Here is a 71,796-nt window from a genome sequence, read left to right on the forward strand (position 1 = left end):
GTGTGCTTTATCCGCTCCGCCTGGGACGCCACAAATGGTGACCCCGACGTGATTCGGCTTGGACATCGAGGCAGCCGACTAAAGCGTTCGGTGAGAAAAGGCGGAGGTGGCAGCCGCGACAGGAGGTACCGGAGGATACCGGCTCCTGGTCGTCCAAGAGAGACGTTCGTGAGCTCACAGGTAAGCGGCTGCATTTAATAAAATGGACTCTGCTTTTTCTGCAGAGGAGGAGACGGTGCATGATTTTTTATTACGCATCGCTAAAAAGCGGGGAGAAAAGCTTCCCTCTGACGCGTTGTCCCGTTTGTTGAAATGGGGGCAGAAACACGGGAATGTACAAACAGGGCCTTCAGCTACAGGACATGCTGAATCAGTTCTCCCATTTGGCCAGTGAGAGCCATCCCCCGCAGTCCCACACATTGCGAGCCCTGAACCAGCCCGGCTTTCCTGTCACCAATGATGTTTGTACCCCAGAGTTCCGGGCGGAGTTCCCGGGGCAGGGTGAGCAGTTGCGGAATAGGTTGGAAAGAATGGCGGAGCCAGGCTTATCTAACTTTGAAAGGACATATAGGAAAAAACCACCGGATAAGATCCCTCCGGCAGATGATATTGCTACCCGAACACCATGCCGCCACACAGAAGCCAAACAACGTCCCCGCAACACCGGACCTGCACTTGTTGTTTGCTACAACCTAGACACCTAATAATGCTGTACTTCTGTTTGTTCGGACTCCTTATTATAGGAGCAGGGGTCTTTGTATGTCCAAACTCTGTACCTTTTGTTAACCCACGACAAAATGTTTGAATCACCTGGGCGAACCAAACTGGCCAAAAAGCCCTTTTTGCTTGTTCATGGCCACCCCATCGGATCCCCAATGGTTTTCGTGGGTATTTATGTAATGTTATGTTTTTTAATAGTTCTCCATATATTTCCCAGTTGTTAAATGTCATCTGTCGTCAGTTTTATAGGTTCAAAAAAAAAAAAAAGTAGTAAGGTGGCTAGTAATTGTCCTAATGTTAGTTGGACCCTCCTATAGGCCTTATTTAAGAAAAAGGGGGGAGGTGTGGGGATGTATCATCCCTACACCAACCTAATGAAAAGTTCCATGAGGAGGTAAGGGTCACGATGGGACACTTGCCAGGTAAACAAATCATGGCCTTATGTAAGTACCCTGGTGGTCTAGGATTATATAAAATGATCATGGCCTTATGTAAGACCCCCTGGTGGTCTAGGATTATATAAAATGATCATGGCCTTATGTAAGGCCCCCTGGTGGTCTAGGATTATATAAGATGATCATGGCCTTATGTAAGACCCCCTGGTGGTCTAGGATTATATAAAATGATCATGGCCTTATGTAAGGCCCCCTGGTGGTCTAGTATTATATAAGATGAGGTAAACAAATCATGGCCTTATGTAAGGAACGGTTGAACCAATCGGAGTGGGGCTATACATGTGATAAACACATGATTCTCCTTCTTGTCCAATCCGTAAATGTGTTATTATAGCCTAATTGTGTTATGTAATGTTGAGAAAAACTATAAAAGAAAGCTTGTAATAAACAGAATTGGATTCAGCTTGCAACCACATTGGTCGTGTGCTTTATCCGCTCCGCATGGGACCCCACACCTGCCCTGAGAAGTTATTGCCTTATTAATGATTTAACTGCTAGTGTCACAAAGCTATCTTCAGCACCAATACAAAATGTGTTCTGCCATTCTCTCAGTACTGGGGCTCAAACACTTGTCTCTTCTACACAAGCAGTAAATGATTTTCAGCACCAGTTCAGAGAGAGCTGTACATATCATCAGTGGGTCAATTTCTTGGTGGAGGCAGAGCTAATGAGTGAGAGGAGAGTTCTGCCTCCATGACTCATTCAGTCCTTGGCCTCTTTACAGTGAGATGGCCAGCAAGTGCACCAAAAGATACTAAGTGTGATGGTTGCTTTGCAGTGTGGACACTTGTCTTCTGGTGTGCTGAGACCACTTTCTATCGTCCTGATCAATACTGTCTCATTGTCCTCTTCTGCCTCTCTATACCCAGCTGTTGTCTTGTGCCTTAAGTTAGACTGTGAGCTCTTTAGCACAGAGACCCTCTTTTTTTGTTCTGTTTTTGTACAGCACCTCGCCCAATGGGGGCCTAGTCTGTGACTAGGGCTCCTAGGTGCTACGCTAATTCAAATAGTAGCAACAGCAGCATCTCATATAGGCCAACACCTGGACATCAGATAGTTACAGTTAGTACTGACTAGATCGGAACTAGTGCCATGGAAATGAGATGCTCCATGGCCCACTCTGAATCCTGAGTCACCCAACGCTCATAGGTGCTGGGGGTGCTGTTGCACTCCCTGGCTTGAAGTGGTTTCCATTAGATCCAGGGTTTACAGATTGGTTCAATGGCTCTCAGCTCCCCCACTATACACATTGTTCCAGTGCCCCTGCCAACGTTCTGTGTAGAGCTGAGTGAAATTATTTTGACAAATAGTAAATTTTTCAGGGCACTGAAACTATTCACAAATTCAGCTCAAATTTGAGAGAGAGTTTGGGCAAACCTCTCCCACCCTCCAAAAACCCCAAGTGTCAAAATGGTTCATTTTGGGGAAAAAATTGAGATGAACCATTTTGAAGACGTTGTTTCAAAGTAACATTGGAAACAAAATGTCAAAAAATGACATTTCATTTCAAAAGTGCTGTACCTTAGGCATGAAGAAGCACTGAATGTCGGTGTGCTGGCAGATCCCATGAGGTACTCTAACAGGACTGGTATCACTATATTGTAAAACTTCATGGACCACAGCACTGGTGGAAGGGATGTTTGCCTGGTCCTGCATCACAGGTGACCTGTCCTTGCCAATCACCTTATCAATTTCCTCATGGACTCTTCCAGGAAATACAGGGACAGTTTATCTGGAAAGGAATCTAACCGATGTAGATGTAGTAAAGAACTTGGAGCCAATCTTCGGGTGGCGGGGTGGCGCTCAAGGGGTTTTTTTTGTTTGTTTGTTTCAGCAGGGCAGAGCGGCACTAGGGGGGCGTTGTTTCGGCGGGGCAAGACGGCGCTCGGTGGGGAGGGTTGTTTCGGCGGAGCGGCACGGCTTTTTTTTTTTTTTTTTTTTTTGCTTGGGGCGGCAAAAAAGTTAGAGCCGGCCCTGCCCCTAGCCCTGCCTGTCTCAGGGTTAGGTGCAGGGAGACCCAATCCCTCGTGTTCCACTGAGTCCTGGACCAGAGCCCAGAAGATGTGGGATGGCCTACATTTGGCCTACCTCCTGCTCACCTTTCCCTGAGTTCTTCCTAACACAGACGATGGCTTAGTTTGGGGATTTGATGCTGTTTCAGTATAGTCCTTTGCTTCAGACCCCACAGTCTTAGACTGATGCAACCAACCCTCTGGTGTCCCTGAACATTCTCCCTCCCCCTGAGGTGATGTCTAAAAAGATCAGGGCGGGGGAGGGGGGAAAGGGAGGGGGGAAGAAAGATTTACAGCCAGACCTCCTCCATAAGGGTTTCTTCCACAGTGCTCCTCCAGGAAATGGCTTCTCTCCTCCAAGGGCGGCAGGTTTGTATAATTTTTGGTGATGCCCAGAATGGGTTCAAGTCTCACTGCCCCCCACACCTGCCTAAGGCTCTGGGAGGGTGTTTGGGTGTGGGAGGGGGTTTGAGGTGCAGGCTCTGGGAGGGAGTTTAAGCACTTGGTGCAGGTTCTGGGCTGGAGCAGGGGGTTGGGGTGCAGGAGGGAGTGTGGGGAGCGGGCTCTGGGAGGGAGTTTGGGTGCAGGGTGTGGGCTCTGCACTGGGGCAGGGGGTTGGGGTGTGGGAGAGGGTGAGGGGTGCGGTGCTTACCTCGGCAGCTTCCGAAAGCAACCCATACACCCCTCTTGCAGCAGCTCCTAGGTGGGGGGGACGCGGGGGTCTCTGCACACTGTTGCTTCCCGGCCAATGGGAGCTGCGGAGTCGGCGCTTGGGGCAGGGGCAGCGCGTGGAGACACCACCATCCTCAGGACCACAGGGATGTGCTGGACACTTCCAGGAATGGTGCGGAGTGAGGGTGGCCAGGAAGCCTCAGCCCTGCTGTACTGCTGGTAGTGACGGTGGCAGCCAGGAGCCCCCGGACCCTTTTAAATCACCCAGGGGTGGCAGGTGGGGCTGGGAGACACTCCGGGAGTGGCGCATGGGGGTGGCAGGTGGAGCCGGGGGAGAGACTGGGCTCTGAACATTGGTGGAGCCGGGCCCTGAATATTCCTGGAACACAGGCACCACAGGCCCATATAATTCACCACCCCTGCTCTCTCCTCTTGCCTGGGGGCTGCCGTAACTCTCTTTATACTGCTGTGTTCCCCAGGAGCATGCACGGAAGTTCCTGAGGGCAGAGCCTTCCTGGCTCAGTACTGCTCCAGCCTCTTCCCTGTCTTGGCCTTACTGTGGGTTTTGTAAACCCCAGCATAGCCCTAGTCTGGTAGATGTGCTCAGAGGTTGCCATTAGGTTGATGGCACCAGCTCTTTAGCTCCACTATGTGTAACACAGATGGAGCTGTTGAGTAACTTAACAGTATATGGATAAGACTGGGGCCTGAATGAGGGGCATCTGTCTGAGACTCAGCCCACAGAAGACTTAGGGTATGTCTACATTGTGAAGTTGTCGATAAAACTTTTGTCTTTCACAGGTACTTAAAAAAGCCCCCCCGTGAATGACAAAAGTTTTGCTGAAGCGAGTGGCAGTGTGAACACGGCTTTGTTGGCAAGAGCGCTCTCCTGCCGACAAAGCTAACACTGCTCACAGGCCTGGAAGTATTTTGTCCGCAAAAGTGCCGACAAAGAACGTTTACACACACTGACTTTTAGCAACAAGGCTGTGTCGACACAGCCTTGTTGCTAAAAGCTGCGTGGTGTAGACAAGCCTTAGATGAAGTTGGTAGGTTGGCAAAGCAACTAGAAGATACACTAGACATTAATTCAGCCCACTTGAATGTGGGTCCACACCTGACATTTGCTACTCAAGTTTCCAGCTTGGGGCAGTCTTGATCCTCAACTGCTTTCAAATCATCAGGTTGCAACCGTGACCTGACTGAATTACCCCACCCCACTCCACCCCAATCTACATGTAGCTAACGGTTGGACCCTTTCTCAGGGGCGCCATTTCAGATTATGGTAAGGGGGGAGGGAACTTTAACTGTGATTCCAGGGGCTACTTAGGCACCTGAAAACTCTAGGTTTTTTTGCAGATAATAACTTAGAAATTAGCTGATAGGAGCACTGTATCTTTATATTATATATATATATATATGAGAATTAAATAATTATTAGGCCCACTCAGCTCTAATGCTAACATGTTCTCACATCTTGTGTCAAGTCACTTAAGGGACACTGGTTAGGTTTAAAATTTTAATGTATATTCTTACTCTGTTACTAACTCTTGAAGACAGCAATTGAAACAGCTGTAGAAAAATCAAGATTACTTTCTATCACTTTTTTGCAGTTCACCAAGCTTGGAATAGACCATTTAACGTTGGAAACCTCCTACTAGGGCAAGGTCCCATGAGTTTATACTGCACCTGCCTGGGGCTCTATGGGTGTTACCTCACTCCAAATAATAGACTAGAAACTGACACTTTCAAGTCACTTTCACAGTATTGCCAACCCCAAATGTTCAAAAATCATGAATCAGGCTGACCAAAAATCACGAGATTACGTAAAAGTAATAGATTTGGTGTTCTTTTTATTTGCCTTCTGCTTTTTGAGTCTTTCCGGTGCACTGGGGTCACATTTTGAAGCTTTCTCCACAACTACAAGGGCTAGAAACTTTATTTTTCTTTAAGAATGCAGGCTGAAATCATCACATATCCACCTGACTCCAGGGGCTGGGGCTTGAGACTCATGACAAAATCATGAGAGTTGGTAACACTGCTTTCACTTCTGTTTAAAGGCTAGTTAGTTTCCAGAAGGCTCTTAAACACAACACTACAGTGATCGAGTTGCAGTTCTCACCGGAGAATATTTAAAACCAAACACCAAGAAAATTCCAGATTTTAAAGTTGAGAAAAAAATGGAGACTTCTGAGGTATATAAGGGCTACTGCAGGCAGGAAAGGAAAATAAACAGACACAGGAGCTCTGGGCAGCTCTTCTTCTTGAAAGAAAGTTGGAGGGTCAAATCTTCTAGTCCTTAATCCAGTAAAACTTCTATTGTCATCAGTGCCTCCACTCATTGATATTAACATGTGCTCAATAACTATACACTTCCTCCTTACATATCTGAACCATCTTATCCAGGGTTATACATTTTATACACATTGGCTCAGGGACTTTGTATTCTGGCATATGCTGAACCATAGGTGCTGTAGCCCTAAGGATTAATCTGCTTGTCTGTATAAATATATCTTTCTTATAAAATGAGTATTTGATGTATTAGATTTATAGATTTTATATTAAAAGTAAGTTTAGCTGTAATGCAAGAGACCTACCTACAGGTTAAACTCTGTATGTTACAGCTAATGCGTAGTTAACACCTTTTTGAGACCCTTCCCAGGAAAAAGTAAAATTAGGCAAAACACCCACGCAGATGTCTAAAGACCTTTACCTAAACCAATAGTAAAATGGGGTGGAAAATGAGGGGTTTTGCCCACATTCTAACATATTTATCACAAGTGCATACATACCTGTCATCCATACGCACATGCATACTAGCCTATGGGTAAGTGTACCCTAACGTTTCCGTGGGGGAAGAATGAAATATGGGCATAAGAGGGAGGATTTCCGATTAAATACCTTATAAAAAGGCAAGCAGCTTGCCATTAGACAGGCAATCTACCCACCTATCTGCTCCTGTCTACTCTTCATTGCCTCCACCTTTCAACTACGAATCGATACTACTCATCTTCCACACGACTGTTAACTATTGATAGGTCGTTCATTCTTTTCAAGACTGTAAGTTAAAAAGGGATTTAATCTCATTTACATTTTATTTAGCTAAGGCATATAGAGTTAATTTAGAAAGCAAGTCACTTTGCAGTAGCTTCCTTTACTAGAAGTGTGAAAAATGCCCAAGGTGTTGCCAGCACCAGATTATTATCAAGAACAGGGTGTGAGTATTAATCTATTTTGCAGTGTATAGCCTTATATTCTCTTAAAGAACTGTGATACAAGTGTAACTCTGTAATTCTAACTGTTTTACCATTTACTTACTATCTTCATTGATTTTAATAAAAAGTCTTTATGACCACATCTGTTTCTGTGTAAACTTCCTGTCAAAACCCCGAATTTCCTTTTATAAACTCTGTGAAGCCTGATTCAGGACGAACTCTATCTTCTGATTAAACAAATTGGTGAGCCAAATACCCACACTAATTAATATTCACAATAATTATTAAAACTATTAAAATTAATAAAATTATTAATTAATTAAAGAAAAATAAAATTAAGTGGGTAAATTAAATCAACACTACTAACTTACTCCAAATCAGGCTACAGTGCTGACTTTTGTTTTTGCCAGTGGGTGCTTTTTGAAGAGGTGTGTGTTTGGGAGGGGGAGGGGCAGTCTGCCAGTATTGGGGGAGGCTATTTTCAGCATATTTATACACTTCCATATTCTAGTTTTTGCATGTGTCTATCATTTGTATCTTTACTATTTTAATAATGATTAAATTGTTATGAACTACATAATTACATGATCATGAATTACAGTATATTAAAATCATTGCAATCACCTACAAGCTGTATTCACTAAGGTCCCAGTTTAAAGACATTATGTCTCACTGAAGCTTTCTGGATGAAACTGTCAGAAATCTTATTTACATCTAATTCCTGGTATGGTCTTGATGCACGTTAAGGACTGCTACTTTATTCAGTTGCGTCTGTCCCATTGATGACTGGAGATAATTTTTAAGTCTTCTGAAGCTGGAGAATGAGTTTGGGATGATATGGGCACAGTGAGAAGGATTCTTATAAATTTGCAGTACTCTGGAAACATAGTGCTTCCAGAGTACTGGAAATGACTCCAAGATCTCTTTCTTGATGGGTAACAGCTAATTTAGGCACCATCATTTGGTATGTATAGTTGAGATTATATTTTGCTATGTGCATTACTTTGCATTTAACATTGAATTTCATCTGTCATTTTCTTGCCAAGTCACCCAGTTTTGTGGGATCCCTTTGTAACTCTTTGCGGTCTTTTTGGACTTAACACATGATTGGACCCCACTGTACACATGTGGTTCCTTCATATTACGTTTGTGTAAAGAGAAAAATATAAGATCAAAACTGGAATTACACTAGGGTTACCATATTTCCACAAACAAAAAAGAGGACACTGGGGGGGGGGAAGCCCCGCCCTAGCCCCGCCCCACCCCATCCACTCCCTCCCACTTCCCACCCCCTGACTGCTCCCCTCAGAACCCCAACCCCCCCTGCTTCTTGTCCCCTGACTGCCCCCTGCTGAGAACCCCCTACCCTAACTGACCCCCCAGGACCCTACCTGTCCCCTGACTGCCCTGACCCTTATCCACTCGCATGGGTGGCAGGGTTGTAGAAATTTTGGTGGTGCCCAGAACCCCCCACCCCACCTGCCTAAGGCTCTGGGAGGGGGGTTGGGTGGGGGGAGGAGGTCTGGGGTGCAGGTCCCGGGCTGGGGATTAGGGTGCAGGAGGGGTGCAGGTTCTGGGATAGAGTTTGGGTGCTGGGTGCAGGCTCCGGGCTGGGGCAGAGGGTGGGTGTGCAGGAGGGGGTGAGGGGTGCAGGCTCTGGGATGGAGTTTGGGGGTGAGAGGCGGTGCAAAGGGAGGGGGTGCAGGCTTTGGGAGGAAGTTTGAGGGCAGGAGGGGGTGTGTGGGAAGGGGGAGGGAGTTTGGGGATAGGAGGGGATGCAGGGGTGAGGGCTGTGAGTCTGGGGATGAGGGGTTCATGATGCAGGAGGGGGCTCAGGGATGGAGCAGAGGATTAGGGTGTGTGGGGATGAGGGCTGGGGCTGGGGGGGTTGGGGTGTTGGAGAGGCTCAGGGCTAGGGTGGAAGGGCAGGGTAAGGGTAGCCTGTCTTCCCATTAGTGGATGGGGGCACTAGGACCCGGGGGCAGCAGACAGCAGTTGCTGCTGGCTCTGGCAGTACACGCAGACAAGGGAGAGGCAGACAGGGAGGGGGGACCCACGGAGGGGGGGATGCGCAGAGGGGGGATGGCAGGTGGAGGCTGGGGACCCATCCAACACTCCCCCGCTCCCTGACTGCACCCCCCCCCCGACTCCTCTTACCATTCTGGCTCCACGTGTTTGCAAAACACACTGCCCGGTGGGTCGGTTTGTGTGTTACACAGGACTACAGAGAGAGGGAGGGGGGAGCAGGGGAGGGCTCTGGCTGCTGGAGGCCAATGGGAGTGGGTCAATCGGCCTAGCCGCCCAATCAGCAGCCACACTCTGCATGGAAGGGCGGGAGGGAGGCGAGGGAGAAAACCTCCCCGGACATTTTAACCTTGTTACCAATTCCTCCCGGACGGCTATTTAGAGACGCAAAAGCCGGACATGTCCGGGGAAATACGAACGGATGGTAACCCTATAAATAGTCATTGCGCTAGAGAGAGAGGTTGACTATATATATAGTGCAGTGATTCAGGCACTCACCTCAGATACGGGAAACCCAACTTCAAGGCCCTGGTCTGATGAGTATTTATACAAAATGGGAAACCTTCAATGGGAGAGATTAAGCAAAACCCACTCCATGGTACCCCCTGTCCCAGTGGTTATGGTACTCATCTAGGAGACCTTATTTCAAGTCCCTGGTCCTCTGAGGCAGTGTAGAGATTTGAACCTGGGTCTTCTACATCCTAAGTGAGTGCTGTAACCACTGGGTTGTTGGGTATGAGAGTGCCTCCTCCTCCAGCTGTGTTTTATGTGGGGCCCGACCCAGTAAACATGCTCTAAGGCAGCCCCTGAGTACCTCCAGGATTGGGCCCCACAGGCAAGATAGCTGGGGAATGCCTAGTTTGTGAATCCTGCTAGGGCTTAAACATGAGTTGCTTTTCACTTGCAATGCTGGAATGCCTGACTTCATGGGGTCTTTGGGTGGCTGTGAAGACCCCCTACAGGACAGACATATATACAGTAACACGCTCTAAAAATCTGATTGGACATTTATTTTTAACACAAATCACCATGGGCCAGAACCGGTGCGGGAAAAAGATGTTACTGAATTGACTGTGTAACGTATGTAGTACACAAGTGCCCCAGACACGTGGCTGCAGCCTGTCTGCTTGACACCAGTGGATTGCATGCTCATGGATCTAGCTGGAAGGAAAATCCTGTCTTGTGAGTGTCTGTCCTAATTACCACTTGCTTGCTGGATAAACCACTTCATTATGGGTTAGTGTCTACACAAGGAATGTAGATCGCGTGGGGATAGCTTCCCAGGCAGCATGATTTCACATCTTATTCTACCACACTAGGAAGCTATCCCCCCTGCAAACTACATCTCTGCGTAGGCATTACTTACCATCACTGCTACATTTATGGTTTACTCTCTTGCTTAAAAACATGGAGAAAAATATGCTCATTGGTCCTATTCTTTACATGTATTCTCCTTGTCACATATATAATGCCTCCAAATTGCTGTACACAGAGAGCAGGAAGGTGGCAGAGATAGAACCAAGCCAGAGACCTGTACAGACATGAGATTTGGTAAGCAGACATGAGATTTTAATCCTAACCATATCAAACATCATCAGTTCAAAGGTAGGATACCAAAGAATCAGATGCCACAATGCACATTACACCAATCCTCACATGCCACCCGTTAGTGAATTATTATACATACATTATTTAGGGGGGATTCCTGTCAAACTCTGTGCACCTCTGCCAGTTGGCATCAGGAGGTGCCTTTCTCCCTCATGTTATATCATGGGTTCTCAAACTGGGGGTTGGGACCCCTCAAGGGGTCATGAGGTTATTATAGGGGGGGTCGTGAGTTGTCAGTCTGCACCCCAAACCCCGCTTTGCCTCCAGCATTTATAATGGTGTTAAATATATTAAAAATGTGTCTTTAATTTATAAGGGGGGGTGGCACTCAGAGGCTTTTTATGTGAAAGGGGTCACCAGTACAAAAGTTTGAGAACCACTGTGTTACATACCACAGATGCCGGAAATGGAGCTATGCCCTTTCCCTTTTGCAGGGGCTGGGCCACGCTTCCTTACCACTCCCCTGTGAGTTTGTATTATCTAGGCAGAGGAGGCGCTACAGAGAAATTCTGGCCAAGCAGCTCCAAGCTTTATCAAGAGAGGGGCGGGTGTCTGAGAAATAAATAGAGAGAGAGAAGGGGAACGGGTGGAGACAGAAATAGCAAAGAGGGAGAGAACAGGAGCAGGAAAAAGAGGCAGGGGTGAGAGTTAAAAACACGTGGGGGGGCAAAGGGGAGAACGATCATGGAGCTGCTCCTGTGGCTCTGGTCCCAGCTTCGAGCCTGCGGGAACAACCTCCCAGCACTGGGCATAGCCCTCACAGTCTTCGCTCTGCTATTTGATTTCCTGAAGCGCAGGAAGAGCTGGAGTCGCTACCCACCAGGGCCGACCTCGCTGCCTTTCATTGGGACCATGCTGCAGATCGATTTCCACAACCCGCACCGCTCCTTTACCCAGGTCAGTGCCAGAGGGGATGGAGAGCACAGCTAAGGTGACCAGATAGCAAGTGTGAAAAACTGGGACGGGCTGGGGGGTAATTGGCATCTACATAAGACAAAACCCTGGATATCAGAACTGTCCCTATAAAATCAGGACATCTGGTCACCCTAAGCACAGCGTTCTGGGGAACAGAGCTGGTGCGGGCAGGTGGTTCCTTAATCCAGCAGGTATGGGCTGGAGGGGTTATTTTACATGCTGGGGCATGTCAGTAGCAGTCAGTCCACTAGGGGAGGAGGGGCTCTAACCCTCTCTGATTACAGCAGAACCTCAAAGATAGGAACAGCAGAGTGTTGGACTTACCGGTCAACCGGACACCCTCTGGAACCGGAAGTCCTCAATAAATCAGGCAGGCAGCAGCGCAGAACAACAACAACAAAAAATACCCCCGCAAATACCGTACTGCCTGGGGCTCAGGGCTTCAGCCAAGGGGGTTGAGGCCACAGCCGCAGGGTGGGAGACTCAGGGCTGGGGGGACTCGGGGCTTCTGACCCTCGGGAGCAGCAGGGTTCAGAGCTTTAGGGGCGGGAGGGATGGGGCTCCTAGCTTCAGCCCCGGGTAGGGCGCCGGGGCTCAGGGCTTTAGCTAGCAGGGGAGCACCCCAGCACTCCCACTGTAGCTAAAGTCCCAAGTCCTGGCGCCGCTGCTGAAGCTGGGAACGGAGCCGAGGGGAGCCCCGGCACCCCCTGCGGGCCAGGGCAGGAGCAGAGATGCTGGGCTGAAGCCCCGCCCCCTCGGTCTAAAGCCCGGAGCCCTGGCGCTCCTGCTGGGCAGAAGCCCTGAGCGCTCCGCCCCGGGTCAGAAGCTTCCGACTCTCCTGCTCCCGCTCTGACTCCCCCGACCCCCACCCACCCTGGGGGTGCAGCCCCAATCCTCCCCCCTCCCCCCCCCCCCCCCGCTGAGGTCCCTAACCTCCTCTTCAGAGTTACAGACGGACACCTGAGGTGTCCCTAACTGCGAGGTTCTCCTGTATCTGCTGTGGCTTTGCTCTGGCTCTAGAATCCAGAGGGCAACATTCCACTCCCAAGCCCAGTAGAATTCTCTGCACGTGTTGTGATAGCGCTGGAGGAGAGTGACACACTCTCTCTCGCTCGCTCTCTTTACCTTCGCCCTGTAATTTCAGTTGGAGACATTGTAGTGTGCTGGGATGTTGCACAATATTAGCACTGTTAAACAGCTGCTGCATTCCACCTCAGAGATGTCTGCACTTCAGTGGTGGGTGAACTGGTCCTTTTATGTACCATTTATAGCCTCTGGGATGAAAAGGGCTAGTGAAGGATTTATTGTATATGAAAATTCACTTGTCTCTGCTCAGATCCATTAATTCAAAAGTTTCTCTGGTTTGGGGATGTGGATGCATAGACGACAGCTTCCTTGTAGAAATGATAAAGAGTCTCAGCAAAAGTGAACAAAACCATAATCTCCAGGATATGCTTTTATGTAATCTCCAGGAAACTTTAGGATGTGCTTGCTGGCTGTGTCTGCCCTAACAAGAGCACATACAACCCCTACAGGGTTAGTTCTTTCAAGTGAATGCTTTTTCCTGTCTGGGAAACTATTGATGTAGCTGTGATGGGTTAGATCACAGAACCCCCCTTGGGAACTGCCACCTGATCTGCCAAGACTATCTCTGATCCTGCTTTCCTGCCCTGTCAGTTTAGGACTTCAGTGCCCTGACTTGTTAGCCTGCTGCAAACCCAGACCCAGGTCTGAATCATGTCCCCTAACAGCTATAGGCTTACCTGAAATCAGCTAACAGACATGTTGTTATCTTTAACATTCAGATGCCCAACTCCCCATTGGGTCTAAACCCAAATAAATCCGTTTTACCCTGTATAAATCATAAACTCCTTCGGAGACCCTTTTCCAGTCCCCCCAATACATCACTTTCAAGTGGCAGGCCCCGGCCTTCACTTCACTCTGGTGTGGGACAATGTTCCCTCTAATTTTTCCCATCCATGTGCAGAATGAATTTTGTTATGTGCACCAACATGGAGGCGATGTGTGGCAGAGGTGGGGCCGAAGGGTTCGGAGTGTGAGAAGGGGCTTAGGGCTGGGATGCAGGGGGTGAGGGCTCTGACTGGGGGGATGGGCTCTGGGATGGAGCCAGGGATGAGGGGTTCAGGGTGTGGGAGGGGGCTCAGGGCTGGGGCAGTGGGTTGAGGTGTGGGGTGCTGAGGGCTCCAGCTGGGGCTGGGGATGAGGTGTTTGGGGTGCAGGCTGCCCCAGAGCTGCAGTGGGGAGAAAGGACTCCCCCCAGTCTTCTCCCTGCCACAGCAGATCCAGGGCTGGGGCCAGGGGAGAAACGCCTCTCCCCGCCCCAGCCCCTGGGCTGGCGGAGTCCTCTCTCCCTGCTGCAGCCCCGGAGCTGGGAGGGTGTGACGTGTTGGATCACAGAAACCCTCTTGGGAGCTGCCACCCAATGTACCAAGACTACTTCTATCCCTGTTTTCCCTGCCAGCTCAGGACTCCAGCACCCTGTCTTGCTGAGCCAGACACTCCCGTCTGCTCCAACACAGACCCAGGGTCTGAACCACGTGCCCCAAAGCTGCAGGTTTACCTCAAAACAGCTCACAGAAGTGTGCTTGTCTTTAGCACTCAGATGCCCAACTCCCAGTGGGGTCTAAACCCAAATAAATCTGTTTTACTCTGCATAAAGCTTATGCAGGGTAAACTCATAAATTGTTTGCTCTCTATAACACTGATAGAGAGATATGCACAGTTGTTTGCTCCCCCAGGTATTAATACATACTCTGAGTTAATTAATAAGTAAAAAGTGATTTTATTAAATACAGAAAGTAGGATTTAAGTGGTTCCAAGTAGTACCAGACAGAACAAAGTAAGTCACCAAGCAAAATAAAATAAAACATGCAAATCTAGGTCTAATCAAACTGAATACAGATAATCTCACCCTCAGAGATGCTTCAATAATTTTTTTCCTCAGACTGGACACCTTCCAGGCCTGGGCACAATTCTTTCCCCTGGTACAGCTCTTGTTCCAGCTCAGGTGGTAGCTAGGGGATTCCTCATGATGGCTCTCCTCTTTGTTCTGTTCCACCCATTTATATATCTTTTGCATAAGGCGGGAATCCTTTGTCCCTCTGGACTCCCCCACCCCAAAATGGAAAAGCACTAGGTTAACGATGGATACCAGTTTAGGTGACATGATCACATGTCACTGTAAGACCCCAAGCCTTCATTCCTCCCAGCCTGACTCACAGGAAGGCTTGCCTGCAAACAGAGCCGTCCACAGTCAATTGTCCTGGTTGATGGAAGCCATCAAGATTCCAAACCACCATTAATGGCCCACACTTTGCATAATTACAATAGGCCCTCAGAGTTATATTTCATATTTCTAGTTTCAGATATAAGAGTGATACATTTATACAAATAGGATGACCATGCTCAGTAGATTATAAGCTTTGTAATGATACCTTACAAGAGACCTTTTGCATGAAGCATATAAAATCATACAGAGTGCAACATCACAGTAGCTTGTGGCAACTAAATCATATTATATTTTGTGATTATAGTTGCCAAACTCCAGAGGCCCCTTTTCTAGGCTGGTACCTTTCAACACTCCAGTCACAGGGAAACTGGGTCTGGTTCTTGTTTTCACCATGCAGTAGAAAGAGCTTTTGAGTTTCCAGATCAAATCAGATGATGACAATGCTAACAACACTTTTGACCTGTAGCTGCTTTTAACTCCACATTTTTAGTAACAACATATTATTCCCTTTTCTGCCCCTATTTCCATTTCACACAATTTCATTTTGCTTTCTTGCATTTCTGACAGAACGGAAATGAAAACTGCTCCTTTTACTTACAGAATCATGGAAATCAAAGATAGAAATGGTCTATTCTTATCCACCCCTCTACCTTCTAGTGGTATGCCCCTGAGGGCTTTATCCAGTTTTAATGACCAGCAATGAGGCTTTCATCACTTCCCCAAAGAAACTTCCCCAGACTGATACACCTCTCGCTGAGGATTTGTTTCTTGATGTCCAGAGTAAATTTTCCTTTATTTAGACTCATTCCATTACTCCTTCATCCAACCCTAAACAATTTCCCTCCATCCTTTGCATTTGAACCTTTCAAAGACTTGCTGGCAGCAATCAGTCTCCCACCTTAGATATTTGACCAGTCTATATATTTAGATCATTTTATCTTTCCTCATGAATCAGCCCATCCAGCTGTCTAATCTCTTTTGTGGCTTTTCTCTGAATTCTCCCCATTTTAATCAGTATCTTTCTGGTAATGAGGTGAATGCCGGCAATGCTAGGCACTGTTACAGATGCAGGTTTGCATGGGCGGCAGGTATAATAGGCCAGGAAAGGCAAAAACCTCCCCTGGTGCAGCCACCACCGACCCTGCCACCGGACACCTGGGCTGTGGTGGCCTCACCTCTTCCCCTCCCTGCTAGGAATGGGCTTGTGCGGGAAGTTTTTGCTACTTTATTATGCGCCATGCAGGTTCCTGGGTAGCTGAGGAGGCGGTATCTGCTACTCAGCGTCCCGAGTCCCTTGGACTCCCCAGAGACATTACTGATGAACCCGGGAAGCGGAGTAGCAGATACCGCCCTTCTCAGCCACCCGGGAACCTGCATGGCGCATATAAAAGCTCGGCATTCTTCGCCTGGCTGCTCCTCTCCAGCACTCTCCACCCCCTCTCTGGAGGTCCACCCTGCCACTCACCTGTTCCTCCTCTCATCGCTGCTTGGCCGCCCCCCTGCTCGCCCCCCCCCCGCCACCATTCGCTGGTCCCTCTCCCCCCTCCCCCGCTTGACCCGCACATGGCGAGGGGCAGCAGGGGGGCTGACCAGGAAGGGGAGGAGAGATGCATGCAGCGAGCAGCGAGGGGGAAAAGCAGGGGAGGGTGGGGGAGGAGGGACCAGTGAGCAGCAGCGGGGGGGGACGAGCAGGAAGGGGGAAGGATAGGAGGGTTGCACTTGGTGAGCAGCGATGGGGCTGAGTGGTTGGGGAGGAGGGATGACAGCGGGGAGGGCCGAGCAGGAAAAGGGGGAGGACGAGCAAGGGAGGTGGTGGAGCGGGGTTGGAGTGTGGATGGGGCCGTGGGCGGAAAAGGTGGGATGGGGAGCTAGCCTCCGGCCGGTCTAACATTTCTGTCTGGCCCGCCAGGCTCTTTGGCTGCCCCCTGAAGAGCTCCGGGCCACTAAAACTCCCACAGCGCAGCGGGGTGCTCAGGCAGGCAGCCTGCCTGCCATGGCCCCACACCGCTCCCAGAAACGGCCGGCGGCTTCTGGCATGTCTCTGTGTGCCGCTGGCGGGGGTGGGGGGGGGGAAGGCGGCTCTGCGCGCTGCTCCCTGCAGTGGCGGGGAGCCCAGCGCCCTTTAAATCCCCGCCGCGGAAGCCGGTTCGGTCTGGCACGGCATCCTGGCTCTTGCCGGTACGCCAGACCGGATCGGACCGGCTTACTTTCACTTCTGAATGCAGCCCTCTGCCCCCAGAATTATGCCCATGTTAAAAAGTGGGCAGGCCTGGCCCTCCCAATTTTAAAACTGGGGGGCCATGGCTCCCTGCACCCTCCCCTTCACCTCCTTGTTCCGGCACCCCTGCTCTTGGATCACTATAACAGGCTTACCATGGAGTCACAGACAGTCTCCCTCTCCAGTTTATCTTGCCACCCAGACAAACTGGACTTAGTGATAAATGGTCACCAAAAATCACACCACATTCAGGTTGCTCCCAGTCCCAAGAGACCAGTCACTTACCCCAGATCAGTTGGTACCCTAGATCTTACACCAAAGACAACACCTGTAGCCAATCCTGTAATAAATGATCAAAGGTTTGTTAACTAGGAAAAAGAAATAACAGAGTTATTTGCAGGTTCAAGCAAGCAAACGTATACACACAAATGAGTTCTCATCTAAAACCTAAGGGTGACCGAGTTGCAGTGATCTGTCTATTCAAAGCGTCTTTCAGGGCGGACCCAGCAGGCAGCCCTGGGGAACTCTCGCCCTGTAAGAGTTCAGACAGCCAAACAGATGGAAAATTTTCCTGTGACTTTGTTTTATTTCCTTCATTCAGCTTCCAAGTCCACAGGACAGGCTTCCTTGCACATGGCATTTCCAAGGTGGGATAGGCCCATTAGCCAATCCTTTGTTTGCAATATTCCTTGATGACCCAGCTGATTTTGATAGTCCTTCTGGATGGGGTGGGAGAGAATTCCTGTGCCTGCGTTCACAAGTTCAGAGCCAGGGACAGCTCTATGTATTTTGCCGCCCCAAGCACGGCAGTCAGGTGGCTTTTGGCAGCGTGCCTGCGGGAGGTCCCTGGTCCCGCGGCTTTGGCTTACTCGCCGCCGAATTGCTGCCGAAACCGCAGGACCAGCAGACCTCCCGCAGGCGCATCACCGAAGGCTCCCTGACTGCCCCCCCCAGCGATGGGCAGGCCGCCCCCCGTGGCTTGCCGCCCCAGGCATGCGCTTGGTGCGCTGGTGCCTGGAGCCGCCCTTGTTTAGAGCAGACATTTGCAAAGTTATAAAGCAAAACTTACATATTTTCTTATGGCGCGGAACACAGACATTGCAAGTGAGATTAATGCCTGCAGCAACTTACAAGCATTTCATAGTCTAAACACTAAATACATTCTTGTAAGACTAATACCTATTTTGAGCAAACTAACATATAGGTGAACTGGTGGGTCTCCAGCAATGAGTTTGTTAGTTCTCAGTGCCTGCAGCCTAGGCAAGAGCTTGCACCTCGTTTGCCACCATCACAGCAAATGCCCCCCCAATCCCTTATGTCAGTAATTTTTATTTTGTATGTATCTGTAGCTAGCACTGCTGTACCCTCTGTGATAATATTAGATTTCATAAACTAAGCAAGGTTGGGCCTGGTCAGTATTAGAATGGGATATCTCCTAGGCAAAGCCATGTGCTGCAGGAAGTGTTGTAGAAGGCTCTCTGTGTCGGTGGTTAAACCAGTGCCACACCATGGTTTTAAGGAACAATGTACGCTTGGGTCTGTTATATTTGAAGACACCAAAAGAGGTCCTGACCGCCGGTAGTCATTAAAGACCCCGTGACATTTTCACAAGATCCCTGGCCAAATTTCAACTTGGTTAGTTATGTTCTCCTGACATAAACTCTTTCCGCAGCTTCAGCTGACAATGGTGGTATTCTTCACTCCTTGTGTAACTGGCTGTGTAGTGCTGCTGTGAGTTGTTCCACTCCAGAGGTGGCTGCACATCAGTGATTAGCTAACAAGCCCAATAGAGTGCTCTGAGATCCTTCGAAGTTAGAGAGTGAACAGAAATGCAAGATGATATTTTCCAGGCTTGCTTTCCAGCAAATTTAAGTGTCATCTGGCTTCCAACAATATATTTTTCCTTTTTCTTTTTTTGGCAGCTGAGTAAAAAATATGGAAATGTCTTTAGTCTCCAGAACTGCTGGAGTAATATGATAGTAGTGAATGGATTCAAAGCAATAAAGGAAGCATTGGTCCAGAAATCAGAGGACTTTGCTGACCGACCGTACTTTCCTATACATGAGCACTTGGGTTATGGAGAGAACTCCAAAGGCAAGTACCTTGGAAACTAACATTGTTCTCTGGTAGTGTTGCAGGGGGACTGGCTTTATTATATGAGCTCCTGGAGAGGTTAAAGGGGACTTAAGGAGTCAGGGTCGGCTCCAGGCACCAACGTAGCAAGCTGGTGCTTGGGGTGGCACATGGAAGGGGGCGGCACGTCCGACTCTTCGGCGGCAATTCGGCAGTGGGTCCCTCGGTCCCTCTTGCGGGAAGGACCTGCCGCCGAATTGCCGCTGAAGAATGAAGCGGTGGAGGTCGAGTTGGGGCGGAAGTGCCGCAGATCGCGATTGCGGCTTTTTTTTTTTTTTTGGCTGCTTGGGGTGGCAAAAACCCTGGAGCCGGCCCTGTAAGGAGTGAACTGCCTCCCTTTCTTGTCCCTCTGCTGATGTCGCTTTTGCTGGAGTCTGCCCCTGACACTACCTCTCATGAGGAGGAAGTCAGGTTAGATGAAAATGGGGACTCTCCTTCCCAACTGCAGCGCTGCAACAACTACTAAGATGTGGCCAGTCTGAAATGTTCAGTAGAATGTACATGCTAATCAATACTGATTGGCTGCCATTGTCAGAACGGGCAGATTCCTATCCCTCACCACATGTATGTACCTTTCTCGGCTTGTAAAAAAAATAACCTCCTTCTGAGGAACCTCCAGGACCCAAGAGTGAAAGTGGGGGAGGGTAGAAATAAATGCAACCTAAAAGGGAGGCTTGTTGGGCTGGAATAATCTTGGGTTATCCCAAAAGCACTTTCATAACAAAGATTAGAGCTGGAAAAATATCTGTAGAGCCACATATTCTCAACCTCGCCCTGGCCCATACTCTGGCCAATGCAGGGATGCTCCCTATAGTATGTTCTCCAGTGCTTTGTCCAATCCAATTTTAAATGACTTGTGATGGGGCATCCATTAATTCCTTTGAGAGACTATTGAGTAGTTTAGTAGATCTAATAATTGGGAAATGTTTTCTCACATCCAGCCTGAAGCTCACTCCCTCACAGTATAGCATGGCTTAGCTCCATTGACTACATCAGGTTATACCAGCTGCGGATCTGACCCTGAATTTCATCCCATTACTCCTAGCTATATCTTGGACCTCCCTGAATAATCCCTCTCCTTCTGCACTATGAAGGATGCAAAAATAGCTCCCATTAGTTGCCATTTGGTGAAGCTATACTTAGTTCCTTTTATGCTTCCTCACAAACCAGTCCCACCAGGTCAGCCCTATTTTGTTGCTATCCTGTGAATTTTGCATGGTGTGCTCCCAGAGGTTATTATGTCTCTTGTTTATTAATACTTTCCAGGGGTGGTGCTTGCAAGATATGGTCATGCCTGGAAGGTGCAAAGGAGATTTGCACTCTCCACCTTGAAGAACTTTGGGATGGGAAAGAAATCCCTGGAGGAGCGGATGACTGAGGAAGCTGGATTTCTATGCTCTGCGTTCTGTTCTGAACAAGGTTTGTAGCATCAAGGGAGATGGGGCAGGGGATCAGTGTAACTCCCATAGATAAGGAAATGAAAGGATAAAATGACTGATTATGAAGGAAGGAATAATAACACAGTATCTCACATTTTTACATAATGCCTTATAGCCAGAAGGATACTAAAGTGCTTTGGAGACCAGACACATAGTGATCATTCATCCAGCACTATCATGAAGCCACCTCTGGGGTTGAACCTGACAGCTATTTTAACATGACAGTTTGTGATGGGAAGTAAAAACAAACAAACAAAACCCAACATCTCCAATTGAATGTGTAAGGGGAATTTTAGGGTGGTAGAATGTAATTACCTCAGCTGGAATTTGGTGAAGGCATCAACACGTAACACATTTCCAAAACATGCCATGAAGTCTTTAAGGACATCACTTTTATGCCTCAACTTAAAAACATCTGTAGCAGCATAGTAACATCTGTCTTTACACAGGAACCATGGGTTCAGTACTGAGGCAAAGAGATGAGTACCACTCACTGAATCTGGAGCACAAACCTGAAATTCTTAAGTTTTCCATGGTGCTCTTTCTTCCATGTATTTACCAGGCCCAACCCTGTTAGTATGGACATCTTTAACTTCCCCAGGTTACATGAGCATGGACTTTAAACTGGTTTGTTCCATAAGCAGTCTTGAAATGTTAGAGGTTCTTGCTCAGTGTGTTCCATGCAGCGAGGGGCAGGCTACAATGATGTTGTGACTCCTAATGTCTTTGGTTGGTCCTGTATGTTTTTCAGGTCGTCCTTTTGATCCACATTTTCTTATAAACAACGCAGTTAGCAATGTGATCTGCTCCCTCGTCTATAGTGAGCGCTTTGACTATGACAATAAGCAATTTCAGAGGATACTGCATTTGTTTGAACAGGCCTTGAAGGAAGAAGCTGGATTCCTGCCCCAGGTAACTCAGCACGTATGATTTGGTCGGTAAGAAGCTGCCATTTGATTGATCAGTAAGATTGTAGTTTAGTGATTCTTTTCTGGGAGCCATAGGGTGTGGTTTTCTCTCTCTCTCACTGTATTATCTTAGCTCCTTCTCGTAGTACCTTGGCTGCTGCGCATCCCTGGAGTGTCACAGAGCGTCTTCCGATCCCAAAAGGAGGTCCTGAACTTCATAGATGAGCTTGTGAAGGAGCACAGGATGACCTGGAATCCTACCCAAAAGAGAGACTTCACTGATGCTTTTCTACAAGAGCTAGAGAAGGTAGGAGAGGAAAGGCAGGTGTAGATCTCTTTGACTCTATGAATATATTAGTGATGGGAACACTCCCTATTAGCTTCCCTTGTCCCTTGTTGTAAAGTTTACAGGTAAAATCTTATTGCTAATAGAACTGCTATGAACAGCTCCCTGTTCTATTTCTTCTGGTTTTCCCTTATCTAGTGAGTCTAATGAGTTCATGCTCAGAAATCAGCTGAAGAATAGGCTGATACTTGGAATTTTAATATGTGCCCAGTGAAGTCAAAGGTGAGACTTCTATGCAGTGCCGTAACAAGGGGGAGGCGAGTGAGGCACTTGCCTCGGGTACACAAGGTGGGGGGGGGGAAGGACGACACAGAAAGCGGTGGAGAGAAAAAAAAAAAGCTGCTGGCACGGAGATATTTAAAACCAGGGTGATCTCCCGCGGCCCCACCTGCAGCCCACCCGCGCCACCCCCGAGTGTCCCCCGACCCCGACTTGCTTCCCTAGGGTTACCATTCGTCCGGATTCCCCCGGAAATGTCCGGCTTTTTAAGCTAAAAATAGCATCTGGGGGGAATTTGTAAATGTCCGGACTTCCCCCCCATGCAGAGCACGCGCGGCTAACAGTGCTGCTGGCCGGTGTCACTTACTTCGGGCTCCGACACTCAGCCAGAGAGGGCTCCTCCTCCTCCCTCCCTCCCTCCCTGCATCGCAGATCGGCTCCGGCAGTCTGGAGCTCCTCCCCCGCTGCTGCCCAGCGGCTCAGGCAGTTCCTGAGCAAGTTCACCAGACATTAGGTGAAGAAAGGCCAACAACAAGTGGGGCAGGGGGTGGGAGAAGGAACAGGGAGGTTCTGGAGGGGGCAGTCAAGAGACGGGGGGGTCAGGAGTTCGGGGGGGGCTTTCTGGGGGAGGGTGGATAAGGTTTTGGGCAGTCAGGGTACAGGTAGGGTCCTGGGGGGCAATTGGGGGGGGTCTTAGGAGGGGGCAGTTAGGGGACAAGGAACAGGGAGGCTTAGGTAGGGGGTGGGGTTCTGGAGGGCAGTTAGGAGCAGGGGTCCCAGGAGGGGGCAGTCAGGGACAAGGGGGGGTTGGGAGTTCTGGGGGGGGCTGTCAGGGGGCAGGAGTGGGGAGAGGGATCGGAGCTGTCGGGATAGGGAGCAGAGGGGTTTAGATGGGTTGGGAGTTCTGGGGGGGGGCTGTCAGGGGGTGGGGAGTGGTTGGATGGGGCATGGGAGTCCCAGGGGTCTGTCTGGGGGTGGGGGTGTGGATAAGGGTTGGGGCAGTCAGGGTACAGGTAGGGGGTAGAGTCCTAGGGGGCCAGTTAGGTGGGGGGAGGGTCTCAGGAGGGGGCAGTCAGGGGACAAGATGCAGGGAGGCTTAGGTAGGGGGTGGAGTCCTGGGGGGCAGTTAGGGGCAGGGGTCCCAGGAGGGGGCAGTCAGGGGACAAGGAGCTGGGGGAGGGTTAGGCGTTCTGAGGGGGGGAAGTGGGAGGGGCAGGGGCGGGGCTAGGGCAGGACAGGGGCGGGGCTCCTCCCGTCCTCTTTTTTGCTTGCTGGATTATGGTAACCCTATGCTTCCCCCCCTCTTCCCAGCCCGGAGCAGAGCAGCTCCATGCTACCTCCCTGCAGCAACTGCTGCCACAGGGTCCTAATGCCCCCCATCTCACTGCCAGGGCAGACTGACTGTGAGCCTGCCCTTCCCCCTCAGACCCTTTCATTTTCCAATGGGACCCTCCACCAGCACAGCTCCCCCCTCCCCCCCGCCACAGTCACCGCTCCTGCCCCATGTTGGGCAAGGAGGCAGCCCCATCCCTCACCCCCAGTGAAGCTACAGTCAGGAGCAACAGCAGGGGAGAAGGTGCACGCAGCACTCCCCGGCACCCACCACGGGGGAGGTGAGGGAGATTTCTGGACCTGAGAGAGGCCCTAGGAGCACATGCAGTGACAGTTGTGGGGGTGAGTGTGCTGCTGGGGGTGGGGGTGGGAAAGGTGGGCTCCTCCCCCAGAGTTTGCTGCTGCCGGCAAGGAAAGGGCTGGGGGAGTCCTCTCTGGCCCCTATCCCAGAGCAGCCTGCCTCCACCCCAAACACATCCCCTGCTCTGCCGCACCCCAGAGCCCACACCCCCAGCCAGAGCCCTCACCCCCCATACACCCCTACCCTCTGCCTGAGCCCCCCCAGCACCCCAAACACCTTATCCCCAGTCCCAGCCAAAGCCCTCACCCCCCGGACCCCAACCCTCTGCCCCAGCCCTGAGCCCCTCCCACACCCCAAACCTCCCATTCCCAGCCCCAAACAAAGCCCTCACCCCTACTCTCGCCCTGAGCCCCTCCCACACTGCAAACCCCTCATCTGCAGCCACAACCCACTGCCCTCACCCCTGCACCCCATCCCTCTGCACCCCTCCCATCCCCAAACTCCCTCCCAGCAGGGCCGGCTCTAGGATTTTTGCCGCCCCAAGCCAAAATAATTTTGGCTGCCCCCTGGCCCAGCCCTGGGCTCCTCGCTGCACCCCCCTGCCGCCCTAGCCCTGGGCTCTCCCCCCCTGACCCACACCCCCCTGCCGCCCCAGCCCTGGGCTCTCACCCCCCCACCCGCACCCTCCTACCGCCCCAGACCTGGGCTCCCTCCTATCCCTCCACCACTGTCCCCCACCTGCACCCTTCTTCCGCCGCAGCCCTGGGTCACTGGTAACTTGCTCCCAGGGCAGGTCATTCAGCAGGAATTTTGGATGTGCACAGAACACAGACAGGATTGGTTCCCATAAGGTTACAGAACTGCAGTAAAGTGGAATAATTTTCAGCTTGTGTGATTGGAGGATATCTGGATGCGTTTTATAAGACTGTCCTACATAAATGAGGAAAAGTTGAGGTGCCTTTATTATTCTTTTGTTCCACTCTTTCTTTCTATGGGGAATTTGCCAATGCAATATCACTGTCTTCCTTTTAAACAAACAAACAAACAAAAAGCAATGGCTGTTGAAAATAGCAATTCCAGTCCTAATAACCACTGGGAAGCATTTCTTGCTCAATTTTATCCTATTTTTTCTACAGCAAGTTACAGTGGTTCAGTATATTTGATTTGGGAGAAATGAAGTAACAGCTGCCCAAACTGAGCTTGAGCACTCCTGAATTTTGAGGTGTTCAAATCTGGAAGGCAGGTGCTGGAGGGGGCTGTGGCTCCGCAGGGGAGCACGGCAGCATGTATGCAGCAGCGTGTCTGGCGCTGCGCGAAGCCAGACACACTGGTCTGATTGGCACGGTAAGGGAGCTGGGGGGTTGGAGAAGGGGTAGGGGGTTCCATGGGGGCAGTCAAGGGACAGGGAGCAGGGGGGGTTGGATGGGGCGGAGGTTCGGGGGGGGCAGTCAGGGGCAGGGAGAAGGGGGGATTAGATGGGTCGGGGGTTAGACAGGTCAGGGGTTCGGGGGGGCAGTCAGGGGTCAGGCAGCAGTTGGATAGGCATGGGAGTCCCAGGGGCTTGTCAGGGGACAGGTAGGGGGTGGGATCCTAGGGGGGAAGTTGGGGGAGTCTCAGGAGGGGGCAGTTGGGGACAAGGAGAAGGGAGGCTTAGATAGGGGGTGGGGTCCCGGGAGGGGGCAATCAGGGGACAAGGACCAGTGGGGCTTAGATAGGGGGTGGGGTCCCGGGAGGGGGCAATCAGGGGACAAGGATCAGTGGGGCTTAGGGGGTGAGGTCCCAGGAAGGGGCAATCAGGGGACAAGGACCAGTGGGGCCTAGATAGGGGGTGGGATCCTGGGGGGCAGTTGGGGCAGGGGTCCCGGGAGAGGGTGGTCAGGGGACAGGGGGGTTGGATGGGTTGGGGTTTCTGTGTGGGGCAGTCGGAGGGAGTGGATGGTGGCAGGGTGGGGCTACCATCCCTCCCCATGAAGTGTCCTATTTTTTGAATGTTAAAATATGGTATCCCTACTCACAGTGCAGCTCTCCATTCATAGCAGGCTGCAGCATGAGGTCTCAGCTTCCTCACTCCCTCCCCCTCTTTCCTGTTGGTAGTGACCAAGAGAATGATGGGAAATGTAGTTCTTTCCCTGCTCCAGGGCTGGCTCTATAGGCAGGGAGCTAACCAAGGAACTACAGCTCCCAGGGCCCCCTGTTGGTTCTCAGCTCCCATGCTGGATCCCTGCCGTCCCTGCAAATGGGCTGTCCCAAGCACGTGCTTGCTTTGCTGGTGCCTAGAGCTGCCCCTGCCTCCTAGAGCCTGCACCCCAATCTCCTGCTCCAGCCTCGGGCCTGCACCCCAAACCTCCTCCCTCACCCAAACTCCCTCCCAGAGCCTTGGGCGGGTGGGGGGGGGTGGAGTTTGGGCGGGGGTGGATTCTGGGCACCACTAAAATTTCTACAAACCTGCCATCCCTGATCCTGCCCTGCAAACCTGAACTCCCAGCATTCTCAGGACACATGCTGATCCCTAGTGGCCACTGCTAATATCCAGCACCTCCCTCCTCTCTTAACCTGTGAGTCTCTCTCTGGATTGGAACCAGGGCCGTCCTCAGCCATAGGCAGAATAGGTAGTCGCGTAGGGCACTGCTCTTCCTGGGACACCACACGCTCTGCCGGACAGACGGGAAGCAGTGGAGCATGTAAGAGCTGTGCTGGGTCCTAGAGAGAGCCGCATGCCTGCAGCACAGTCTGAGGGAGGGGATTGGCTGCTGGGGTCTCTGGGAAGGGGTGGGGGAAGGAACTCACCTGTGATGACTCATGCATCCGAAGAAGTGAGGTTTTTACTCACAAAAGCTTATGCCCAAATAAATCTGTTAGTCTTTAAGGTGCCACCAGACTCCTTGTTGTTTTTGTAGATACAGACTAACACGGCTACCCCCTGATACTTGTCACCTGTGATTGTGACTCTCTCCCCTGGCGTGAGGTGAGGCAGACTGGGTGGCTCTGGCAGTATCCTTTGTTGCCCCCCCCCCCCCCACGGAGCACCCCTCTCTTCCTCCGGCAGGACTGGGTTGGGTGAGGTGCTAGGGGAAGAGGGGGCGGGGCGTTGCGTGCTGAGGAATGAAAGTGAAACTAGCTCACTTCCTCGGCAGCTAGCCAGGGCTGGAATGTCACACACAGTTGGCTGGACTGGGGAAAGGGTGACCAGATGTGTGAAAAATCAGGACAGGGGGTTGGGAAAGGGTGACCAGATGTCCCACTTTTATAGGGACAGTCCCAATTTTGTTTTTTTGTTTGTTTGTTTTTTCTTATACAGGCTCTTAACCCTCCACCCCCTGTCCTGATTTTTCACACTTGCAGTCTGGTCACCCTCGGTCGGGGGTAATTGGTGCCTCTATAAGACAAAGCCCCAAATATCGTGACTGGCCCTATAAAATCAGGACATCTGGTCACCCTAGCTGGGGAGCGTGTTTCTCCCCCGGGCTGGCAGCGATCCATCTCATCCAGGGGGAACTGCGCAGGGCAGGATGAGCTGCTGTGGCTCCGTGGGTGCCCCGTCCCTGAGATCAGATGCTGTGCTAACTTCGCCATGGTCTGTTGGGCTGGCGATGGTGCCCATTGGCGTGTGATTGGACCTGAGGGCTTGCTGCTGCTGTTGCCACTTTGCACCCCAAGAGGTGGATTTTGGGGTTCTGCAGTTTTCCACCGATCTCCTCCTCTACTGCAGCTGTTGGACCAGCAGGCTGGGGGTGAGCCAAGCATGGAAGCAGTACTGTGTTGCCATTTAGAGTGTCATTTAACAACTTTGTTTGCCAAAAATGCTTGCTAACAATCCTGAATCCAATTTCAATATTAAAAAAATAAAAATCAATATCTTAGCGAAAAACAGAAAATTAAGTTGTTGACAATTATTTGTGACAGGTTTGGTATGGGGCAGGGAGTGGGCCAGTTTTCCTCAGAGAAACACAAAATGTTGACTGGCTTTCCTATAACTCTGTTACTGCTGAATAGAGCCCTCCAACAACTGTAATGCGTATCTCCTTACTAGTGTCTAGAGTGACCATATGTTGTACTAAGATTCTTTTGCTTTTTTTCCCAGTGAGTCAGTATAGCTTTTGCCAGCCCAGAGTTGGGCAGCCAATGTCTTACGTTTTCACAAGGTTTTGTCCAACTTTCATAAATAAATACATGGTTAATACGAGTTAAAAAGGCCAGGGACACTTCCTTTGTGTAGAATCTGTGCAGCAGATCATGCTAGAGCTGTGAAAATGTCAGTTTTTGATGGAACTTTAGAGGCAGTGATTTATCATGTATTTCTGGCAGTGCCCCAAATGTGCTGCTATTGCTCACGTCTTTCCAAAGAAAAATAAGGCACAATAGGACTTCTGTAACATTTCTGTGCTACCTTAATCTAGATAAAAAGAACAGGAGTACTTGTGTCACCTAAGAGACTAACAAATTTATTAGAGCATAAGCTTTCGTGGGCTACAGCCCACTTCTTCGGATGCATATAGAGTGTGTTAGCCAAATGGGCTCGTTTCCCCCTGGAGCTGCCCAATTACCCCAAGGAGGCACGGGAGTCGAGAAGACGGCTTCAAGTTCTTTATTGATCAGTCAGCTGAGCGGGTGTCCCCCTCGACTCATGCCAGAGGGAGGAACACACCTTACAAAGCACAACTGGGCTTTTTTATACAGAGAGACAAACAACTTAGCGTGTCTAAATTCTGCTAACCTATGCTTTGTTTAAATTCAGTTCTAGTAGTAATCAGGATACATCTGTTTAGCTTCCCGTCCTTCACATTCCTTTCCCAGGGTCCGTCCAACCCCCTCCCCTTTGCCATATATCTTCTATACATCCTGTATACGTGCAGCTTTATGCATGGGAAACGACAGTGAGAACTGAGATAAGCATCTTTACTGGGATAACAAGCAGAAGCCGAGATAAACATGTTTTTCAGTTTTTGGGCCTAACAAGATTCCCCCCTAAAAAGCATTTTGAGAGCCTTATGGCCCCCAATCCTCAGCCTTCACCGGCTGGTATAGGGCCATCATTTGTTGGTGTATAATTTGATTAGCCATTCGTCAGACTAATGCAACTACACAGGGAGCTAAGCAAGCTAGGGTTAATAGGGTTGTAATAAAGAGTACAAAGAGAAGAAGGCCTTCTCGGAGCCATCCCAGTTGCGGTAACCAGGACGTGAACCAGTCCGTATTCCACCCACCCCATGTTTGGACCGGGACATGGGCTAACTTCCTCATTTCTTTTGTTAGCTGTTTTACCGCCTTTCCATTATCATTTATTTGTAAACAGCAATTAGATTCGTTTAATTTTGCACAAATTCCCCCTTCTTCTGCCAGCAAATAATCAAGAACTAGATGGTGCTGGTAGAGCACATTCCTCATCTGAGTGGACTGATCGGCCAAAAGATCAAGAGCTGCAGCCGTCTGATTAGTTATTATTTCTAAGATGGCTTGCAGCCTAATTATCCGATTCAAGTTGTAAACGGGCTCCCTTGCCCCTGAGATCCACTCAGTAGGATTCCATGTAGCTGGACCATAATGTTTTATAATTCTCTCAGGGGGCCACTCCTGAGCCCCCCATGTTTGGGAGCTTCCGGCGGTCAGGGTGGAATCCACGAATCGCCTTTCTCTAATTAAACCTTAATTCCCAATTTATTTCCCTGCATCTGGGGTAATAGAAAGAACAAGGGTCTTATATATCCAACATAACATATCCCAGACCAATTTGGAGGCAATCTTCAGTAGGCATAGGACCCGCAGATCCAATAATGGCCCTTTAGAGCCCAGGTTCCATTAGCAAAGGGGCCATCCCAGGTTTCCTCATTCTCATCGTCCTCTAGATGGTCAAAATATAAAGGATTACCTGGCCCTAAAGGTCCCCCCACCATTCCATCAGCTGAACTGCAATAATCACATCTCCATGCCCCAGCTCCTGCTTTCCAGACACAATCGCAGCCCCATTTTGGCTGATTGGTGCTAGACCAGAATTGTTTAAAACCCCATACTCGAGTTCCATTCTGATTCTGCCATGCCCATTTGAAACCACTGTACCCCGTGGTCCTTGCTAGTGGTATTGTCTACCTGGCAACTCGTGAATAGGGCGTCAAAGAACCCATCCTGTCCTACCGCCCTGCAACCTTCGGCCGTAGGGTAGTATTGTTTGGAGCATTTCACCCAACTATTATTGGTGAGCCTCACATGGGTCTGGTTCCATTGCCCCTGATATTTAGAACAGTCATACAGATGACAATAAGGGTCCCAGCAACCAAACCCTGGGGATAGAGTCCAATCATACTTGCTTTCTCCCAAGTACACTTCCTCCCGCCTTGTCCAATTAAGGCAGAGAATACCCTTTCCAGAAGAATAGTCGCCAGGGGCTACTATCCTCAGTCCAAACCCCCGTTCCATCGTGGACTATACTCAAATTGCTGAGCCACCATTTGGGCTGTACAGGCTGGGCTACCCAAGGCCATTCATTTAATTCCCCGGGGCCTCCGCATACCCAACAGTTACTGAGGTTAATGGATTTTGCTATTGTCTCCCCCCAGCTGTAAAAACCTATTTTCCCAACCATAATAGTGGTGGAAGCACATAAACAAAAATATTAACAATAATTTCATTATCTTTTTCTAAACAGTCCCTTTAGTCCGTCTAAGTACTGATACTCCCAGGTGGAGTCTTCACCTGTGCCACCCCGGGCATCCGGAGCCGGGGCGGGCAGAGGGCCGGTGTCCTCTTCCACTGACTCAGTCTCCGGGTTAGGGTTCAGAAACCGCTTTACCCGCGTATGGTGTGTCCATTTGTCACTCCCAAGAACTTTGACTGCAGCTTGGCTGATAAGCAAGACAGTATGCGGGCCGTCCCACCGTGGTGTAAGGGGGTCACGCTTCCACTTCTTGACAAGGACCTTATCACCGATCTGGAACGGGTACATGGGCTGGTCCAAGGGAAGGGCCTGAAAAGGCACCGCGTCGATGCAGCTGTAACAAAACAGATTGCAACCCAGAGACCTGTTTCCATAAGGAGTCCTTCCCCATTTCCCAGTTTACATCCTCCCGGAACCCCGGGATAATGGTGAAAGCTTAAGACCCTTACGTGGGGCCCTTCGAATGCGGGTAAGGGCGAGCGGTAGCGCATCAAGCCACTTTAAACTAGACTCTGTGCATAGTTTAGTGAGGGTATCCTTGAGAGTCCTATTCATTCTTTCCACCTGTCCCGTGCTTTGCGGCCTCCAGGGGGTATGCAACTTCCATTGTATACCGAGTGCCTGGGACACCTGTTGCAAGACTTCAATACAGTCATGAGTGGGGCTGGTCTCATAGGAAACCCAAGGGTCAGGCAATAGGGTAGCTAGGTTGAGGGAGCTAACTGTCCTAGAGGTTAAGTTAGGGGCTAGCAAGGGCCCTACCTCATATCTGGTATGTCGACTGGGATTTAGATGCTTTTCCCCAGCGCCTGTCCCCAGTATTTGAGGCATCCCGTGGGGAACCACAACCTCAGTGTTCCCCCCAGGGTAAACTTTTCAGCCTCCTGTACAAGGAGAGCGGTTGCTGCAACGGCCCATAAGCAGGCAGGCCACCCCTTGGCGACAGGGTCCAAGACCTTCGAATAGTATCCAATGGGTCGCCAGGTTGGTCCTGACCTTTGGCACAGGACTCCAGCTGCCACCCCTCCTCTTTCATGAACGTATAGGGTGAATGGCTTCCGGGAATCTGGGAGGGCTAGAGCAGGAGGCTGAACCAAGGCTTCTTTAAGCTCTCGAAATGCTTTTTCCATTTCCCTGGTCCATTTCCAGTGGAGCAGACCTTCTTTAGTTAAAGACTCATATAGTGGTCTGGCTTTTCCGCCATAGTCAGGGATCCAGAGTCGACAGAAGCCAGTCAGTCCCAGAAAAGCCCTTAATTCTCGGGGGTGCCGGGGTTAAGGGCTGTTAAGTATAACCTGGATTCTTTCTTTACCCAAACTGCGACTCCCTTGGCAGAGGTGGTATCCAAGGAAGGTGACCTGCTGCTTAACCAACTGAGCTTTTTCCTTTGATACTTTATACCCCTGTACCCCAAGGTGATTGAGGAGCTCTACAGTTTGCTCCTTGCAGACTGTCTCTGTTTCAGTACTTAAGAGCAGATCATCGCAGTACTGAACTATGTTACATGCAGGATGGTTAGCCAGGAATGGGGCCAGGTCCCTTTTTAGCTGGCTGCCAAAAATCTCTGGTGCACAGGTGAGTCTCTGTGGGACAACAGTCCAAAGATATTGGGCCCTGTAATGGGTGTCCGGATCCTCCCACTCAAAGGCAAACAGTCTCTGCTATTAACTTGTTAATTTGTCTTAGGTCCTGGACCAACCAATACTGCCCATTAGGCTTAGGCACCCCCATTATTGGAGTATTGTATGGGGACGTGTCTTCCTTTAACCACCTGCACTGCAAAAACTTTTGAATCAGGGGTTTTAACCCGATCCGAGTGGTTAGCTTAAGGGGGTATTGTCGAATTCAGACTGGGCTGCTTCCCTCCTTAAGGGAAATATGCACTGGTGTAGCATTCCTGGCTCGGGCCACGCCTCCTTCCTCCGCCCAGACCTTGGGATTTACACCCCCCTCCCAGCAGCTGGCTTCCAGGGAGTGATCTCTAGCATTTATGAGAGCCATCTGGTAATTAGAGGCTTGTTGCTTAGGGATTCTGACTTCCATTGTCCCGTTATCGAATGAGATCTCCGCCTGTAATTTAGTGAGGATATCTCGTCCAAGCAGCGCTATGGGGCAGGAGGGACTGCAAACAAACTGATGGGAAATTTGACGGTCCCCTATTTTTACTAGGAGAGGCAAAGTTTTTTTCCAAAGCTGTAGTTTGTCCCTCTATCCCCTGGACTATGGCACGTTCCCGAGCTCTACCTCGGGGAGCCTTATTAAGGGGGAGCAAACTAAGGGTGGCCCCAGTATCAATAAGGGCTTCAATTGGGCTACCCTCCACTTTAATCTTCACCTGGGTCCCCCGGCCCCCCTATGGGGAAGATTCCTCCCCTGAACGTCCCGTACCGTTGTAGAGGATGGGGAGGGACGGGGATTTATCTTTACGTTCCCTTCCCATGGCCTGTCGCCGGGGGCACTCATTCTTCCAGTGCCCCTCTTCCTTACAGATAGCACATTGATTTCGACCCAGGTGAGGGCCCCTCCCCTTCCCAGGTGGCCCTGGCCGTCCCTTAACCTTGCCCCCCCTCTCTGCATATCCCTCTCTTAGGGCCATGGCTAGAACGCGGGCCCCTCTCTTCCGCTCCTCATCATCCCTCCGATCATAAACCTTCATGGCTATTTCTAAAAGTTCCTCTATATTTTTGCCCGATGCCCCCTCCAATTTTTGCAGCTTCTTTCTAATGTCCTCGTAGGACTGCCCAATGAAAAGGGGTATTAGTACCCGTTTCCCGTTGCTATCCTCAGGATCGAGGTCTGTGTATCTTTTACAGGTATTACAAAGCCGTTCGTAAAAAGCAGCTGGGTTCTCATTCTTTTCCTGTTTTATATTATATAATTTGGCCCAATTTGGGGTTTTTCTAATGCAGCGTTTCATCCCCTGGACTATAGCCGTGGCGTATTGGCTATGAGAAGCCCGTCCTGCTGCGTCATTTTTCCAGTCAGGAGGGCTCTCAGGCAACCGCGTAGCTACCGTGGCTGAGTCTCCCCCTGTCTCAAGTACCCACTCGCGGGCTCTTGAGAGGACTAAACGCCTTTCTTCCGCGGTTAATAGAGTGTTAAGAGCGACCCTCATGTCACCCCAAGTAGGGTTATGGGCCGTAATTAAGGTCTCAAACACTGCTGTTAGCGGGGCAGGATCCTCCGAGAACGGGGGATTTTGTTGTTTCCAATTATATAGATCACTAGTGGTAAAGGGGACATATATCATAGTGAGTTCACCATTGGGGGCTACAGCCTCCCGCAGTGGACATAAATATTTCTGCTGCAAGGGCATTTCGATTATCCCACCACTCTTGCCCGGGGAGCCAATAAGGGTAAATCTAGTATCCCCAGGGTTATAATCAGTTGACATCCTCCACTGTGTTACGGAGTTTTGATTTGTTATGTGACCAGTCTTGCTCCTGGTGCGGTCAGACACTGAGGAGCTCAGAGAGGTCGAAGGGGACTCCTGTTTGGAAGAGCCCTGGTGGCTTGGCTCACCCCTTTCAGCTGAGGCATTATCCTCAGAGATGGGGGGGGAGTTTTCAATTGAGGATGCCAGAACGGGGAGGCCAGGATACAAAGGGGGAGGGGGCATAGAATCAGGGGCAGAGGGAATTACAGCCTGCGGACAAGATTTCTTAACAGGGGGACAGGGTTTCCTAATAGGGGCACGGGCCATTAAGGTTTTAATATTTTGTGATCTACATTTTTGCAACCATGGGGGAGGATTGGCCACAAGGTCCTGCCAAATGTCTATATAGGGATATTGGTCCCAATGCCCCTCCCGGGTCACAATACTATGTACAGCTTGTACAATCCCTGGTTTGAGTGTCCCCCCCTCGGGCCATTCCACCCCGAATGTCGTCCATTCAAGAGTACAGAATTTCACAAGGTTGTCTTTACATAATACAATTCCATAGTCAGCCTGGCGTCTAAACGCCTTCCAGTTATCCAGCATACATCCCAGGGGTGTCCCGGAGAAAGTGCTTTGTCCAGACCCCATTATGCTTTACCCCAAAGTTTTCCCAGACAGAGGTATCAAGAGGGGGAAGGGGTAGGGATCTAGTCCTCACTCAGATATCCGCTGGGTCACGAGGTTCGGCTGACCCCCCTTGCAATCAAGATATCCTGGTCACCGGGTTTCCCCTCGCAGGAGTCTTGGGGCGGCTGAAGTCAGCTTAAGCCTCAGACCTGTCAGCGGCACTCATTCGTCTTTCACACAGATCCTTTAATCAGTTACAATCTCGGTTTCCAACACACCATTAAGAGGAGAAACAAGATTACCCCCCCCAGAAACAAGAGTATTCCCTGAGGTTGTTCCAAGTCCCAATAATTGTTAAAAACGGCCCATGGACTTGTGGAGTTAGTTATGTTACTCATTGGCCGTTATTTGCTTACCCTTTAACCAAAAACACAATAACAAGACATTTACAAAGCTACAATAATGTTAACATACCTTCCTGTATACAGGCTGCCTAGGGGATTTCCACTGTCCAACCCACACCTCGGGGGCGTTATTCCTCAAACCCAGGAGGTAAACGCACTTACCGCCCGAAGTGGCCGCGTCCGGCAGTCAGACTTCCCCTCCTTCTGAAGCCGTCTTGCTTCCGTGTCCTTCAGAGTTCTCTTTAGAGAGGACGCAGCCGCCCCGGCCGATTGTGACGATCCGAGGCCCGAGCAAAGCAACAGCTCGAGGTGGCCACTCCTCGGAATCGCCCTCGGCCGTCGGTCAGTGCCCTCTACAGGGAGAGAAGTCCCGGCGGAGTCGCCATTTGTTAGCCAAATGGGCTCGTTTCCCCCTGGAGCTGCCCAATTACCCCAAGGAGGCACGGGAGTCGAGAAGACGGCTTCAAGTTCTTTATTGATCAGTCAGCTGAGCGGGTGTCCCCCTCGACTCATGCCAGAGGGAGGAACACACCTTACAAAGCACAACTGGGCTTTTTTATACAGAGAGACAAACAACTTAGCGTGTCTAAATTCTGCTAACCTATGCTTTGTTTAAATTCAGTTCTAGTAGTAATCAGGATACATCTGTTTAGCTTCCCGTCCTTCACATTCCTTTCCCAGGGTCCGTCCAACCCCCTCCCCTTTGCCATATATCTTCTATACATCCTGTATACGTGCAGCTTTATGCATGGGAAACGACAGTGAGAACTGAGATAAGCATCTTTACTGGGATAACAAGCAGAAGCCGAGATAAACATGTTTTTCAGTTTTTGGGCCTAACAAGTGGAACATATATTGAGGGGATATATATACACACATACAGAGAGCATGAACAGGTGGGAGTTGTCTTACCAACTCTGAGAGGCCAATTAAGTAAGAGAAACATTTTTTTTTTTGAAGTGATAATCAAGCTAGCCCAGTACAGACCGTTTGATAAGAAGTGTGAGAATACTTACAAGGGGAGATAGATTCAATGTTTGTAATGGCTCAGCCATTCCCAGTCCTTATTCAATCCTGAGTTGATTGTATCTAGTTTGCATATCAAATGATTCTGTACTGACTTCATTCTGGTCACTTTGTGCTTTACCTAGGAGTAAAACTAGGGTTATATTTTCCCACTGCTTGGAAACCCAGCTTATTAAACTGGATAATGCCATTGATCTATTTACAGCATAAGGTTGATATAGAGTTGTAACTAACATTAAGACTGATGCCCACTATACATTTAAAACTAAAAGTTGGCGTTGTAAAAATGATGTGGGTTTCCAACTCTACCGTGTCTCAGTCAGGGCAGAGCGCCTTGTGAGGTGTCTTCACACTAGCTCAAGGTCACAGACTCACGGCTATATTATATTATATTATTTGCATCATTCTGTCAATAAATCAGAATTTTTTCTATAGCGCTACTTCTTTAGTGCTAGTCCACCAGCATTACAGTGTGCTTAATTAAGTTAAACTGTTTTTAATAAAGTGCATGTGGCAAGTTTTCCAATACTGTAAGCTTATGTTTGTGTCACTAAGAGCAAGTCAGGCATAGGGGCACCAGTTTAATAATCCCGCCTAGGGCACCATAAATCCTAAGGACAGCCCTGATTGGAACTGGACTGGAACCAAAGACCATCTTGGAAGCAACATTACCAGCCCAAGCAGTCAAAAATCATGAGTTAGACCTCCCAAAAACACAGGTTCTACTGCCGCCACTTCATTCATTCTTTGGTGGCAATTCGGCGGCAGGCCCTTCCCTCCGAGAGGGACTGAGGGACCCGCCGCGGAATTGCCGCCAAAGAGCCGGCCCTGGGGGAGGGCGCAATTTTATATTCTTGCCTCGGGCACAAAAATACCTAGTTACGGCTCTGCTTCCATGGACTCTACTGGGTGCCGTACCTGGGTCCTTCGCTCTCTTGGCCGTGGAACAGCCCTGACATAAAGCGACCATGTACAGTTTAGAGACACTTTTTAATCATTTTGGCAAAGGTCACAGTGAAGACTTCCTTCATCCTTCCAAGTCACAGCTTCGTTCAAAGGCAGGCTGCTGGGAATTCCTCTCTGGATATGTTTTTATATCTTTCTAGAACAGCTGGTTGCAAAACTGAAACAATGAAACATGGAAGCGTGTCACTTTTGACAAAATTTCATTTAGAAAAAATAAATATGAAACATTTTGATAGGCTTGAAACATTCTTTTTTGAGGTTGTCAGAAAGGCAATTTCAATTTTTCATTTAGAAATTACTTAGTTTAATTTTTTTATGGTTTGTTTTATTTTTATATTTTATTTATAGTATTTTTAAAATTTTGATTAACCTGAAACCCTTTTTGAAAAACTTTCATTTTGTGGGAAATTTCTAAATTTCAACTTGTTCTGATTCGTAAACAAGGAAAATTACATTTTCATTGGCTCTTAAATAGCATATTAGTTATTGCCCATGTTAAGTCTACATCCAAATTTACAGAATTGCTCTGAGAAAATCTAGATAAGAAACCCTTACAAAACAGACGTATAAAATCCACCGCATTACAAAAGATAGCCAGACTACTTCCTGCTGTGATCCTGTCATATCTCGTATGCTAAGCAAGGTGGCCCTGAAGAATACTTGGTGGGGAGACCTGTCTTGTAGAAAATGAGATTGTCGGTTCAGTAGGTAGCACTGAGGTCCTGATCTCATAGACGATACCAGGGCAGGAATAGGGACTGTCAAATTATTATTCACCGGTACATATATGAACTTTTGGAATCCTGATGTTAATTTGTTGGCTGGCATGTTGGCTGCACCCTGCTCGCTATTACATGGAATTCCTGACCTGATCGAGTGTGAGTGCTCACACTAACCTCTTGTGGTTGCAGAGGCACAAATCTCTAAAACTGACTGGAGACCCTCCTTTAACTCTGGTGGTAAGAGACTGTGAGCAGAGTTTCCCGCGTGCATATGCTGAGTGTACTGAGCAGCATCAGCCAGTGAGACTCTGCCGTGCCTGGGGACTCCTCCTCGACCACCACAAGCTCTTTCAGGTGCCTTTGGCAGTGGTGCTGGAATTAGGGGGTGTTACCGCACCCCCTGACTTGAAGCAGTAATAACAAACACCAGATACAGGTTTTCCATCATCAGCACCCCCACTATAAAAATTGTTCCCGCACCCCTGGACTTTGGTGGGTCAGAAAATGCAGCTGAAGTGTCCACCAGCGCCTCACGGAAACTTTGCCTGACACAGGCGGGACAGTGCAAGCAAGAAACGTTCTTGAAAAGGAGCCTCTTCCATGTTGCTCAGCACGCAGTGTTGGCAGGCTGGTCAAACTTCCTGTAACGGGCAGGGTGGGCAGTAAAGCTTTCCCACAGTCAAACGCTAGAGCGGCCACATTCTGGGAGGGTGCTAGGGAGTCTGGGATATGGTTGGTTTGACTCGGGTCTGTCTGCTACGGTGTGGATGCCAGAACCCCAGGTTAATGCCTGGGCTAGAAAATTCTTAATGTAGGGTTGACACTCCACATAGACTTCTGCAGGGGTAGTCAATTTTTTGTCAAGGGTCAAATTTCTTGGTCAAGGTATAGGCAAGGTCCAGACTGCAGAGAAAATTAAAAACAACAGCAATAATAATTAATAAGTAAATAAAACGATTTCAGGGTCTGTTCAAAAGCATCTAGCAGTCCAGATTTGGCCTGCGGTCTACCTATTGACTACCCAGTGTAGATGCTCAAGCCCATGGTTCTCTAACCCAGGGTCAGCTGAGTGGTCAAGTGCCACTAACCCTGGGCTTATATTGCAGTGTAGACATACCCTGTGTTTAAGGAGCAGAAGGTCCTGAGCTTTATTCCGGATGAAGTCCATGATGTGTGGGATAAATTATTACCTTGAAATGTATGCGACCAAGGAGTCATTACAGTGTGTGGTGTCATATGCACGTGTTTTGCTGCACTCTGCAAACAATTCAACCTTTCAGTCTGAGAATATGAATTACCACTATCTACCCATCTACACCTCTATCCCCAACAAAAATCTTAGGTCAAATCACGCTATCTTTTGTTCCCTTCAGGCTAAAGAGCATGCGGGGAGCAGTTTCAATGACAACAACCTTCGTTTGGTAACAGTTGACTTGTTTACCGCTGGCACTGAGACCACCTCCACCACCCTGCGCTGGGCATTGCTGTACATGCTTCTCCATCCTGACATCCAGTGTAAGCAAGAGGACTGGTGGAGATGGGACCGGTTCTCCCAACCCTGCATCTTCCACTGAGAACTTCTTAGCATCTGCTGTCATCTTTGTGTTCTGGGCATATGAAGCTGCCGTAGCAGCAGTCACAGCTGTGATTGGGGAAATAATTCCACTGGAAAACTCTCTGAGGGGGAGAGCAAAGATCTGTGGCAAGGGAGAAGGGAGAGAGCAAGCTCCTGTTAAAGATTTCAGTGTCAGAGGGAGCGCTCACCATTTTTCTTCATGACAAGTGCACTTTGAGGCCCTTGTAGCTACTTGGTAACTCTTCCTTCCCTTAGGGTCTCCATAGGGATAAATGCTAACCTGCTTAAATGCTCTAATGCCAGAGGAATAAGTACATAGGTGCCGACTCCATGGGTGCTCCGTGGTTGGAGCACCCGCGGGGAAAAAAAATGTGGGTGATTAGCTCTACTGGCAGCCCCGCTGATCATCTCTTTCCCAGTGCCCCCTGCCCACCACGGATCAGCTGTTTAGTGACGTGCAGGAGGCGCTGGGGGGGGAAGGGGGTGGAGCGAAGGCAGGGCGCACTTGGGTGGAGGGGGTGGAGCGGGGGCAGGAAGAGGCAGGGCAGGGGTGGGGCCTTGAGGGAAGGGGTGGAGTGGGGGCAGGGATTGGGGCAGAGTGAGGGTCAAGCATCCTAGAGGAAATTAGAAAGTCGGCACCTATGCACAAGTGGGTCAAATACAGTCTGGGTAAGGTGGGATGTCTCTAACAATGAGCTTATTAACCCATAGAACAGAGGATGACTATGTTAGTTGGGCTGAGTAACTGAAGATGAGTGTGCTGTCCTTCAGCTCCTAGTTCTGCATTCCTCTCTTTCCTACTCTCTGCAGAGCTCACTTTGGCCTTTGCCCCCAACCAAGGCCAATACCCTCTTATAGATATCTCTAGTTAAACTCTGCCTCCCTAGCACTCTTGCTTCCAGAGGCTTTCACCAATTTCCCTGTTCAACAAACACACAAGACCTGATTGTGAGGTCAGGAATTAGCAGTTGGGAAGCAGAGCAGTGCATGTCTGGGGTATCAAAGAGGCTTTCTGGTTCTGTGGAGGTGAGAGAAATTTGAAGTTGGTCCAGACAAGGACTATGCCTTCTCCCCACTGCTGGATATCCTTCCTGACCCCTGAACAAGTGCCCCCGACACCAGACACCTCCCAGACACTTAGAGCACCCCCTTCCTAGAGATGACTCACTTGTAAACTGCTCAATAGTTGATAGGAAGCTGGTTAACAAACTCACAGATTATAAACCCACATTATTAATTATTATTATTATACTTCTATATTATAATAGCTCCCACAGGCTCCAATCAAGATTGGTTCCTTGTTGTTCTCAGTGTTGTACAAATAAAGATAAACAGACAATCCCTGCTCTAGAGAGTTTACAGCCTAAGGGTAAATCCGTAGGCTCCCCACTTGTACGGTGTTGATGTACATCATTAAATATGGTACATCCTCCTCAATGTAAAGGGTCTTTTTCCAGGTAAAGTCCATGAGGAAATTGATAAGGTGATTGGCAGGGACAGATCACCCAAGATGGAGGACCTAGCGAACATGCCTTATACCAATGCTGTGATCCGTGAAACTCAACATTATGGGGACATCGCTCCTGTTGGCATGCCTCACATGACATACCGGGACACCGAGCTCCAAGGCTTCTTCATTCCAAAGGTATCTATGGCCTGGCAGGGGATGCAGACATCTTCTCCCCTTGCAGACTTATCTCCTGAAGCTGCAGACATTCCATATGTGAATCTCCCCAAGGTTCCGTGCGGGGGGGGTGGAGGAGGGAGGTGGAGCACCAGGCCCTGAATCACACAACCATTGGTGAGTTATCAAATGTGCAGTTTTGAAAGGGCTTGGGCCTCAGGGAGCCTTGTTTATGTGGTTAGCTCCATCTTCATCAGGTCTCTGAATAGCTGAAAAAATAACAAATCGAGCTAAAGGATTGTAATCATTACAAGGGAGACTGTAAGTTTGTCTTGGGCACCTTATAACATTCAGTACATCTGCTTGAAGGTGGAGAAAGGTAATGATGATTAACTGTGTGGAATTTGGAATGGGATATAGAAACTACCTGCTAGGTCACCAGTTCAAATCCAGAAGAGTAGCAACTAAAACTCTATTATCTGAAGGCTGTACAGAGGCCACTGTGCATCTCAGTCAAGTTCCAAATGGACAAGAGACAATGACGGGCAATTATTGCCTTCCTTGGTGACAGTCTCACTGGAGAGACCAAAGCCATACAATACTCAATTCCACTTTCGCCATTAGAGGAAGCTCCTCTAACTCAGGCCTAAGGCATGTGAGAGGGAAAAGATCTCGCTTTTTCTGTGAAGACAATGAGAATTGTAGTTCAGAGTCTCTCAATCAGCACACTCTTACCAGAGCTAAAATTAACTTGAGAAAAATTTGAAGGAATTGGGGAGTAGAAGCAATTTTCATCCCATGAACCTCATTAGACATGAAAACACCACTTGCATACTCTTACGCTATGTCTACACTATGCACCTTTTAGTGACACTTGTGCTGCTAAAAGGTGTGTCATGTAGCCGCTCTTTCTTTGTCGCCAGGAGAGAGCTCTCCCACCAAAAAAATTCCACCCTCAACGAGAGGTAGTAGCTTTGTTGGCAGGAGAGCTCGCCTGCTGACAAAGCAATGTTCATTGAAAGTGTCCCACTCCACTGTGCTATAAGATTATACAATTAGGTATCTGAGGTGGGTTCTGTGCCTTCCTCTGAAGCATCCTACAATGGCCACTTCTTGAGATGGGAAATTGAATGCAGAGGGACTGGCCTGTTCTGATGTGACAATTCTTATGTACCCCGTTTCTTCTCTGGGGTGGATCAGGGGACGACAGTCATCACTAACTTGTCCTCAGTGCTGAAGGATGAAACGGTTTGGGAGAAGCCACACCAGTTCTACCCGGAGCACTTCCTGGATGCAGATGGGCAGTTTGTGAAGCGAGAGGCCTTCATGCCTTTCTCTGCAGGTAAATCCAAGGGGAGGAGCAACTGGGAGAGGCCGTCCCTGTGGAAATGAGGCACAGTGCATGAGAAATGACCCACTACTGTTATGGGAAAGTGAGTCTCCTCTAAAGGAAGGTGTCCCTCTCATCATAAGAGCAGCTTCCTCATGTAGAAGATCAGTGCAGTGTGTGCTGAGCTGGGTCTGTTCTACAGTGCCCTGGTGGTACCAATATATGCAACCTCTGCAAAATAACTCCCTCTCTCTATTTCTCCAGCGCAGAAACTCTGGCCTTGAAATTCTGTACTTAGGGTCAGGCCTTGAGAGCCTGAGCAGCTTGCCCCAGGGCCTGTGTAAACCACTCGGCCAAAGGGAAGCAGTCCTGTATTCTGTACTCTGCAGTAAACTGGGCAACCCTCACCTTAATTAATTCATTGCTCATCTTCTACCGCTGTAGTTATTTAAATAGAAAATAAACTTGTTACAAATCAATTCCGGTTGCTTATGTAACAAACCCACCTACCCAATCCCTGAGGAGTGCAGAACTGCCAGGTTAAGGAGGACCTTCGTCCCTTAAGCCTATACACCCATCTGTCACGTTAGGCTCTGTTCTTCATGAGCATGCTGCATCTCCCCAGAGAAATTACTTCATACTGTAGTACATCTGCTTGAAGGTGAAAGCCCAGGAATTGGTTTAGAAGCAATGTGCACACACACAGGTGAGGTGTGTGTTATTGGGAAAAGGATGAGGTCATAGTTAAGGATTTCTGTTAAAGCATGATCAAAATTGTTGTGTGCCACATACTTCTTTATCTGTTGCAAGGCACCCTGATCAAAGGAAGGCGTTTGTTACTGGAGGCTCAGAGACCACTGCAATGGGGTACATGGATCAGTAGTGGATAAAAGGGAGACGGATGTTCCCAGTTTCCCATATGCTCCAAACTCACCAGAGAGATGGGAAGAGGGAAATACTGATTCTCTGATAGACACCAAAGGAGGCCAGCTGTGGCTGGTGGAGGGGCTGTCCTAACCCCCTCTGGTCATCACATCCACAGCAGAGAGATTTCTGAAGTGGTGGGGCATGGCCTCTGCCAGGTGTGTACCAATGCAGCCCAGGAGTTCCAGCAGTGGGAGCTGTGAAGGCTTAGCCAGGAGGATCTATGCACTGAGCAGTGTTATAGCTTTGCCACGGGACCTTTCCCAGTGACAAGATCACCTCCAAAAATAGACGAACACTTAGCAGGGTGGTTGGTGCTTTCTAGGTTTGTTTCAATGCAGCCAACCGTTTCAGTTACAGAGAGGGGTTGAGGTCCCATCAAAGGAAAAAAACGTGTCACAAACTTAGTTAGGCAGCTTCTAACGCATTTCCAGAATACTCTGCAGTACTGGGGGGGTTTTCTCTCAGTACTAAGCTGACCTAGATATTGGCTCAGCAAGTACATCTATACTTCAGACTGGGGGTGTATGTACCAGGTTGAGTACACATACCCACGCTAACTCACCAATAGCATGTAGGAGTGTAGCCACTGCAGCGTGTGCAATGGGAGGGGCTGGTCGCCCTGAGGATGATCCCGTCCAAGATATTAGGTATCTACTCAGGTGGCTAGCCCCTCCCGCTGCTTGCGCCCCCCTGGCTACACTTCTGTTTTTAGCACACTAGCTAGCTCAGAGTTAGTGGAGGCACATCTCCTCGAGCTGGAGATTACACCTTCCAGCTCAAAGTGTGGACGTACCCTTGGTTAAAAGCCAATTTTGTTTTTCGTTTTATGATTTGATTTTAGTCTGTAAACAGGTAATTGAGCAGCCACCTTCCATTTGTGCCAAACTGCAGTGCAATGAGTGTCTCCCCTGCACTCTGTGTCAGTGCCTGCCTTGCGCTCTCTGTGGAGCAGCAGTTCCCAAATTGTGGCTCACAACGCTAAATGGGGCGGTGCCATCAGCACATGGGATCGTGGTAATCCTTCGTGTGCAGAGGACGTCATTTTGCTCTGTAAAGCATAATCTCACCTGCACCAGATGTACAAGGTCACACCGGGTGGAGGACACCGGTTTGTTGGATTCTGCCACATGGCGTGAGCTCATGCTTTCAGTGTGTCTGAGATCGTGATGTGCCGAGGAGCCCATTTTGCTCCTCCATGGTGTCTGGGGTTCTGGCAGGAAATAATTAAAATGGGGTCACACTAGCAAAAAATTTGGGACCCGCTGGTCTAGAGCCTCACATAATTCAAGAATGGACTTTTTGTTAGCAGCACAAAGCACAACACCTCTACCTTTCCTATTTGCTCAACAGCCACGCTAGATAATAGTGTTGCCGCTTTCCATCTTGAACAGCTAGTTAAATTTCACGGCCCTGGGGATATTCCATTTGGAAGTAGAGATTGATGGAGTCAGGTATTTTCTTTGATGCAATCTCATTTATAAGGAACATACAAAGTCCTGCTCCTTTGAACACAGGAGGAACCAATAACAAAAGGAGCTGTTTCTTAGCTTATAGCCCAAAGCCTCTTTTGCCAACAGACCCAAAAGCTTTTTCCCAGAGTCACACTGCACTCACAGGCTACTACTGCTTGTCCTTCTTGCTTTTGTCTCTGCCTCTGTCTGTTTTTGTCTGTTCTCAGTTTTTGTGTGTTCTCTCACACACTCGCAACTCCCTCCTTCCCCCGCCCCCCCGCATCTCCCCAACCTGGTCACAATACCAAGTGGAACTCCCTACCCACCTGATGCTAGTTTCTGGAAAGATTCTATTAGGCCTTGTTTTAGGTGTGGGTTACAACTATCTTAAGTGAAGGGTGTGTTCACACAGCAGTTTGAATGAGGTTTTGAGTCAACCCATAGCAAGGTTTCAGCCAGCTCATAACATGGTCTGACCCATAACTCATTCACTTCAGGTATCAACTCATAGACTTCAAAGTTTCATTTTACTATCTTCAAAGAGGAAGAGGGGGTGTTGTCAGAAAGGTTCCTAACGACCAAGAGAAGGATTTTGCAGTGGCTATGGGAGTAGATATGGCACCAGTGATGTCTTTCAGGCTGGCAGTGAAGTGATCCTGTTTGTACGAGTAGTACAAAGGCTTGCTGCAGAGGTTTAGCCTGACATGGGTCATTGGTGAAGATGCACCACTTGTATTTGCCTCAAGTCCAGGAAACCAATGTCCCCAGATTGCACTTGAACCAGAATCTCCTGCTTGGTAGCATGGGCATGTTGTTCCACCTCAGATTTCTCTATCTAAAGGCATTTATTTGCCCATTTCGATTCTAGAAGGCAAGAATTCCACAAAGAGCGTATGGGACAGATCTTCAACTGGTGTAAAATATCATAGATCCTTTTATGTCAATGGAGTTATGTCAATTTAACCAGCTGAGGATTTAGCCCTGTGTATTCGAGTGTCTCTGACCCTTTTGAGTCAGGCTAATGAGGCAGTAATTCCCCTTTACAAATCAACTGACAGTCCTTGGTTTTATCATTTCCACTGAAGCGTCTGGTGCTGGCCACCATCAGAGACAGGCAATCAGATTAAATAGAACATGGATCAGTCTGGAGAAGTATTTCCTAGTTCTTCCTGTTCACACAGGGTCTGGGAAGAGGGAGACTCACCATCTGCTGCATATGGAGGCAGATTCTCTGTTCACTCCAACCTGTGCATGAGCAGTAAGGGTCTTAGTCCTTCGGTGACTAGTTATTGTATCCTCCTCCTCTCTGCCTTCTCCCTCTTTTCTCACTCCCACACTTGCAGGTCATCGTGTTTGCCTGGGGGAACAACTGGCCAGGATGGAGCTTTTCCTCTTCTTCACCAGCCTCCTGCAGCATTTCACCATCAGTCTCCCTGAGGGCCAGGCCAGGCCTCGAGAGGATGGACGCTTTGCTGCGACACTCACCCCACACCCCTACCAGATCCTGGCTGTCCCAAGATAACAGGAGTGCTATTTCAGATGGAGGAGGAGGGCAACTTTAACCATGATTCCAGGGGCTACTTAGGCACCTGAAAACTCTAGGGTTTTCTGCAGATAATAACTTGAAAATTAGCTGATAGGAGCACTATTTTAATATAGGAATTAGATACAAAGAGAATTAAATAAATATTAGGCTCACTCAACTGTAACACTAACATGTTGTCACATCTTCTGTCAAGTCACTTAATGGACACTGGTTAGATTTAAAATTTTCATGTATATTCTGACTTTGTTACTAACTCTTGAAGACAACAGTTGAAACAATTGTAGAAAATTCGAATTACTTTCTAGCACTTTTTGCCGTTCACCAAGCTTGGAATAGACCATTTAATGTTGGAAAAACCCTGCTAGGGCAAGGCCCCATGAGTTTATACTGCACCTGCTTGGGGGTGTATGGGTGTTACCTCACTCCAAATAATAAACTAGAAACTGATCTTAAACAGGAGTGAAACTGACACTTTCAAGTCACTTTCACAGTATTGCCAACCCCAAATGTTCAAAAATCATGAATCAGGCTGACCAAAAATCATGAGATTACATAAAAGTAATAGATTTGGTGTTCTTTTTATTTGCCTTCTGCTTTTTGAGCCTTTAGGTGCACTATGATCACATTTTGAAGCTTTCTCCACAGCCACAAGGGCTAGAAACTTTATTTTTCTTTAAGAATGCAGGCTGAAATAATCACATATCCACCTGACTCCAGGGGCTGGGGCTTTAAGGAAAATAATATTTATCATGAGACTCATGACAAAATCATGAGAGTTGGCAACACTTTTCTCACTTCTATTTAAAGGCTAGTTACTTTCCAGAAGGCTCTTAAACACAACACTACAGTGATCGAGTTGCAGTTCTCACCGGAGAATATTTAAAACCAAACACCAAGAAAATTCCAGATTTTTAAAGTTGAGGGAAAACTGGAGACTTCTGAGGTGTATGAGGGCCACTGCAGGCAGGAAAGGAAAATAAACAGACACAGGAGCTCTGGGCAGCTCTTCTTCTTGAAAGAAAGTTGGAAGATCAAATCTTCTAGTCCTTAATCCAGTAAAACTTCTATTATCATCAACGCCTCCACTCATAGATATTAACATGTGCTCAATAACTATACACTTTCTCCTTAAATATCAAAGCCATCTTATCCATGGTTACATTTTATACACATTGGCTCAGGGACTATGTATTCTGGCATATTCTGAACAGTGCTGAGCACAGAGATGGTGCCCAGTGAATAATACAAATCCTGACAATAATCGTCGACTTTATGGACTCTGTGGATGCAATTTCTGTTCTTTGTTCTGGAATTGGCCTGGATACATGAAACCCTAAGAATCTGAGGCATAAACACATCTGATACTCATACGACATGTTCTTCTTCCTTCTTCTCAAACTCAGAACAAAAAATGACAAAATAAAATGGTTTTCAGTTAAAATGTAAAATTGCACAGCAGCCATTGCTCTATAGCCCAGCCTGGGGCAGAACCTGCCCCCTCTTGGGAGTTAAGTGATCTCCTCTCATCTGACTCTCATTCTCTCTCTCTTTCTTCATCCTTCCTGACCTCTGTGCTGCTTTTCATGCTGTCAACCATGACATCCTTCCCAAGTGCCTGGGACCGTTTCCTGGAGTCTCGGAGAACTGGCTGCCTTGGTTTTCATAGACTCTAGGACTGGAAGGGACCTCGAGAGGTCATCGAGTCCAGTCCCCTGCCCGCATGGCAGGACCAAATACTGTCTAGACCATCCCTGATAGACATTTATCTAACCTACTCTTAAATATCTCCAGAGACGGAGATTCCACAACCTCCCTAGGCAATTGCCCCTATCTACCAGAGTTCTCTTTTTTGCAGCATGCAGCAGAGAAAGAGGCTGGTCTGCTGGATAGGCAGGGCCGGCTCCAGGCACCAGCATTCCAAACCGGTTCTTGGGGTGGCAATCTGCAAGGGGCGGCAGTCTGTGTGTTTTTGCTGCCCAAAGCAGTGCGCCGAATTCCCGCCACGGACGGCGGGGGCAGTCTGTGTGCCGTTAGGGTGGCACGCGCGTTTCCGTGGCGGCGGCAATTCGGCGGCAGCTTCTATGTTCAGCTGCCCGCGGCGGCAATTTGGCGGCTTCTGTCTTGAAGACAGAAGCTGCCGCCGAATTGCCGCCGCCGTGGAAACACGCGTGCCGCCCTAACGGCACACAGACTGCCCCCGCCGTCCGCAGCAGCAATTCGGCGCGCTGCTTGGGGCGGCAAAAACAGTAGAACTGGCCCTGTGGATAGGGATCTAGCCCTGTGGATAGGGATCTAGCCCTGTGGATAGGGATCTGGCCCTGAAAGGCCTGGGCTCTGCTAGCCCCATGGACTTCCTGTATGACCTCAGGCCAGTAAGTTAGAGACAGAGTTTCAAAACCTTTCAGACACCCAAAGATGCAGCTAGGCATCTAGTGGGGCTTACCAAGCACCTAACATAGACGCATTTCAAAATTCCACTAGGTGCCTGTCAAGGCTCCTTCCCCACTCTGAACTTTAGGGTACAGATGTGGGGGCCTGCATGAAAGCTTCTAAGCTTAACTACCAGCTTAGATCTGGTCCGCTGCCACCACTCCCAATGTGCTAATTCCCTTCCCTGGGTAGCCTTGAGAGACTCTTCACCAATTCCCTGGTGAATACAAATCCAAACCCCTTGGATCTTAAAACAAGGAGAAATTAACCATCCCCCCTCCTTTCTCCCACCAACTCCTGGTGGATCAAGATCCAACCCCCTTGGATCTAAAAACAAGGAAAAATCAATCAGGTTCTTAAAAAGAAGGCTTTTAATTAAAGAAAAAGGTAAAAATCATCTCTGTAAAATCAGGATGGAAAATAACTTTACAGGGTAATCAAATTTAAAGAGCCCAGAGGAATCCCCTCTAGCCTTAGGTTCAAAGTTACAGCAAACAGAGGTAAACACCCTAGTAAAAGGTACATTTACAAGTTGAGAAAACAAAGATAAAACTACCATGCCTTGCCTGGCTGTACTTACAAGTTTGAAATATGAGAGACTTGTTCAGAAAGATTTGGAGAGCCTGGATTGATGTTTGGTCCCTTTTAGTCCCAAGAGCGAGCACCCACGAAAACAAAGAGCACAAACAAAAGCCTTCCCCCAACCAAGATTTGAAAGTATCTTGTCCCCTTATTGGTCCTTTGGGTCAGGTGTCAGCCAGGTTACCTGAGCTTCTTAACCCTTTACAGGTAAAAGGATTTTGGAGTCTCTGGCCAGGAGGGATTTTATAGTATTGTACACAGGAGGGCTGTTACCCTTCCCTTTATAGTTATGACAGTGCCTAAATAGCTTTGAAAATCTGTCCTTATGTCTGTGTGTGCCTCGGTGCCCCATCTGTATAATGGGGATAACAGCACTGCTCTACCTCACTGAGGGGCTGTGAGGAGAACTAGGTTAGAGATTGAGAGAGGCCACATAAGTAGCACAGGTAGAGTGGGAACCTCTCTATACACTGCTATCCCTTCCCTGGGGTTTGCCCCCTTCTTTTCACCTATGCCCCAAAATCTCCCTTTTCTGAATGTAACCTTGTCCCAGAGGGCTTGGCTGTATTTCTTCTGAATCATCTGGGGTCTCTCCAAAACAACTCTCCCTCCCCACTCCACAGTACCCCCTCTCCCTGTGGTTATGGTACTCACCTAGGAGACCTAGATTCAAGTCCGTGGTCCTCTGAGGCAGTGTACAAATTCAAACCTCAATGGGAGAGATTAAGAAAAACCCACTCCATGGTACCCCCTGTCCCAGTGGTTATGGTACTCATCTAGGAGACCTTATTTCAAGTCCCTGGTCCTCTGAGGCAGTGTAGAGATTTGAACCTGGGTCTTCTACATCCTAAGTGAGTGCTGTAATCACTGGGTTATTGGGTATAAGAGCGCCTCCTCCTCCAGCTGTGTTTTATGTGGGGCCCGACCCAGTAAACATGCTCTAAGGCAGCCTCTGAGTACCTCCAGGATTGGGCCCCACAGGCAAGATAGCTGGGGAATGCCTAGTTTGTGAATCCTGCTAGGGCTTAAACATGAGTTGCTTTTCACTTGCAATGCTGGAATGCCTGACTTCATGGGGTCTTTGGGTGGCTGTGAAGAACCCCTACAGGACAGACATATATACAGCAACACGCTCTAAAAATCTGATTGGACATTTATTTTTAACACAAATCACCATGGGCCAGAACTGGTGCGGGAAAAAGATGTTACTGAATTGACTGTGTAATGTATGTAGTACACAAGTGCCCCAGACACATGGCTGCAGCCTGTCTGCTTGACACCAGTGGATTGCATGCTCATGGATCTAGCTGGAAGGAAAATCCTGTCTTGTGAGTGTCTGTCCTAATTACCACTTGCTTGCTGGATAAACCACTTCATTATGGGTTAGTGTCTACACAAGGAATGTAGATCGCATGGGGATAGCTTCCCAGGCAGCATGATTTCACATCTTATTCTACCACACTAGGAAGCTATCTCCCATGTGAACTACATTTCTGCATAGGCATTACTTACCATCACTGCTACATTTATGGTTTACTCTCTTGCTTGAAAATGTGGAGAAAAATATGCTCATTGGTCCTATTCTTTACATGTATTCTCGGTGTCACATATATAATGCCTCCAACAGGGCGTCTTTAGGATTTATGGGGCCCTACGCAGTATTATTAAACGGGTGCCTCTATGCCCGACGGCAGCCCAGGCTCGCAGCTGGGAGGGGAAGAAGGGGAAGGGACGAGGCAGCAAAGGAGACTGAGACCCCCGGCCCACCTTGTGGTGGCTGAGAGTCACAGTTCCCCGCCTAAGGACACTGCAGTGCGCGCTGGGTGTGTGGGAGCCGACCCGCTCTTACCTGCTGTCATGGGTGGTGAGTGAAGCTGCTGCTTGGGGAGGCTAGCTCCCCAGCCCACCTCTTCTGCCTGTGGCCCCACCCATACTCCACCCTGCTCCACCCCAGGCCCCGCCCCCCACTCCGCCCAGGCCCCCCACCTCCACTGTCTCCCTCCTCTCTTCCATCCCCCTCCCTGCTCACCCCCTTCCAGCCAAATCCCTGAACCCAAATGAAGCAAATGACATTAGAAAGAAATTGCAGAAGAGTGTTTTTTTTTTTAAAGAAAATGGAGCACGTTTTCCACTGCATGCCTAGGGTTACCTTTCGTCTGGATTCTCCCGGATATGTCCGGCTTTTCTGAGTTAAAAATAGCATCCGGGGGGAATTTGTAAATATCCGGATTTCCCCCCATGCAGAGCACGCACGGCTGACAGGGCAGCCGGCCGGATTGCGCCACTCGCACGGGACTCCGGCAGCCAGAGCCCCTCCTCCGCTTCCCCCTCCTCTCCCCTGCAGCTTGAGATCACTCCCCTCCTCTCTCTCCCTCCCCCCTTCCTCCTTCCTGCATTCGCAGATCGCTGGACGTTCGCATCGGGGCTCCGGCAGTCTGGAGCTCCTCCCCCTGCTCTCCCCCCCGCTGCCCAGCGCGCCGCTCCGCAGCACTCTGCAGGGGCGGGAACCAGGCTATGCGCTCCATGGGGGAGTGCGGCAGTGTGTCCGGCTCCACGCGGAGCCCGACATGCTTTTCTGAGCGGCACAGTAAGGGGGCCAGGGGGTTGGAGAAGGGGCAGGGAGGTTCTGGAGGGGGCAGTCAAGAGACAGGGAGCAGGGTTGGATGGGTCGGGAGTTCTGGGGGGGGCTGTCAGGGGGTGGGGAGTGGTTGTATGGGGTGTGGGAGTCCCGGGGGTCTGTCAGGGGGTGGGGAGGTGGATAAGGTTTTTGGCAGTAAGGGTACAAGTAGGGGGTAGGGTCTCAGGAGGGTGCAGTCAGGGGACAAGGAACAGGGAGGCTTAGGTAGGGGGTGGGGTTCTGGAGGGCAGTTAGGATCAGGGGTCCCAGGAGAGGTAGTCAGGGGACAAGGAGCGGGGGAGGGGGTCGGGAGTTCTGCGGGGGGCTGTCAGGGGTGGGGAGAGGGATCAGAGCAGTCAGGGGATATGGAGCAGAGGGGTTTAGATGGGTCAGGAGTTTGGGGGGGCTGTCAGGGGGTGGGGAGTGGTTGGGTGGGGCGTGGGAGTCCTGGGAGGTCTGTCTCGGGGGTGGGTGGGTGGATAAGGGTTGGGGCAGTCAGGGGACAGGTAGGGGGTAGAGTCCTAGGGGGCCAGTTAGGATGGGGGGAGGGTCTCAGGAGGGGGCAATCGGGGACAAGGAGCAGGGAGGCTTAGGTAGGGGGTGGAGTCCTGGGGGGCAGTTAGGGGCAGGGGTCCCAGGAGGGGGCAGTCAGGGGACAAGGAGCGGGGGGAGGGTTGGGAGTTCTGAGGAGGGCGGGAAGTGGGAGGGAGTGGAAGGGGCAGGGGCGGGGCTAGGGCGGGGCTTCTCCCGTCCTCATTTTTGATTGTTGAAATATGGTAACCCTATGCATGCCAGAAGGTGAAGACAGGATATGCAGAAGGTACCTAATTAAAAGCACTAAATTTAGGAATAAAAAATGTCAGTCACAGGTATTTTGATATACCCTGAAGTTTGTCAGAGACTTATTTGCAAAAACTTTGTAGTAAGGGCAAGTCAGCTGTCCTGCTGAATATAACATTAAATATTATGGAATACATTTTTTACATTTTCTTAATCAGTATTTCTAGGCTGATTTTATATTTTAAATGTACTCTTAAGCCTTCATAAAGTAATCATTCAAGATTATTACATATTTAACTCACTGAACCAAAGACGTTATTTTAAATTAATCAGTCACAGAGGTTTAGTGTGTTCATAACAACGTTCGTTGCTTTTAAAAAAAGGGAACACTAATTTACTTTGTGTGATCTTCATAACAACAGACATGTTTATGAAATTTCACCAACTTTAAAAAATATGTTTCCAAAGATTTTAGGCATAATAAAGGATTTTATATCTTTCTAAGGTACTGATTTTGCTGGAGGGTTCTCTTAAAACTAGTTCAACAAACTTGTTTGTCCAACTATCTGGAAGGAAAGGGGTGTTGTCCCTTTAAGGGCTAGCCTCTCTTCAACAGGAGGGTGAAGGGAGAAAGGGATGGACAGGAAGACTTTGGAAGCAAGTTTTTTGTACTATAATAATTAAAATTAAAATGTGTATTTTAGATAAGGGTGGTCTTTTGAAGATCTTTTTATTTAAAAAAACATATGTCTGAAGATCTAAGCATTTAAGGCTAAAGATGAATACTCAGATTGTGGATCTAAAAATCTATGCAAGGATTTTTTTAGAGATGTCATTTTATAGTCTTCAGCAGTCTTCTAATGAATTATTTTTAAAGCAAATTTTAAACTAAGGTCCTATAGACTAACATGTTCTGAGTAAATATTACAAAAAGAAGAACAGGAGTACTTGTGGCACCTTAGAGACTAACAAATTTATTAGAGCATAAGCTTTCGTGGACTACAGCCCACTTCTTCGGATGCATTGAAGTGGGCTGTAGTCCACGAAAGCTTATGCTCTAATAAATTTGTTAGTCTCTAAGGTGCCACAAGTACTCCTGTTCTTCTTTTTGCAGATACAGACTAACACGACTGTTACTCTGAAACTTGTAAATATTACAGTAATGCACAACTGGTTTTGTCAGTACATTCAGAAACTGACAGTATATACCTGGGGGTTGGCAAATGCCAGTTAAATAGCTTCATTACCATTTGAATGGCTCTTTAACAGTTTCAGTGTCAAGGTCTGGCAGGCTGGAAGCTTTTTCACTTTTAAGTTACTAGTTCCCCTCTGGAGGAAGACTCACCAGGCTTCAGCAGCCAGCTGTGGGAGCCTGCAGGAAGGGTCAGAACAGGGATAGGAAGAGGCGGGATGGTGGACACTAAGACCCAGGGATGCCCCAAATTTTCAGGTGCCCTACGCAGCTGTGTATGCTGCCTATGCCTAAGGACAACCCTGGCCTCCAAATTGCTGTGCACAGAGATCAGGAAATGGCAGAGATAGAAGCAAGCCAAGGGGCAGCAAGAGACATGTATAGAATCCTTGGTAAGCAGACATAATTTTTTAATCAAAACCGTGCAGCAAACTACGTCAGTTTCAAGGAAGGATACCAAAGAGTCAGATGCCACAATGCACATTACAACAAACCGGTGTATTCAATCTCCAAACAATCCATGCTGAGAAGCCATTTGGGACCTGCTTACTGACTTCTAGAGGCAGACATCACAATGCCCAAACCAAAAAATTGCAGGCTGACAGCTCTCAATCTGGCACATAGCTTCTTATCAAAGAACCATCCTTGACTAGACAATTGCCACCCTTTTACACACTTCCTTTAAGAAACTGAAGCATGTGTTTCAATGTGTGCACCAGAAAGTCACTGCCGCACAAGTAGCGCACAAAATTATCATTGTGAAGAAAATGCTGAGAAGAGTGCTTATGATCCTCATTTCCCAATACCATAGCATCACAAACAAAGCTTTTGCTAAACTGACTGGTACTCGTGGCTTGCATAAAGTTAAACTACTGTGTAATTTTATGAGGAACCTGGATTCTCACAAAACACTCCGAGGCTTACTTCTTATAAACTGCTTCAAACATCCATAGAGACATAAGAACAAAAGAATGGCCATACTGGGTCAGACCAAAGGTCCATCTAACCCAGTATCCTATCTTCCGACAGTGGCCAATGTCAGGTGCTTCAGAGGGAACGAACAGAACAGGTAATCATCAAGTGATCCATCCCCTGTCAACCATTCTCAGCTTCTGGCAAACAGAGGCTAGGGACACCATCCCTGCCCATCCTGGCTAATAGCCAATGATAGACCTATCCTCCATGAATTTATCTAGTTCTTTTTGGAACCATGTTATAGTCTTGGCCTTCACAACATCCTCTGGCAAGTAGTTCCATAGCTTGACTGTGTGTTGTGTAAAAAAGTACTTCCTTTTGTTTGTTTTAAACCTGCTGCCTATTAATTTCATTTGGTGGCCCCTAGTTCTTGTGTTATGAGACGGAGTAAATAACATTTCCTTATTTACTTTCTCCATACCAGTCATGATTTTATAGACCTCTATCATATCACCCCTTAGTCATCTCTTTTCCAAGCTGAAAAGTCCCAGTCTTACTAATCTCTCCTCATACGGTAGCCATACCATACTCCTAATAATTTTTGTTGCCTTTTTCTGAACCTTTTCCAAGTCCAATATAACCTTTTTGAGATGGGGCGACCTGATATTTTCTGTCTTATTATCTATCCCTTTCTTAATGATTCCCAACGTTCTGTTCACTTTTTTGACTGCTGCTGCACAGTGAGTGGATGTTTTCAGAGAACTATTCACAATGACTCCAAGATCTTTCTTGAGTGGTAACAGCTAATTTAGACCCTATCATTTTATATGTATAGTTGGGATTATGTTTTCCAATGTGCATTACTTTGCATTTATCAACATTGAATTTTATCTGCCATTTTGTTGCCTAGTCACCCAGTTTTGAGAGATCCTTTTGTAGCTCTTCGCAGTCTGCCTGGGTCTTAACTTTCTTGAGTAGTTTTGTATCATCCGCAAATTTTGCCACCTCACTGTTTATCCCTTTTTCCAGATCATTTATGAATATGTTGAATAGGACTGGTCCCAGTACAGACCCGTGGGGGACACCACTATTTACCTCTCTCCATTCTGAAAACTGCCCATTTATTCCTACACTTTGTTTCCTATCTTTTAACCAGTTACCAATCCATGAGAGAACCTTCCCTCTTATCCCATGACTGTTTACTTTGCTTAAGAGTCTTTAGTGAGGGAAATTGTCAAAGGCTTTCTGAAAATCTAAATACACTGTATCCACTGGATCCCCCTTGTCCACATGCTTTTTGACCCCCTTAAAGAATTCTAGTATATTGGTGAGGCATGATTTCCCTTTACAAAAACCATGTTGACTCTTCCCCAACAAATTATGTTCATCTATGTGTCTGACAATTCTGTTCTTTACTATAGTTTCAGCCAGTTTGCCTAGTACTGAAGTCAGGCTTACTGGCCTGTAATTGTCAGGGTCACCTCTGGAGCTCTTTTAAAAAATTGGCCTCACATTATCTATCCTCCAGTCATTTGGTACAGAAGCTGATTTAAATGATAGGTTACAGATGACAGTTAGTAGACCTGCAATTTCACATTTGAGTTCCTTCGGAACTCTTGGGTGAATACCATCTGGTCCTGGGGACTTATTACTGTTTAGTTAATCAATTTGTTCCAAAACCTCTTCTAATGACACCTCAATCTGGGACAGTTCCTCAGATTTGTCACCTAAAAAGCATGGCTCAGGTTTCGGAATCTCCCTCACATCCTCAACCGTGAAGACTGGTGCAAAGAATTCATTTAGTTTCTCTGCAATGGCCTTATCGTCCTTAACAGACAAATCTGTTATTCCAATAACAGCTAATGGAGTGGTCTTACTACAGAGCCACATACTTGCCTACTTCCCCTTGCAGCCTTATATACTCACTGAACTCTCTCTCTTTCTCTCCCCTTCTCCCCCCCCCCCCACTGTTCACACCAGTGAAATGTTCCAAGCAGAAGCAACCTCCTCCCCCCAGCATATGTGAGCAAAATGACCATGTCTCTCAACATATACATAGCCAGTGGAATCTATACAGGCAATAGAACTTTTTATAAGAACTTATTTTACATCCAGATTTGCAAAAAAATTCTAAAAACTTTAGACATGTTACAATAACCACAATGGGCAGGACATCTGCTCGCATGTGCACATTCAAAAAAACTGTTTGAGTAGTTTAAGGCACATTTGTATCCTGGCAATGCACAACAGTGGCACTTGGAATATGCTCAAACAGCTTTGTGTTTGCTCATTAGCATTAGCTGAACAAACTCCGAGTACTTCTGTTTGTGTGAACAGATAACTAACATTAATGAGTTCATTGGCAACCACCTCACATCCCATTAATTGCAATTTCAACAGCTGCTTCCACAGACATTCACTCAGAGAACAATGTTCAAAATTTCACAAAGAACTAGCTGTTTTGGAGCAAGCTAAAAGATTTAACAAGGTGAGCACATCTTGTGAATGATGTTCTATTATCACCAGGTCAGAATGGTGAGGGAAATGAATGACCTTGAGGCATGTGACCTAGGAAGAGCAATCACAGTGTGTTACAGTGCCAAACATGAGGATTGCACTGATGCTATGTATATCTGCAAATACATCTGGGAAAATCTGGAGCCATAAAATGCCAAGTCTGAATAACAATAATATCTACAGAATAATGTATTTGAGCATCTATTACCCTCTGATCTTAAAAGTCTGAATTATATGAGAAAATATTAGTGCAAGGAGTTAAGCCTTTCCAAAAAGTGTGTAGAAGAGTGGAGATTCTCTGCTGGAGTGCCTCCCTGTGGCAAGACATGGCATAGCAGGTTCTCCTCATCTAGTGTCTCCTGCTGACAGCAGCCCTATGGTGGTCTGCTTCTTCTTGTGATTCAGCCCTCCAGCCCAATGACTTATAATCCCCCGTTTTCCAGGGTAACAGAGTCCAACAAACAAAAGTCCAACAAATAATTCATAGACTCGGCGCTCAGTGTTCCTTACACCCCTTGTCTCAGGAATTCATGACTTCTATCTTCTCAGGCTCCACAGCCTCTCCAGGCTCACCCTACATTCAGGACATGGGTTTGCAGTGCTCCCCACAGTGACCTCCAATAAATTCCAAATGAAAATATAAATGTAAACCATTGCTGCTCTCCTTGGGCTTGAACATCCATCCCTCACTTTCTCCTGTGCTCCATTACTCAGTTGAATGTTTCCCTGGGCTTCTTCCCTGGAGGTCTGGGTCCTGCCCTTTACTAGGGCTTGCCACACCCCAGTGGCTTCTCCATGTCTCTACTCTCCACCGCCAAGAAAGGTACTGCAGAGTTCTTTCCCCCTCTCTCTGCAGCCATCCCCCTACTCTGGGCTTCCTCTCTTTATAGTAACCACCCAGATCCTCCCCCATCTAGGACTCATCTTGAATTGGGTCTGGCCCACCCTCCAGGTGCAACCAGGTGCCCTAATTGAGCTCTCAGCTCTTTGTGGAAATCCCCTTACTCTCTCAGCTAGGTCCAATCATTAGCCATGGCAACCTGATCCCCAGCTGGTTAGGATCAGCAGGGAGTGTAGCTGATGGTCACAAGCAAGGTCAAGCCTGACCCCTCTTAAAGGACCACCTAGCACGTGACACAGTGGTATTTCTAAATACTAAACGGGGAAACGTTCTATCCAAACAATTAATCCATGCAGTTAAAGAAAAAGAACCGTAGTTTTCCAGTATATATATGTAACTCCTTACATAGTGTCAGTACATACATTTCACAATGACATTAATCACCAGTGTGATCCTGGCTGTCATTTAAGATCTCACACGACATTTTTATAGCTAAATATTATGATGGCCGTGTGCTAGGTCTAGTGAGTTTGTCAGACCTGCTAGGAGCTGCTGTTATAGAACAGCGAACCCTTTGCCAGCTGACACTGAAGCGTTCTTAGGGTCACACAAGCAACATCCACTTTTAAGCACAGACTTCATTATGAGAGCAATGTTCCTGTACAGATTACAGTCTTCTTCTCTATGACAGTGGTCCCACAGGCTCTAGGTAAAGCTTTGTAATCCATACCATCTCTACATTCATACAGGACACAAGTGGATCTCCCTTAGCCTGTGTGATGTCTCCACCTATAGGTTTAGCTGTCACATTGCGTCACCTTCTCATGCTTCCAGTAAACATGGAAAGTCATCAGAATACAGATAGCCAACTGGAGAAGCATTAGTAGAGGCTGGAAAAACACTGAAACAAATTAAACTTCTGATTGTGAATGAAATCAGCATGGTGTCCAACTCAATGTTGGCATTAATATGCCTATGGTTTCAAGAGGTTCTCAAAACTGAGTAGCACCTGCTTTTTTGAGGAAAAGATGTCATTCTCTTTGGAGACCTCATGTAGCTGACACTTGTCAGACAGAACATGTATTTAACACACTAACTACATGTTATTACTATTGACAGTATTAGGCTGTGATGGGTTGGGTAACAGAGACCCCCTTGGGACTGTCACCTGATGTGCTGAGACTACCTCTGAGCCCGTTTTCTCTGCCAGTTTGGGCCTGCAGAGCCCTGCCTTGTTGAGCCAGACACACCAGTCTGCTCCAACACAGACCCAGGGTCTGAACCACACGTCCCAAAGCTGCAGACTTAACTGAAAACAGCTTAAGAAGTGCTCCTGTCTCCAGCACCCAGACACTCAGCTCCCAATGGGATCCAAACCCTGAATGAATTAGTTTTACTCTGTATAAGGCTTATACAGGGTAAACTCCTAAATTGTCCACCCTCTATAACACTGATAAAGAGATATGCACAGCTGTTTGCTCCCCCAGGTACTAATTACTTATTCTGGGTTTAATAATAAACGAAAGTGATTTTATTAAGTATAAAAAGTAGGATTTAAGTGGTTCCAAGTAATAACAGACAGAACAAAGTAAGTTACAAAGCAAAATGAAACAAAACATGCAAGTCTAAGTCTAATACATTAAGAAACTGCATACAGGTAAATCTCACCCTTAGAGATGGTCCAATAAGCTTCTTTCACAGACTGGGCTCCTTCTTAGTCTGGGTCCAGCAATCACTCACACCCCTGTAGTTACTGTCCTTTGTTCCAGTTTCTTTCAGGCATCTCTTGGGAGTGGAGAGGCCATCTCTTAAGCCAGCTGAAGATCAAATGGAGGGGTTTCCAGGGCCTTTTATATTCTTTCTCTTGTGGGTGAAAACCCCTTTGTTCTCCTGTGCAAAATCATAGCAACAGGATGGAGTTTGTAGCTTCTAGGCAAGTCACATGTCTATGAATGATTCAGCTTTTTGCAGGCCGACGCCATTGTTTACATGTTAGTTTGAACATTCCCAGGAAAGCTCAGACGTGGATTGGCATCTCCCAAAGTCCATTGTCAGTTAAGTGTTTCTTGATTGGGCACTTACTGAGAATAGCCCTTTCTCAAGAAGCTGACCAAATGCTTCACTGAGGCTATTTAGAATCAAACACATTGAGATAAAAGTGCATAGCCAATAGTCATAACTTCAAATACAACAATGATACACACATATAGACAGCATAAGCATAACCAGCAAACTACAACTTTTCCATAGGCATCCCACTTTCCCTCCTCTGCACAAGACCTGTTGCAACCTTATGACCCTGGTTGCAACAATGATCTATATGGTCACAGTTCATGTCAACATCACATAGGCATGTGAACTTTTGGCAATTTTTCAAATAAGTAGAACTGCAAATTAATGTGTGGCAATGGAAGGATGAGCAATATGGCCACCTTTTTAATTGAGTGTATGTTGGAAACTTGGAAGCAAATGACATTAGTCAGATTGGGGAGTGCGTTGTCAAAACTGAGATGGGTGTGTACATGGAAGCTGCTGAAATTTTTAAGACCTTGGCAAACAATGAACAGCTCCTGTTTGTCTCATGCCTACACTGAAAGCATGTAATAACTTTAATAAAATGATGCTTGAAAGAGATAATGAAAGCACGATGCTAATTCCTGCCCTAGACATATTAGATGTACTTAACTTGACTCCAAGATTAGTAAAAGGGGTAAGTAATAAAATCAGCAGCAAGATAAGATGTCTCCAGAACTGCAGGCTTAGACACCTCCCTAGCCATCACTTGGCAATGTAGAGTTATGCCTTGCTGTAACAGTGACATTAAAAATGGCCTAGTAAATGGAGGAATGGGCTTTGTGCAATACATCCAATATGACATGCACAACCAATTTGTGGAGGAAATCATTGTTAAATATGATAAGCTGGGACAGTCTCAACCAATGTTAGGAGTTTCAGTGACATTTCTGTTAATGATTTTTGTCTATTATCTGTAAACAGTTTCCATTGATCATTTCCTATGTAGTGTCCATTCACAAATTCCAAGGCTTGAACTTAGATTCTGTTATGGTTGATGTTGGATCAACTGTATTCAAAGAAGGAACAACATATGTTGCCCTTTCTCAAGTTTGCACCTTGGCAGGCTTACACATGTAGCAGTTTGATTCCACAAAGGCCAATGCCGATGTGCAATGCATTCAAGAATATATTGTCTCAGGGAGGAATTTCTTCCTCATCTACCACCAGTTCCAATAGCTAGACGGAGTGTTCATAAACTAGTACGATAAAGAAGACTTCCTGTAAATGACACCTGGTACGTCCAGCAAACACCCCTCCCCCATATGTGATGCTGAAGAAACATACGGACTCCATTCCATAATGCAACTGCAGTTAATTGTTACGCAAACGTCATTGCACAAACACTCCTAAAAATTACACCAGTCTCATTCCTTTAATTCAGGGGTGGCCTGTGGCTCCACAGCCGCATGAGGCTCTTGAGAAGATAATATGTGGCTCCTGCTAGGAGCCGACTCTGGGGAAAAAATGGTGGGTGCTCAGCACCCACTGGCAGCCCTATCAGTCCCCTCTCCCTCTCCCACTGCCTCCCCCGATCAGTGCCTCTTCCTCCCTCTCCCATGTCTCCTGCCCACTGTGATCAGCTGTTTTGCAGTGTTCAGGAGGCTCTGGGGAGACAGGGCGCAGTGAGGACATGGCATGCAGCCCCCTTCCCTCCTCTAGAGTTCAGCTGTTTCGCGGTGTTGAGGAGGCTCTAGGGGGGAGGAGCGAGGATGCGGTGTGCAGCCTCACCCCTCCCTCCCCCAGCACCTCCTCCTCACTCCCTGTGCCTCTTGCCCACTGCGATCGGCTGTTTTGCAATGCTTACTCAGGGGAGGAGGTGGGAAGAGATGGTGGGGACTTGGGGAAAGGGGTGGAGTGGGGGGCAGGGCCTGGGACAGAGCCAGGGGTCCAGCAGCCCTGGCCAGCACCAGTGTCTCCTTGAATAAAGCACACGGTGACTAGCTGGTGTGGAAATTTTTATCAACATTTTTCTTACACCATCTAACAATGGAAGGCAAGTGCAAACCGAAAAGAAAATACACAGATGAAAATCGAGGCTTCCAACAGGAGTGGGAGAATAAATACTTTTTAATTGAACGTAATGGTAAGGCTGTGTGTCTTCTTTGCCAGACGTGTGTTTCTCAGTTGAAATCTTCAAACTTGCAGCTCATTACGCTTCGAGCCATGCACATACGGATCAAGAATTCCCAGAAGGTTCTGAACTCCGCACTTTAAAACTGAAAACTTTGAAAAAACAAACAGCTGTAGAAGCCCAGTTCTTCACCAGATTTGCCAACTGATCGCAGACTGTAACGTTAGCCTCCTATTATGTGGCCTTGCACATAGCCCCTGTGAAAAAGCCCTACTCTGAAGGAGAACTTATAAAAAACGTGCCTCACTGATGTGATTTCAATCCTGTCACCAGAGAATGAGAATCTACAGAAGAAAATTTCTGGCCTGCAGCTTTCACGCCACACAATAGAACGTAGAATCTCTGCCCTGAACAGTGACATCGCATCGCAACTGTACTCACAACTTCAGCAGTGTGAGCATTTGAGCATTGATGTTGGTAGTTGCGAAAAACCACTTGCCTTTACAGAGGCTCACTGCCATTGCAACGGATGGGGCTCCATCCATGTGGGGATCTGCGAATGGATTAGTGGGGATTTGTAAATCTGATGAGAGCTTGCCCAAATTTTGGACATTTCACTGTATTATTCATCGGGAGCAACTGGTATCTAAAAATCTCAAATTTGATCACATCATGAAACCTGTCTTGCACATTGTGAATTTCATTCTCTCAAATGCACTCCATCACAGACAATTTCAAAATCTAATTGAAGAACTGGATGAAGGCGACTCCCCTGCTGATTTGTCATTTCACTGTGCAGTTCGAATGGCTCTCGAGAGATAAAGTTATTTCTCGTTTTTTCAAGCTCCTGGAACCAGTTAAATTGTTTATGGAGGAGAAGCACAGAAGACACCGCGAGCTTACAGATCCTGGATGGGTTCTAGACTTGGCATTTCTTGCAGACATGCTGCTGCATTTGGATAAACTAAATGTGGACTTACAAGGAAAATTCCAGTTGCTATCTGATCTAGTGCAAGGTGTATTTGCATCCATGAACAAACTGCAGTTGTTTCACAGACAAATGCTTGAGGAAGAATTGACACACTTACCCTCAATGTCACAATTTCAAGCCAGAACAAAAGAAGATGCAGCAGAACCCGTAAAACGGAACACAACTAGATATGTGAGCGTGATTAAAGATCTTAAGGACAATTTTGAGGAAAGATTCCAAGATTTGCAGCAGAAAAGACCTCAAATCAGATTTCTGATTGACCCGTTTAGTGCTGAAGCCGATTGTCTGAAGCCCCCTTTAGTCACTGATGAAGCAACATCCCAGATGGAAATAATAGAACTTTTGGAAGATGACAGATAGAATCTGATCAGAAGACAGAGGGTACTCTTACTTTCTGGAAATCTGTTCCAAAGGATAAATACCCCAACATCAGAGGTGCAGCCCTAAAATTAATCTCGATGTTTGCTTTGACCTATCTTTGTTAGTCTGTTTTCTCGACACTCAAACATGTGAAATCCAAGCACTGATCTGTTTTGACAGACAGCCACTTAAGAGAACTGCGTGTGAGCACAAATGAACACAAACCAAACTTCAAGGGAATTGTTGAAAGCAAAGCTTGCCACAAGTCCCACTAAGTAAAAGGTTAAGTTATTATCATTAACTATACATTATAAATATACATTATCAACTTATATAATGATTATGTGTGTGCATATATATACACACAAACACACACATATACATATACATATACGTATATAATCATTACATATTACTGTGGCTCTTTGGCAATGTACATTGGTAAATTCTGGCTCCTTCTCAGGCTCAGGTTGGCCACCCCTGCTTTAATTTAGCATCAGTCACCTGGTCTCATTAAATCTGCATGGCAGACAATAGTACAGCATACACAACAATCCCCAGAACATCCAAAGCACCACAGAGTTCAGAGCTGCTGTGGGTACCTACCCACTGGAGCCAATTTTCAGTTTGCCAGTGCAGCAAGACACTTCCTAATTTCTTGTGCAGCTGCTGAATTTGCTCTAACAAGCGCACATACCCTCCAGCACCTATTTACCGCTACGTATACTACCATATACAAATGCCACGACTCCCCTCAGCTATTTCAAACAGCTACAAACCTGGAGTGAATTCTACATGTGCCTGCCAGACAATTCCTTCCCCACCCCATCCCCAACTATTTTGCTTTACTGCCTTTGGCGATGAGCGCCAACAGCATGGTGGGACAGTACAATGATCCATAGATGTCAGTCATGCGCCTCCATGCCTACTTATGCTTCTTTGTGCTTCTGGCAGTCTCACCGAGAAAATAGCCTGCCAAATTCAGAAATTTGTTTTGCAGTCTTTCCAACTTAGCCCTGGTCTACACTACGAGTTTAGGTCGACTTTAGCAGGGTTAAATCGAATTAAGCCTGGACACGTCCACACGACGAAGCCCTTTCTTTCGATTTAAAGGGCCCTTTAAACCGGTTTCTTTACTCCACCTCCGATGAGGGGATTAGCAATAAAATCGGCCTTAGCAGGTCGGAATTGGGGTAGCGTGGACAGAATTCGACGTTATTGGCCTCCGGGAGCTATCCCACAGTGCTTCATTGTGACCGCTCTGGACAGCACTCTCAACTCAGATGCACTGACCAGGTAGATAGGAAAAGCCCCGCAAACGTTTGAATTTCATTTCCTGTTTGCCCAGCATGGAGAGCACAGGTGACCATGCAGAGCTCATCAGCACAGGTAACCATGATGGAGTCCCAGGATCGCAAAAGAGCTCCAGCATGGAGCGAACAGGAGGTACGGGATCTTGCTCGCCATATGGGGAGACGAATCAGTGCTAGCTGAACTCCGTAGCAGTAAACGAAATGGCAAGATATTAGAAAAGGTCTCCAAGGCCATGAAGGACAGAGGCCATAACAGGGACGCACAGCAGTGCCGCGTGAAAATTAAGGAGCTAAGGCAAGCCTACCACAAAGCCAGAGAAGCAAATGGAAGGTCCGGGGCAGAGCTGCAAACATGCTGCTTCTACGCTGAGCTGCATGCGATGCTAGGGGGTGCAGCCACCACTACCCCAACCGTGTGCTTTGACTCCATCAATGGAGAAACACACAGGGAAGCGGGTTCGGGGTACGAGGAAGATGAGGATGGAGATAATGTAGATAGCGCACAGCAGCAAGGAAGCGGAGAAACCGGTTTCCCCAACAGCCAGGATATGTTTATCACCCTGGACCTGGAACCAGTAACCCCCGAACTCACCCAAGGTGTGCTCGCAGACCCTGAGGGCACATAGGGGACCTATGGTGAGTGTACCTTTGTAAATATTACACATGGTTTAAAAGCAAGCGTGTTTAATGATTAATCATTAATTTGCCCTGGCAATCGCGGCCAGTACAGCTACTGGAAAAGTCTGTTAATGTGTATGGGGATGGAGCGGAAATCCTCCAGGGACATCTCCTGAAAGCTCTCATTCATGTACTCCCAAAGCCTTTGCAAAAGGTTTCTGGGGCAGGCTGCCTTATCCCGTCCACCATGGTAGGACACTTTACCATGCCAGGCCAGTAGCACATAGTGTGGAATCATTGCATAACAAAGCATGGCAGCGTATGGTCCCGGTGTTTGCTGGCATGCAGACAACATCCATTCCTTATCGCTCTTTGTTATCCTCAGGAGAGTGATATCATTCACGGTCACCTGGTTGAAATGGGGTGATTTTATTAAGGGGACATTATATTCAGAGGTGCCCCTTCCTGCTCTGCTGAACAGAAATGTTCCCCACTGTTAGCCACGCGGTGGAGGGGAGGGGTGAAGTGATCATCCCCGAGAATTGGGTGTGGGGGGGAGAGAGGGGTTAGTTGGGTTTGTGCTGCATGTTAACCCGGAAACCGCAGCCCCTCCTTTTACATTGCAAACCCATTTTAAATGGCCAACCCAATGGGTGCTAGATATGGGAAATGAGGGCGCTGCTGTTTGAAACCATTCCCACATGTTAAGAAGGTTAAAAAAGCCAAAAGACTGTGGCTTACCATGGCTGCCTGCAAGCCGAAATCTGTTGCCTGGCACTGCGTGAGTGATCTCTCACACCAAACTGGCAGGCCCTCAATATAAGAGGAAAAATGCGACCTTGTAATGAAAGCACATGTGCTGTGTAATGTGAACAGCAAAATTTAACGTGAAAGAGTGTACCCATTGTTCTCTAAAATGTGTCTCTTTTAACCACCTCTCCCTTCTCCTCCACCAGCTGCAAATGTTTCTCCTTCACAGAGGCTAGTGAAGATTAGAAGGAGAAAACGGTGGACGCGGGATGATATGTTCACGGAGCTCCAGATGTCCTCCCACGCTGACAGAGCACAGCAGAATGCGTGGAGGCAGTCAATGTCAGACTACAGAAAAGCACAGTATGAACGAGAGGAGAGGTGGCGGGATGAATCACGGGATGAACAGAGCAAGTGGTGGGCTGAAGATGATAGGTGGCGTCAGCTTGCAGACAGAAGGCAAGAGTCGATGCTCCGGCTGCTGGAGCATCAAACTGATATGCTCGAGCGTATGGTTGAGCTGCAGGAAAGGCAGCAGGAGCAGAGACCGCCGCTACAGCCCCTGTGTAACCAACAGTCCTCCTCCCCATGTTCCATAGCCTCCTCACCCAGACGCCCAAGAACACGGTGGGGGGGCCTCCGGCCACCCAGTCACTCCACCCCAGATGATTGCCTGAGCATCAGAAGGCTGGCCTTCCATAAGAGTTAAAGTTTTAAACTGCAGTGTGTCCTTTTCCTTCCCTCCTCCCCCACCCATCCTGGGCTACCTTGGCAATTATCGCCCTAGTTGTGTGATGAATTAATAAAGAATGCATGAATGTGAAGTAACAATGACTTTATTGCCTCTGCAAACGGTGCTCGAAGGGGGGAGGGGAGGGTGGGGTGGTTGGTTTACAGGGAAGTAGAGTGAACCGGGAAGGGGGTGGGCGGAGGGTTCATCAAGGAGAAACAAACAGAAGTTTCACACCGTGGCCTGGCCAGTCACAAAACTCGTTTTCAAAGCTTCTCTGATACGCACCACGCCCTGCTGTGCTCTTCTAACCGCCCTGGTGTCTGGCTGCGCGTAATCAGTGGCCAGGCGATTTGCCTCAACCTCCCACCCCGCCATAAATGTCTCCTCCTTACTCTCACAGATATTGTGGAGCGCACAGCAGGCAGCAATAACAATGGGGATATTCTTTTTGAGTCAGTAAGCTGCGCCAGCGCGCTTTTAAACGTCCAAATGCACATTCCACCACCATTCGGCACTTGCTCAGCCTGTAGTTGAACAGGTCCTGACTACTGTCCAGGCTGCCTGTGTACGACTTCATGAGCCATGGCATTAAGGGGTAGGCTGGGTCCCCAAGGATCACAATAGGCATTTCAACATCCCCAATGGTTATTTTCTGGTCCAGGAAGAAAGTCCCTTCCTCCAGCTTTCGAAACAGACCAGAGTGCCTGAAGACGCGAGCATCATGTACATTTTCTGGCCATCCCACGTTGATGTTGGTGAAACGTCCCTTGTGATCCACCAGGGCTTGCAGCAGCATTGAAAAGTAGCCCCTGCGGTTTAGGTACTTGGTGGCTTGGTGCTCCGGTGACAAGATAGGGATATGGGTTCCGTCTATCGCCCCACCACAGTTTGGGAATCCCATTGCAGCAAAGCCATCCACTATGGCCTGCACGTTTCCCAGAGTCACTACCCTTGATATCAGCAGGTCTTTGATTGCCCTGGCAACTTGGATCACAGCAGCCCCCACAGTAGATTTGCCCACTCCAAATTGATTTCCGACTGACCGGTAGCTGTCTGGCGTTGCAAGCTTCCACAGGGCTATCGCCACTCACTTCTCAACTGTAAGGGCTGCTCTCATCCTGGTATTCTGGCGCTTCAGGGCAGGGGAAAGCAAGTCACAAAGTTCCATGAAAGTGCCCTTACGCATGCTAAAGTTTCGCAGCCACTGGGAATCGTCCCACACCTGCACCACGATGCGGTCCCACCAGTCTGTGCTTGTTTCCCGGGCCCAGAATCGGCGTTCCACGGCATGAACCTGCCCCAGTAACACCACGATTTCCACATTGCTGGGGCCTGTGCCTTGTGAGGTCTATGTCCATGTCGATTTCCTCATCTCTCTCGTTGCCGTGCTGCAATCGCCTCCTCGGCTGGTCCTGGTTTTGCTTTTGCATGTCCGGGCTCTGCATATACTCCAGGACAATGCGCATGGTGTTCATAGTGCTCATAATTGCCATGGTGATCTGAGTGGGCTCCATGATCCCAGTGCTAGCTATGGCGTCTGGTCTGAAAAAAGGCGCGAAACTAGTATCTGACGGACGGAGGGAGGGAGGGGCGAGTGACGACATGGCCTACAGGTACAGGGAATTAAAATCAAGAAAGGTGGCTGTGCATCAGGGAGAAACACAAACAACTGTCACACAGAATGGCCCCCCAAAGATTGAACTCAAAACCCTGGGTTTAGCAGGCCGTTGATTTCACAGAGGGAGGGGGAAGCAAATGAATACAGAACAAATCTATTTTTTACATCTTAAGCTGGCAGACGACGGTGCAGCATGACTGATAGCCATCGGCATCTTCTGGGTGCTTGGCAGAAAATACTGGGTGCTTGGCAGAAAGTAGCATACTACGATTGATAGCTATCATCATCATCAAGACTGTTCGCTAGGACTGAGCATGCCTGCCCAGGTGCCCATGATTGACAGCCACTGCATTACAATGACGATGGATACCAATCGTAATATACCATCTTCTACCAAAAGGCAAGGGGCTGCTGCTGCGTAGCAATGCAGCCCCACGTCTGCCAGCCCCACGTTGCCAGCACCCAGATCGCCCTCAGCCTCTTCTGGGTGCTTAGCAGAAAATACTGGGCGCTTGGCAGAAAATGGCATACTACAACTGATAGCCATCATCATCATTGTGAAGGTAGCAGAATATGACTGGGGGGATGAGGGACTGGGGGACATATGGAGTTCCAGCCACTGCTGTACGACAACGACGGTTACAGGCATAATACACCATCTACTGCCAAAAGGAAAAAGGCAAGGGGCTGGTGCAATGCAGCCCTACGGCTGCCAGCACCCAGATTGCCGATGAAGGCTACCAGTCATGCTGCACCGTCTACGGCCAAAAGGCAGTTAGCTGCTACTGTGTAGCAATGCAGTACCACGTCTGCCGGCACCCAGATGACATATGGTGACGGTGAGCTGAGCTGAGCTGAGCGGGCTCCATGCTTGCCGTGGTATGTTGTCTGCACAGGCAACCCAGGTAAAAAGGTGCGAATCTATTTTCTGCCGTTGCTCTGACGGAGGGGGAGGGGCCTGACGACATGTACCCAGAACCCCACGCGACACTGTTTTGCATCATTCAGGCATTGGGATCTCAACCCAGAATTCCAATGGGCGGCGGAGACTGCGGGAACTGTGGGATAGCTACCCATAATGCAATGCTCCGGAAGTCAACGCTAGCCTTGGTACTGTGGACACGGTCTGCCGACTAGAGCACTTAGAGCATTTTATGTGGGGGGACACACAGTCGGCTGTATACAACCGATTTCTATAAAACCGGCTTCTATAAATTCGACCTAATTTCGTAGTGTAGACATACCCTTAGTAATTTTACAAATCATATATCCCAAAGGGTACTCTTATCAATTCTGGGCATTACATTGCATGAATTCATAGCAGTGCAGGGTGGCTTGTCTAATGACAAGAGCATTAATTACAATCAGCACCTGCTAGCTAATCTCAAAGAAGTGTACTCCTCCTCCTTAAAAACCAAAACCCCTTTACACTACTAGCTGTACTCTTAAACTTTCCCTACAGTACCTACATCCTCCCTACCACATCTGTGAGGATTGATCCAAAAGAAAGCTATCCACAGAATATGTCCTTCCAAGCTCGTTGGCAGGACCAGCAGGAATGACATCAAACTGCAAAGTGCTGCACTCCAGTTACAGTTGTTACAAGGACTGTCTGGGCCCTATGTCTCCATATACATATGTTATTCCTCACTCTTTTGTTTGCCTCGATAGGTATTGGGCCCTGGGCAAAAGTAGGATTATGCCTCGGTTAAGGCAATGCAGGGTCCTTGGCCTTCATGCTAACATTCCCGGGACTGTTTGGTCGCAATACCAGCATACTCTTATACTATTCTTGATTCTACAATTTGTCTCTGTAGGTTTAATACACAGGATGGGACCAGGACAATGTCTAGAGCAAGCCAGGGAGCATTAGCCTTGACAGAAGGACTCCCTGAGATAACGGAGTGCCACACTAGAAACAGGAAAGAATTTTCTCCTTGTGGTGTTTTTTCCCCTTGTTACAAGGAAGGGTTTTTTCAACAGCAAGGTTTTTTTTTGCCTTCCTCAAGAATTACAGCTTGCTGTACAATTCTAGGATTACCCAACACTGGATATGACCTCGGAGTCCAAGTTTACATGTTAATCCTCTTCTAAGCCCAGGAGTGCAAAGACTATGCTCATTCTTCCACTACATCAGGGCCGGCTCTGGCTTTCTGGCCACCCCAAGCAAAAAAAAAAAAAAAAAACAACCTGCGGTGCGGCCGGAGCCAGGGTGCAGGGGGACTCCCTGTCCTGCAGATGTGCCCCGGCTAGCGGGGGAAGGGGGAGGGAGCTGGGGGAGAGAGAGAAGAGGGGTGGCCAGGGCTTCAGCGTGCCCCCTGCCGGGAGGGCTCCACACCACTCCAGTCAGCTGGGAGGGAAGGACGTGGGCTGCCCTGCCGGGCTTGCTGCAGGGCGCTCCCGTCCTCCACGCTGCTGCCCCCTACAGGGCGGCCGGAGCGGAACAACAACAAACAAAAAAACCAACAACAGCAACAACAAAAAAGCGGCCATGCCGCCCTAGGGTTGGGCGGAATGCCACCTCCTACAAGCTGCCACCTCAAGCACCAGCTTGCTCGGCTGGTGCCTGGAGCCGGCCCTGCACTAGATGGTGCCGTGCACTGATTTACATTGCAGACTCAAAGTAAAAAAACTAACAAATGTATTTGGGCACAAGCTTTTGTGGGCTAAAACCCACTTCATCAGATGCATGGAGTGGAAAATACAGTAGGCAGGTATATATACACAGTACGTGAAAAGATGGGAGTTGGTTTTGCTGACACAGACTAACATGGCTACCACTCTGAAACCAGTAAAAAAACTGCATGCATGGCCACTACTGTGTGCCAAGCACCCTCTTCCTTCCATTACTCTTAGCGATACATGCATATCCCAGTCGTGAGGAAGGGACAGAAACAGATCTTTAGTTCACATCTCTAGCACACATCCGAGCTGCTATTCGGGCCATGTCTATACTGCAGCTAGGAGGTGTGATTGCACCTTGTGTAGACATACCTGAAGTAGTTAGTTCAGGTAACAATAGCAGTGAAGCTGCAGCAACACGGGTGGTGGCTGTTTGAGTGTGTACCAGGTGGACAGGGTTAGCCTGTGCTGCTGCAGCTTAATTGCTACTATTGTTACTTGAGCTAACTTTGATCTAGCTAGCTCCTTCCGCCACCTTATTTCTTCTGCCTAGCCCTCTCTTTTGCCTTTTGCTTAATAAAAGTTTGGCTTGGCCAGCCAAGACCATATATTTTGCAACACTGCTGTGACCCTATGATTGGAAAGGCAGCTACAAGCAATGCCCTAAACAGTGCATTGCTGGTACAAGCTTGCCCCATCTTGGAGTAGCTCATAAAACCATGTGCTGTGCCTGTGTTTCTCTGTCAGAGAGGTTGCAGGTAAAAATCAGCACCAA

At 48.3% G+C, this 71,796-nt stretch overlaps 1 protein-coding gene across 1 annotated transcript; it reads left to right on the top strand.

Moving 5' to 3' along the window:
* Positions 1-11,345: 11,345 nt before the first annotated feature.
* Positions 11,346-46,011, top strand: LOC128838339 (cytochrome P450 2D14-like). The gene is made up of 9 exons (XM_054030453.1): positions 11,346-11,604; positions 19,013-19,184; positions 20,490-20,642; positions 21,414-21,574; positions 21,704-21,877; positions 38,915-39,056; positions 40,575-40,762; positions 41,942-42,083; positions 45,793-46,011. The coding sequence occupies exons 1-9, from the start codon at positions 11,392-11,394 to the stop codon at positions 45,969-45,971; spliced, it is 1,524 nt and encodes a 507-aa protein (XP_053886428.1). The 5' UTR covers positions 11,346-11,391; the 3' UTR covers positions 45,972-46,011.
* The last annotated feature ends 25,785 nt before the right edge of the window (positions 46,012-71,796 follow it).

Source organism: Malaclemys terrapin, chromosome 1, assembly GCF_027887155.1.
Source record: "Malaclemys terrapin pileata isolate rMalTer1 chromosome 1, rMalTer1.hap1, whole genome shotgun sequence".
Classification (NCBI taxonomy): Eukaryota; Metazoa; Chordata; order Testudines; family Emydidae; genus Malaclemys; species Malaclemys terrapin.

Bases quoted from the DNA above. Each gene is read 5' to 3' on its own strand.
- LOC128838339 (XM_054030453.1), top strand. From the start codon at position 11,392: ATGGAGCTGCTCCTGTGGCTCTGGTCCCAGCTTCGAGCCTGCGGGAAC. The intron at 20,643-21,413 runs GTTTGTAGCATC...TATGTTTTTCAG, and splicing joins TGCGTTCTGTTCTGAACAAG to GTCGTCCTTTTGATCCACAT. The intron at 39,057-40,574 runs GTAAGCAAGAGG...GTCTTTTTCCAG, and splicing joins TCTCCATCCTGACATCCAGT to GTAAAGTCCATGAGGAAATT.